We start from the raw sequence: 50,464 nt of genomic DNA, 5'->3' as shown, positions 1-50,464 counted from the left end.
TTTTTTTCAATATCAATTAAAAAAAAAATCTTCATCTTCAACATTTGCTCTTAAATGTTCTGCCTAAGAAGGGTTTTCTGTCCATATATATATATATATATATATATATATATATATATATATATATATACATATACATATACATATATATATACCACTCAAAGCTGCTTTACATTACAGTTTTTGTATCACTCATCTGTCATTCATTCACACACTGCTGGCACAAGGACACATCGGCATGTAAAGTAGTGGAGCCTAGAATTGAACCCACAACCTTCAAGGTGAAAGATGACTTGCTCTACCACTAATCCACAAATCGCTAAGGCAGCAATTAAAGACATATCATGTTTATCGGTGGCAGAAAAGTGATTTTTTTTTTGTGGTAATTTTTGTGAAAACATCACAGAACATGCATAATCTCTCTCTCACACACAAAAAGTTCAGGGGAGAAACTATAGTGATAATTAAGACAGTTATTGTAAGGTACAGTCATTCTGACTTTCAGTCTAAACCTGAAAAACAAACAATAAAACAGGATTATTCTGCCTCTGTCTTTTAAACTCCACACCTAAACCGTCTCAAAATCCCTGTGGTCACAATCAACCCTGATGACATCACTGGGTTTGTTTTTAAAGACATTATAGAACTTTTCTTACAGTTTCTAAAAACTGTGTTCTGCTCAATAAACTAAACTTAAAGTTTAAAATTGGCATACTGCACCTTTAAAAATGTAAACCCCGAGAAGTGGCTTGAGGTTAAATTGCTCAACAAGGCATCAGCATTTGTCACTTAAGGACACATGAGGACAAAGTCACAAGACTTTCTTATGTCAGGTGGTGAAGAAAATGATGAGGAAGAAGAAATCGGACATACTAGAAAGAAAAAGCTAAAGTCGCCAAGGCAGGAAGGAGATGACTCCTTCCTTTCCCTTCCTCATTCTCTCTTTTTCTCCACTGACCTTTCTGTATTTACAATCAAACACTGACATGCAGACACACAAGAGCTTTAATATAATGGACTGCCACGTGACTATGAGGAAGCAGAAATTAACCACTTCAGTAAGAGACGATAAATCACTGTCACTGTGACTTTCACAAGACTGACACCAAAACAGGTTCTGTGATTTTGAAGCATGTGACACAAACGGTTAGTAAGCCTGACGTTCTACATTCAGAATTCAACTGACATGCAGGAACTAACTATATGACCACCAGGGCACTTTCATGATCAAAACATAATCAAGCACATGACCCTTACATAACAACAAAATAGAATGGTAATATGAGGGTGAAATTCGATTGCAGATATTAAGGAGCTATATGACTGGAAAAAGTAAAGAATAATGAAATGACAGAAATTAAACTGCTACGCAGTATTTGATTAAACACAATAAGGAAAAAAAGATATTGAATGCAAATCTTTGTTGTTTTTTTTCTCTACCATGAATCAACAAGCAGCTTTTGGACAGTCTGTATCTGTAGTCTGGGAATCACATGCAATACAAACTTTCACTAAATAGCAACAGCAGCGTAATTCTATGTGCAGTGCTACTGTATCAGTATTTCATCTTAAAAAGTGAAAACATCACATTTCTGTCATACCTGACTGTCATAAATATGTTTACAGGTGTGTTGCAGCAGGGAAGGCAAAACAGGCAAACAATGTTGGGTCCAAAGACAGCTGTTTAAATCATCCACTGCTATTTAATCCATAATTCCATAATTTAATACTTTTATCACAACCCCCTTAACCCTTAGTGCAGTGCTGCATGTGCACCCTTGCTAAATTGCCTTGGGAATAATACACAACTCCTTATATGGACATCCTGGGGGTGTGTGTTTTTTAACGCCATCTTATGTGTTGTTGAGTCAAAGTTACGATTAATTTTATATTGCATAAAGTAGTGATAGTTGTGCAGAAGTCAAGCCAAGCAAACTTTGAACCAGATTTCACAAATTCAATCTGATTTTGCTCATATACATACATACATACATATATATATACACATATACATATACACATATATATATATATATATATATATATATATATATATATATATATATATATATATATATATTTATATATATACATTTATTTATTTTTTACTTTGTTCTTGTACGGCGACATTGATTGTCTTGAAAGGCGCCTTAAATATAATGCATTATTATTATTATTATTTATATATATTCACATGTATATATATATATATACAGTATATACACATATATATATGTATATATACACATATATGTGTGTATATATATATATATATATATATATATATCACACCACTTGTGACATTGACCCTTTCTGATTGACATACTGTATTTGCAGTAAGACTGTTGTTATACAGAATCCACAATCCTGCACATGCTATCTTGAATGGTTGTATTGTTTGCGCTAAAAAGAAGTATTAGAAAGGTTTTAACTGTTGCACGTCGATTGCACCTTTTATTTGGTTATTGCACTTTATAATAGGTGTTCCTATTGAGGATTGTATCTCTTTGTCCCTGTTACACATGAGAGCAGGGGCGTGCACAGACATTTGGAAGGGGCAGGGGGGCCGAAATGAAGGGCACCGGTGGGGCAGGCATTTCCCACATTCTCACACACCTGTGTATGCTGGGACATCCTTTACAGCACAGCATCACTGTTTGCCACTGAGACCACTGAATATAATTTCCTCTCAGGACACACTTTGGGACATTGTCATGTGTGGACAGTAGGGAACTTCATAACAGCAGCCTTTTTGATTGGGAGGACACCCATAGGAAACAAAATCGCAAGGGCATCGTAAATATATTTTTTTATATATCCACATATAATTCATCAGAGACTAGCCCTGCTGTTAATGTAATAACTAAATTACTCTAACTGTGAGTACACTTTAAATAATAATTTGAGCAGATTGTATATTTTTTAACTAGAACTTAAGTAAAATGGAATAATTTTAACTTGAATGAAACACTGTATTGCCCTTCCCACCTACACAATACCATATGGTCAGTCCAAATCCTCACATATTATTGTTATAATCTGGCACAGCTGTGACCAGGTGACAGAACAGCCTGCACTCACGGAAACGGACAGTGATAAAATAAAATAAGACAGTGTCAAACTCACCTATAGCTCCAGCTGCTTCAGTCCTGTGAGGGAAGTCTCTCAGATAATCCTCAGCTCCTCAGAGCAGCTTCCTGCTGCCTCGCTGTGCAAACACGACGCATCACACCGTGACAGTTACATTTACAAACCTCGTACAACCGTGTGTAACCGACGCAGAGCTGCGTGACAGTGAATTACATCTGTCTGTGAGTCACTGACACATAAACGCACAACTCTTGACTGACTGTTTACACTGACATCAGCTGATCTCCGCAGACCGGAACACGCCCGGACGTCTTTTTTCCCCTCGTGTGTGCTTTCAAAGTAAAAGCTGAGGAGGTTGTTTCAAACATAGAATAAGTTGTCCACAGTCAAACTCAGCCCGTGACAACTTTTACAAACTAGCTGCTGTGCTGAATTAAACGCAAAACTGGTAACTGACTGGCTTGTTGTGGCGCATACTGTGGACTGAAAACACGGCAGAACCCGGAGGTTAAAAACACACGCACCCAAACCGCTTCCACCCCGGAAGTACTTAATACCTTTCATTCAGGCTGGATATATTTTTTTCTTCTTCGTGGAGTTCATGAGCTTCAGGGTTTATTTACACTTTTTAACACGTCAAAGGTCTCTTGATGGTGCATCAAACTAATGGCAGACTCAATAAATCCGGAGAATGAAGGAGAGGATCTGCTGTCTCAAGTAAGCTGTCTGTGCTCTGACTGATAAAGTGAAGACCACCTGACAGTTTATGTTCACTCACTCTGTGTCTGTTGTCGAGTAGTATTTCAGAAGTAGGTGCTGCTTCGTCAGCAGAGTCTCTGCGATCTCTTGTCAACATCAACATCACTGTCAACAAAAACAGACATCTCCATAGAAACCACACAGTAATATAATGAAAGTGCACATGCACGAGCAACTATGAAACAGAAACATGACCACACACACACACACATTTTGTGATGAAAGTCATCATTTAAAGGTACAGTAGGTAGGAGTTTGCAGGCCATTATCATTTTTAATGGTGTTTTAATGTGATGTATTTTCACTTGTCTTATGCCACTTTGCACTTTTGTTGTTGAAGCACTTTTTTAATTGTGAAAAGTGCTATAGAAATAAAGTTTACTTACATTATAGATCATCAATTGGGAGGGAAGAAACCCCCAAACCTGATGGAGTGATTATACACAAGCACCCACATTTCTTTAGGTATTATGCAGTTGCAGCCCATCTACATCATATGAGTTCAGATAAGTCATTACGCATACATCTGTTGTTACAAGTGGTTATTTGAGTGACTGCTACTTTTATCTTTTCGCCCAGAGAAGTGCTTTCTTTTCCTTTTGGATCATTCTCTGTAAATCCCCAGGGATGATTGTGAAGAAAACCCCATTTTCTGAAATACTCAGACAAGCTCATCTGGCAGCAACAACCAGGCTATGTCTCCATGCCTTACTGCAATGAGATAACTGCTTATCCTGCTGCTTTCACGAGCCAACCCTGGATAAGTGGAAGAAAATGAATAATTGAATCAATAAATAATTATCAAAAAGTCAATTGTAACCTTCCAGCACAATGTAAATTGAGCGATTTGAGGAAGAACACTTCTGCGTCTCCTTTGGGCTTTGTTCACACCCTCATGACTAGTGCTTAGTCGACATGTAGCTAGGTATTTTTAAAAACAGAGGTTTTTTATGAATGTGAATTAGTTTTATGTCACTGAAGCTTTTGGCCAGAGTGGAGTTCATCATATGGATGGGGCAAAAAGGCACTCTTTTACATCACGTGTAGCGTTTCTTAATACAGCACTCATCCAACACAATTCATTTCTGTACGACAAGATCTCCATTGTCTGCGTGACCTACTGTGCCCCACGCATAACTGACATACCGCGCTGTACTATTTGGCAGATTCATTGATGTAATTGTTGAATGGCCAGGTAGTGAACATGACAACAGCATTTCACTAAAAAGTGAAAAATATAACCATGCCCTCCTGATCTAGCAAATTATTGACCATGATGAGGCCATCCTACGTTATCCCTATGTGACCCAGCCTATTCCTTGCATCCATACCTGATTAAGGAATATGCAAAAGGAGGCAATACTGTCCAGGAACAGTTGTTGGGCTCTCTTTGTGTCAAGCATGAATGCTGCATTTCAAAGTGCATGTTTGGAGGATTGAGAAGAACAATGGACATAAATGAAAAGGATGTTTTTTTTTTGTATTTTACACCTGCTTCAACTTCTTTGAGGCTACCATGTAGTGATGGAGGAAAACAGAGTTGATAAGGACATTCAGCATGACAGAGACAACCAGCTGGCTACACAGAGTCATTTTAGAGGAGAATGCCTGACTGCAGAAGAGAAGAGGGTCAGGAGAGTCCTTACTGAATTTTGTGATCCATAAAATGGACTTCACCTCGTTTCTGTGTTTGTCTCCGAGGCCACAGGATTCACTGCAGAGTGTGTGTGTGTGTGAGTAGGAGGATTTTGTGTGTGAGAAAGGGAGAGACATTGTGTGATAGGTCACATACTAGGCATGAAATGAATTCATAGTCATTAAAAATAAATTCCTTACTTACAGAACATTCAAAATATTGTGTCTACATCCAAAGCTGTTTACATCAAAGGTGTTGTTAAAGTGTGCACTTTAACCTGTTAACAGGAGTGTCTTTGTTGTCTTCATGCTGCGTTGGCATGCGTTTGTTGTGAGTTAACCCTCAGGCGTATTAAAACGTCTGATTAACTACCCTATTAAGTCGCTAGAGGACAAAAATGTTATTAAAACATTATTTTTGCTGCTTTTTTCCGGCACAAAACTCTTATACAACTTTAGCCTTGCTCAGAATTATTACAAAACATTCAATCATTTTGAGGATTTTAACCCTTTAAATGCAAGTTTGATTACTTAAAAAACACGCAAAAAAAAACATTATTTTCCATTTAACACATTTTTTGACACATAAATATTAGTATCATTTATATTTTTAAAGATCAAAACGGATCAAGGGAAAATTGACAAAAATGTCCATAGTGAACCCAGAGCACATATCATGTTATCACTCAGACATCTGAACAGATTTAAAAATGTATTATCTCAAATACATTTCATGAATAAATACAACAGATCTCAGACACTGGAGTGTTTATTAAAACACTTTAGAATACAGAATAAATCTTTCAGAATAAATCAAACACCAGAGTGTTCATTACACTACTTTAAAGTGCATAAAACACTGATGTTGTGTAGGCACTTGCTGATTCATAAAACTACAATCATAACAATGGCAATACAAATGCCTAGCATTTCACATTCGCAACTCATCCTGACAAAGTGCTTTTGGGTAAAGGCAAACTGTTCTAATCCCGGTGGAGCTGAGGTGAAGCTCAGTGTGGGTGGTGTGTGAAAATGTGCTGAATTGTGTGGAAATGGGCCAGTGTGTTGTAGTGTAGTAGATAATGATCCCTCTGCTTGAACAGGCATGTTTAAAAAAAATCAAAGAAAAGAGAAAACACTGTGAGGGAAATAGCTCAACCTGTTGCACAGCGAACATCCATCTGCGATTGATGAAGTAAGCCAATCAAGTGGGTGTTGGACAATTAACTGAAGTTGTCTAAAGCCTGCTTCTCTGCGGTCTTCATAATTTTTCTCTTTATATGAAGCTCTTCCTCAGCTGTGTCTTGGCAGGATTCTTTTTTTTCAATCTGTCATGCATGTGTCCCTAGAAGAAGTAGTTTGCAGTTTATGCTAAGGGAAGGGGGTCAGAGGGGCGGGGTTTAATAGCCACTCAGATATTTGCTGCAGAATATTCAGTAATACCTGTAGCCGATCCCTCTTTTCTTTCACCACAAAGGGAGTCAAAGTTAGACACAGGAGATCCACAGTAGATCTGTTTATGAGCATCCAGATCCATAACCTCCACACCAGATGAGATGAAGTGGTGGCTGACATCAAATCTGCTCTCAGTTCAAGTAAAATCACCCTTCCATGACTTCTCTTGTGGCCACAGTCTATACTGCCCATGTGTATTTCATATTGCTTTTATCTTTGTGGTGATGACAAATCGCTTCAATTATTTCTCTCTATGAGGAAATTCCTCCTCCTCAGTGGGATACTGCTCAGTCAGTGTCAGCTTTTTTCTAGAATTTTTCCTCTTTTGTTCTCCAAAGTAACCCCCAGAAGCAGCCTCAACCTCTTTATCAGTCCACACATAACTTCCCTGGCCAGCCATTTTTACTGACAGAAGACTCCTCTTCTACCATTTTATTTTCCAGGCTCCTGATTCGCTACCATTGCTCTGTGGTTAATACTAGAATGCCACCATGCCCCTTTTTTTTTTGGCATGCTCATCACATTGCTTCGCAAGGCATCCATGTGTTTTCTTGTGGATAGAGATATTTGTGTTGGATCTTATCTTTAAAATGACTGAATAAATTACCCAAATATCCAGCTCGGTCTAAATCTGAAGTGTGACAGGATGCTTAGACCAATCCCAGGGCAGTTCAGTGAAAAAGCAGGTGCCACAATTGAATTTCCCCTACCGAGTGTGGAATGATTGCTACTCCTGTATTAACAACTGCCTATGCTGTGATGAAACCTAAGAAAAGCAAAAGAGAAAACAATGTCAGATATTAAATGCAATAAAACGTGTCATCAACACTGTTGGAGAGTTTGCAAGATGGAGAGATTGTCACGGTTCATCCGCCATGAAGAAAATTAGCTCATCCGTCTCAGAACAGAGAGGGCTGATCCCAAAACCTGAGTATTTTAGTAACCTGTGGATAAAACTCGATAATCAAATATTTCTAGCAATCCTGCCTACTGCACACTCATTTATCCTGAATATCATCCATCCGTCATTTCATTCACTGTATGATGAAGCCAGAGCACCATGAGTGAACCTATTCATGTTTGGCCTTAAGATTTCATTTGATGCCGCCAATGTATTTCCTCTTCTTTCCTTTAAATTCCACACCTTAAACCCCTGCCCTCTCCACTAACTCTACCCTCAACCTCAGGGCTTTGCAATAACACAGTAACAAAGCGATGCATTTTAAATGGGTGTGAGCACAGATTCATTGCATCATTCCCCGATTTAAACCTGACCAACTCTGACCCTAAAACCAAGTCTTAACCCTCTAAAAAAAGGCCTATGAAGCTGCGATTACTTTTTATCAGTACTCGCATAATGACCCTTCCAAAGATTTTAATGCACATGAAACTGTCTCTGATAAAATGTGGCACCTATGGCTTTGACTTTGAAATGTCTTTTTGTTATTACTTAACTGAAGAAAAAAAAAACCCGTCAAGATCGACAAAGTCCCAACACACACATACTGCAGCTTGCCTGGATTCATTAGTACATGCAGCACGGCTCACAGAGGTCGCCCATAAACACACCACAGCCGCACAGCGTAAACAAAAACAAAAAAAGACAAAATCTTGTCACAAATCAACACCTTCACAAAGTTCACATGCAAACATAATTAACCTGAGGACAAGTGGGTACAAAAGTACAAGATAGCCCATCATTGTCTAGCGTCTCTCTTGCAGACACAGTCACAGTACATGTCTCACATGCACCGACTTCAAATTCAGGTCACATCATCCAATTTTACAAAACGGGGAATGCGCTGCAATCTTTGAAAACCACAATAGATGCTCTGATGGTATGTTCCTCTCAAGACGCATCTTACCATCTGGATGCAAACACCTCGTTTGTTGCACAGTGCAACAAGGTTGTTTTTTAAAATAATTTTCTTAGATTCTGTGCATTGTTTTATTTGAGAAATGAGGAATACGTCCATCTTAATTTGTAATGGAAATACTGTATTCTATATCATTTGATAATATATTATTCAGCACTGATTTTTTTTTTTCTTTTAATCATCCACTTGGTTGGATTAAAGCTTTGGACGCACCCATGCTGTTGTATTTGATGGTATTATTTTCCTTCCAATTAGATTGAAGAGGTTGAGGCCTTGTCTTCCATATATGGCGATGAATGGTGTGTTATAGATGAAGCATCCAGGATATTCTGCATCAAAATATCCAGCGACTTGGAGGAGTCGAAGCTGGCGGCATGTCTGCAGGTAGAGGAGAAAGAAAAGAAAAACATCCTTTTGCATGATAACTGTCACAAGTGGCTGCCATTGCAGTTTATTTGAAATCCAGTGATATGATTCTTTTTCTTATTGATCAGATCATTCTACCACCTGATTATCCGAGTGCATCACCCCCCATCTACCAGATCAAGTAAGTAAATTTGCCTTTCAAATGTAATCTTGATCTGCTGAACTGATAGAACAACATGCCACTTGAAAACCCTCTCCTCTTCCTATTCAATAATCCTCTGTTTGTTCTCGGCTTTGTAGTGCAGCGTGGCTGCGAGGCCCTGAGAGGGCCAAATTGGCAAACAGCCTGGAAGACCTCTACGTGTGAGTGCTTCTCATAATTTGTGACTTCATGAGGTGGTATCGTGGAGTGATATTAGCCACAACAAAAGCCTTTCATGATTGTTTGCAGATCAGTCTCTCTTCAGTCTGTGATGGGTGCAATATGGATGTTTAAATTTCAACAGGGAGTATGCTGGGGGGAGCATCCTCTACCTGTGGGTGGAGAAAATAAGAGAGTTCCTGGTGGAGAAATCCCAGAGTACAGAAACAGGTGAGGTGTGACCTCAATTAAAGTGAGGCTCCGTGGGGATATTTATATGAATGGTTTAAAAAATGATAGTAATCAACACCTTTTAGTGTGTAAGAGTTTGTTTTATAGCATTTTTTTTGCTCTCGAGTGTGACTATTTCATTAGATAACACTTAACGTTTATGTGAAATCACATAAACAATTCTAATGTGTCTAAGTGATGCATGTTTACACTTTACAATAAGGGTTCAAAAAGCATTCAGTAATGGTTAATTAATGGTTATGAGGCACTTATTAAGGGTGAGGTCAGGTTACTAATGTTAAGTAATACAGTATGTGGCGAGGAGGTGGTGAGAACTTCTCTCAGACAAAAGGCACACAGGTTTGTGGTTACTCAGAGGGCATGAGACGTGGTTCCAAGTTAAAATACACCTTTTATTAAATATTCATCAGTTCTAAATTATCAATAAAAATCATTCATAAAAACAAAAAGTAAAAAAACCAAAAAACCTTATCAGGGCTGAGGCAAAAGTGGTTGGATGAAGGCTAGTGCAGGGAAGGGATCCACCACAGCAAAACAACAAAATCACCGGGCACATGTGTCAGACACGCTCTCAGAGAAGAAAACCTACACCCAGGGACACAACAAGATGGAAGGATGCCACCACCAGGTCACCAGCACCACTGGCCTACAGCAACTGAAAAGGGAGAACAAATTAGTGGAGTTGGACACACTCAAAAAAGTAATAAGAAAAGAAATAAAACTCAAAGCCTAACAAAACTGGGCCGGTCACAGGCTTACACAGCCGAATCAATAACTGCCCAATGTAACAAATGAGAAAGTTAAACTGAACAACTCAATTACCCAATTTACAAAACAAATCCCTGAAATAACTGGATTAACAAAATAGAAACATAAGCAAAATTCAAGTTCAATTCAGAGAAAGCAGCAGCGGCCCAATGAGATGGTTACTGTAAGATCAAGAAAAACATTAACATCGGCTAAGTGCACTAAAATTAATGCGATTGCATTTTACTATATACCTACATACATTATTATTATTTTTATCTTTTTTTAGCAGCAACCGACAGTCATGCGAGGAAAGTTGGGGGGGGGGGGGGGGGGGCTCAGCATTTACCTGTGATCACATTAGCATTAGCCACCTAGTAGCATAACACAGAGCGAGAGATGACACTTACCACCGCCAAAACAACCACAGCAGCGCGCACAGGGAGCACAGAGCAGCACACAACCAGTCGCCCTAGAAAAATGACGCAAACAACGCAAATGCTTTGAGCACAATGACCAAACGAAACGACCAGCGAGGTGAAAGCACAAAGCAGCGTGCAGCCATACCTGTCGAGAACTCCACCTCTGACCCGGAAGTGACACAGGTCAGGTGACTACGAGCGGAAGAGGAAGAACCGGTGCTGTGGGCGGACTGCGGCTTTTTAGATCATTATATTGATATAATAACTAATATGTTAATTTATGCTGAGTAATGCATACATATTGAGAAATATTTACAATATACATTTTTTTTTAATTAATGCTTAATAATTTATGAACTAACTTTGAGTAGTAAACTGAGTTAATGCAACAACTGTTAACTAGTGCTAAGTAATACATAATGATGATTTTTAATTAGTTAATTAATGCTTAATAATCTACAAACTAATGTTAATTAAGGGACACTTGTCATAATGTGTTATCCTAATGGGTAGTTAACAGCTTCATATTTCACAATATTGGAAACAAAAAGTGACATCCTCTTTGGTGTACGAAGGCCACCGTAGTTCCCTGATGTGCTTTGGAAATGAGCAGAGGAGTCCTCTGTTTGTGACAATCTGCAGCCTCGCCATCAGATGTCACTAATTCTTACACGAGGGACCCTCAAAACAAATCTGAATAAATTCTCATGTGAATGCTCTGTCCAGTAGCCCTGTCTAATTGCCCTGCCCTATCCGATGTGATCTAAATCTATGGTCGGATGAACACTAAAGTCTTCAGGGGCATTAAAAACAACGCTTCTGTAACTGATTTTGAGTGACGGCTCTGAATTAAGATCAATATCGATGTAATGCTGCCTGTCACCGTGTCAAAATCTTACTGGAAGTAAAGATTTTCTACTCGTGTCAGCATGAATCAGCTTTTGAGCCGTCTCACCTGATTGAGGCAGATGGTTTCCTGTGAGCAAAATGACAGTAACCATCCTCTCTATTGTTGTGTGAAGTAATTTGCCCTTTCTCTTCAATTGATGTGGTAACACATAATATTGATGGGGCTCACACCTGGATGGACATCCTTATTCCCATTCAGATTACAGGGACAGTGTGCAGAGAGAGGTGATGACAGGGAAGAGATGAGGCTAAAGATGCACATTTCACGAGGAAGGAAATGAAAGGTGGGTAAACAACGACAGCGAGAATACAAAAGGGGGTGGGGATGAAAACAGCAAATAGACCAGAAATAATACTGTAAGACTGTGTAAACGATGTCCTTGTTATTCAAACACTGAAACATACTGGTGAGCCACACTGTTGCCCAGGGTGACATCCTTTATTATGATGAGCATGAGCTCCATAGTTTGCCTTAAACAATCTTACATCCAGATATCAATAATAATCAGTAAAACAATATTTTATATTATATTATATGTAATAATATTATATAATAAGTCACAGCAAACTTACTGATTCCTATTTCATTCTGTTTGACTACAATTTGTTGAAAACTAAAGTGTGCAGCTGTTGTTGTAAACCACTAAGCCTTTTTTTAATGGAAGTATTATTATTTATTGGCAAATATATTGTAATATCTTAAGTGGAATTAACAAATAGTGCCCCATATGTTCAGTGGATATTTGAGTGTTTCTGTTATCTCTTAACAGTCTGGAAATTCTGCTCTGATCCCAGGCATCAGCGAGGCAGTTTCACCCACAGAGCTTCTGCTCACTGGATATTTTTTCTCTTTTTCAGACAGTTCTCTCTAAACCCTAGACATGATTGTGTGTGAAAATCCCAGCAGACCACCTGTTTCTGAAATACCCAGACCAACCAACAACCGTGTCACGTTCAAAGTCACTTAAATCACCTTTTCATTCCCCGCAGCAATGCTCAGTTTGAAGTTCAGCAGGTCGCCCTGACCGCGTCTTTGTTCCCAAATGAACCGAGATGCTGTCATGTAATCGGATGATCAGATAACACAGAGCGCCGTTGGTACTGTAGCTTCAGCTGATGTAAACTGTGCTTGCATAATGTGAACCTTTGTTTCCATGACAGCAGTGCACTAATTTCAGCTCAGCTGTTGATCCTAATAGCATCAACATTTCTAGGGATAGTTCTATCATGATTACCTGCAATGAAATGTGTGGTTTTTTTGTGTATTATTTAGGGCACCGGATCATTTCAGTAGCAGTGTTAAAATCACATAATGCTCATTTAGGAAATCATTTCTTCATTCGTTTTTTAATTTTTAATGACAAGCTGCCAGGCCTGCGGCCAACTTAGTTGAGACCTTTACAGACAACTGGTTTGGGATTTATAACCTTTAACAAGACATTTTTGTTTTTTAATAATATGCTTCAGTGGCTCAAGAACAAAAAGTGAACATGACGGCTGAGGAGGAGGTGGATGATGCCAACGACGACGATGACTTCAGGACTCTGAAACTGAACGCAGAAAATGCACATCTGTTCGCGGCTCATTCAGACGGTACCACTTCCTTTGTTCTCATTAGATTCAGCGTTTTTTTATCATTAAACACGGCTCAGATGTCATGTGTAATGGAATTTTCATCACGTAGATGAAGAGCTGCCTCCAGTAAAACACGGACAAGCCATCACAGACCGACGCAGCACCTTTCAGCCTCATCTAGCACCTGTGGTGACTCCCAGACAGGTACCGCATGTCAGTTATTGAACAATACAGCCAATGAATACATTTTCAAAAAATGTGAGAACGTATGCCCAGAACTGAACCATAATTTGGGTCATATCTGTATATTAATGTCCGCCTGTCTCTCCATCAGCATGCCAACTTGTCTTTAAAGCTTCCACCTCCTGTGAAGTGCTACATGGACTGAGATATTTACAGACTTCCTCAGAAGAGTGGATGGCCCGAATAAACTGACACCTCTTGCAGGATTTGACGCGTTTTCTCCCATAATAATCTTGTGTTCGTCAAACCTCATTTGTGTCGCTTCTGAGACGCTGCCTTCAAAGATCTCTGAGGATCATTTGGAAACACGAAGCGCTTAGGTGTCGCGTTTTCGAAGAGAAAATGTGAAACTACACGGCGAATTCCCCACATGATGTAAAACGTGGGGATTTTTAAGTGACTGAAAAATATAAAAAACAACACGTTTCGCAACAGCGGAAGATCACAGGTGTCACCTGCAACCAGGCTGTCGATCGCACTGGTGTCCACTCATAAGTGCTATGAAAGTGGTTCTTAAAACTTTTTATACCAAGTACCACTTGAGAAAAATATTGAGCTCTGGAAGTAACACCATTATCGCAGATGTTAAAATAAAGTGGTGTAAATGGACCGAGCAAAGTCAGCTACAGACTTCTCACAGGAGGCAGATTTATTCTCAATAAGATCATTTGCTCTCTCATCATCCTCATCTTCCTCACATATACTTCACACACTGGTGTAGAGAAATGAGATTAAGATGGAGCGAGAGATGAGGTGACTCTAATCATTATTATTGGTTATTCGTTTCATTGTGTACGCACTCAAATTACCATAAGGAAGCTCACGTACCACTTACCACAGTTTGAGAACCATGGTGCTGTACTTCTATTTTCCTCCGAATAGGAACATAATTTACAAAACCGACATCATTTGCTATTGAAGAAGACCTGAAACTAGTGATTGAGACCATTAACTCCTCAGGGAAATGATATTATACTGATGTTATAAATCAAGTGAGAAGTTGGCTCATTTTCCAACAGCTCTTAAATCTATAAGATAGAAAAAGTTCACAGGAGTAAAAAGTTATCACATAAACCCAGTTTTGCTTCTGTGAAATGTGACTGTTTGTGACCACCCTACACCAACAGCTGACTAATGCTCTATTATATCAGCGGTGTCAGACCATCTGTACAAAAATCTCGTACTTTTCACTCTCACATGGTTTTGTAATTGAGTTCCGTCTCTTAACATAAACCCAATTCCGAGTTTCAATAGGAGAAAGGTTTTTATTTAAAGCCGCTGAGGTACAGACCTCATGTCAGCGGTTTTTATCTTCACTAAAGTCAGGAATTTGTCATTGACGTTTTCCTGCTCTGCTTGTTGTGTGTTTGCAGGTTAAAATGGTCCTGGAGAAGCTCTGCGAAAACAAGAAAATTGCAAGTGCCACACATAATATTTATGCATACAGGTCAGTAATGTCAGATCTATAATACTTATAAAGACTATATGATTCAAGTCATGCCAGCACCTGCAGGGTAGTTGTATAGTGTGTCTCATTAGTAGTGAATTTTTTTTTTGAGATTTGGTGCCTGGCTGTCTCCTCTAAAGGGCACATTACTGCAATTAAAGGCCAAAAAAAGCACTAGAGAAAGTGACAGCACTGTGTATAATGTGACTTTATGTGTGTCCTTTTTATCTCGTTGTGTTCCTGTGTTTTTATTAATGCGGCCCTGTTTGTTTGTGAGAGTTCTTTTGAATGTGTGTCTAATGAGGTCGATGTGGAGTTGCTGATGGACTGCCCGGGTGGTCATTACTCACCAGGAGGAGACACTGACATTTAGACCACCACTTAAAAAAAAACTTTTGGGATGAAGAGGCTGCCGGTGACACAGCGTCACGTTCTCTGACCAAAAAAAAAAAACGTTTCAAGGCCTTCAACCGCCTAATGCCAAGCTGTCGTGTCTTGTGACTGTTGTAGGATTTACTGCGAGGACAAGCACAGCTTCTTGCAGGATTGCGAGGACGATGGCGAGACAGCTGCAGGAGGGAGATTGCTCCATTTATTGCAGGTTATTATTTGTCACTCACAGAGCTTTTGCATATAATGGGCACATTGTTAATTCTTTATGCTGCATCCACTTTTTTTTTTACACTCTTCATTATATGACAGCTATCATAGCTCTTATACTTATATGCTGGGGTTTCTGTGGTCATTAAATCTGTAATTGAAGCATTTCAAGACCTGGTCTTGAAACATGAAATAAATTACCACCTAAAAGGGGAATTCAATAATTTTCCCAAAATAACTAAGTCTCACTGAAGAGGAGACATGTCACCTCATGTTCCAATTTATTACCATTATACCATTATATCAACATAAAAGCTGAGCAGCTTCTTTGTCGGTGCACACTGCAGACGGGTACTGTAGCGTTCATGTGGCCTTGATTAAAATGACAAAGCAAATTTTGAGAAAAAAAGACGCCACATATTATCGGCTGCAAGTGATGATTATTAAGATAGTTGTGAGCAAAAAGACAAATCTAATTGTTTTGTCTTTAAAATGGCAGATAATGTGGGTAATTGAAAGTGAACAAGAATCAAGTTGTCCCCAAGATCCACACTACATTTGAGCAAATAAAATTAAGACTGGTAATGAAAAAAGGACCATGAATATAATGAATTGTACATTGCTGCACTGACCATTGTTTCTAATACTGTGTCCACCTCATTTACACTAATGAAGCTGCTGACATTAGGAATAACTAAACACAAAAAACTGCTCAACGTAAAATGCAAAGTTATCATAGATGTATTTATGATAATAACAAGCAATCACGACCCGGTCAGAACAAGGTGTCGTGCGTGGGTTTTCTCCCACAGTCACAAAAACATGCAATATGGAGATTAGGTAAATTGGTCACTCTAAATTGACCGTAGCTGTGAGTGAATGGTTGTTTGTCTCTATATGTGGCCCTGTGATGGACTGGCGAAATGTCCAGGGTGTACCCCACCTATCGCCCTATGTCAGCTGAAGATTGGCACACCGTTATCCATCCTCTTGATACATAGAGAATATTCATAACCTGAAAATGTTGAAATAGTTCAATTCTGAGGGCAGAGCAAAAAAAACCACTGATTTAATTCGCTTGAGAAAAATGAAACCAAACAGCGATGGAGTCTTTGTGGTTTACACATGGAAATGACCATATTAGTAAAAAAGCTCCACTCCACTACTATTTACATAATGTGTGAAATCTGTGCCTCTTCAGGGAAATTCAGTCCCACAATAATACGTTCACACAGTTTTTAATCTTTTCATTTCCCATATCAAAGACGTACTTGTTACAGGCTTGTGTGGCGTCAGATGGCTCAGTGATTCACATGCACACAAACACGCACCCACATCGCACTAAAATGTGCTATTGTCCAGAAACTTTGTTTCCTCGTAATATTGTTATTGAAAGGCCAATGAAAGGGTTGAGTGAAAATATGAGGTGTGCTGTAAACACAGCATTTTTTTTTTCTTCTGTGTGGGTCATCGTCACTACCACGGGGTGCAGAGTCGCGTCAGAGCTGTTCCAGACGAGGTTCACGACTCAAGTTAAAGTTCATACTCATTCACACTAGTGTGACCCCCCCTTTTTCGAGAAATAAATCAGTGTTAAACAGTGCATTGGATTTTGGCTGTGTGATCTGCTGCACTGAATTCAGATGAATCAAGCTGTCTTTGAAAAACACGCTTTTCCTTCCAAAACAGAAGGGAAACAAACACTGCACACTCTTTTACGCTAGTTTGCTGAAAGCTCGTCAAAACGCCAAAACACTGCTAGGGTCGTTACCCGCCAAGTGAAGTCTACAAACTTTTGATGAAACTCAAGTATTTGTAGCCTATAATAATATATTAATAATGATATTTCTGCCATGGGAAACATTTATTACTCGTGCACTTGCATTAGTGTGCTTTATACACAATTTTTATGTAAACAACTACTATCTACAGTAATCCAATTCAGGTCAACCAATAGTGGACAGACACAGTTTCATCAGGAGATGGTTGAGACCAATAACGGAGCTAAAAGCGAGCAAATATTATTATATTTGTCAAATTGTGGGGAAACACGACCCCAATTTAACGCTAATTCTGCACTCTGTGTCTGATGGACGCATGAAAAGATAAGCTGTTTCTTGCTGTTTGCTGAAAATCATTGGTCATTTTTGACCATCTGAAGCCTTAAAATCTCGGTCATACATGGCCTAAAAGACATAAAAAACATGAATATCCTCCTTTTCTTTCTTTTTCTTTATGCACTTTTTCTAACGTGGACATAAGAACAGACTAAAAGACGTTCCATCAGGACGGACTCTGCCACTGATTGACCGACTGTAACTGTGACAGTTTCAGGTCCTCTGTCTTCCTCCAGAGTAACACACTGATTAATTCTCTCCTTGGGACACTCTTGTCGTGCTGAACAATTTACATGAAGAGTTTTTTTTTTTATCCTTGATCTATTCTTCTCTAATCTTATTCTTCCCTCCACAACTTTCCTCATTTAGATTTATGCTTTCGTGTGTCAGATGATGAATAAAAGAAGGACCTGATTAAGAGTGTCCGCAGCCTTAACATTACAGAGTGATGCTTTTTCTTGCTGTTGCAGAGCAGAGCCGAATGCTACTGTTTAAGTTAAAGGAAAACTCTTGCAATACATTTATTCTCATGTTCAGTCGAGAGGATAAACACTCAGAGTTCCTTATCGCAGCTACAGTTGCAGCAGAGTCTTCAGCTCTGGCCTTTGAATCTTATTTTAAATCTAATGGTACTGAGTGTTTCTTCTCTCCATAAGTCATGGTTAGGTTAAACATCCTTATCGTGTCTCTGTCTTCTCCTGAATTCCCTCCATTTCTGGATGCTTATGTTGTCATATGTTATGTCATTTGTCATGTATAAAGTACCTAAAAGGGACACTTGAGTAAGAGTACAAGTATCTTACCAGGAAATTAAAAGTTTTAGAAGTAATTGTGCCCTTGGAAGAACCACAAGACTACGTCCACTTTACACATACAGTATATGCTTCAAACTCAAAGCACTAAGGTATTTTATTAAGTGAAAAAAATATGTTAAATTCCCTCAAACTACTTTCAACTATTCTTTGAAGCCATCACACACATTTAAATGTGCATTATGTAATAAATCTAAAGCAACTGGCCATAAAATCCTCCTAATATGTCACAGAGACTCAGGAATAATGTTCATATAACAAACTGAACTCACCAACAACAACAGTACAGACAAAATATTTGCATCAAAAAAAAAATGCCAGTTACGTCAGAAAACGAAACCTAAAAGACCTCGGTATTTTGAATTTGAATGTAGTAACCGTTTTTTGGCCACATTCTTACATATGGCGCCTCTAAGTTATTTATTTATTAACTTGCTAAGGATTAAAAAGATCTGAATAAAATGTTCCCTTTGATCAGGGTTAACATATTTATCTGAATCACTTTTGCTGTAACTGTCTCTTAATGGTTGCCATGTTGTAACATCAATTCAGTTGGTTTGAGGATTATATATATATATATATATTTTTTTACATCGGATGACTTTATATTTCTGGCATCTGAGTCAGTTACACGTAATGAAGATTCATCCATCACATCGCATCTGGTGCGAAATATTTGGCTGCTTGAGAATGACTGTCGGGGAAGGGTGTTTATTTTTTATTTTTTGTCTCTTTCCCTCCTCTCTCTAATATTCACACTCATCTCTGATGTACTACGTGTGTCTCTCACCACAGATTTTGGACGTGCGTAACGTCATGGTGGTCGTGTCTCGATGGTATGGAGGGATTTTGTTGGGTCCCGACCGCTTCAAACACATCAACAATTGTGCGAGAAACATCCTGGTGGAGGAGGGGTACGCTCCTTCCTTGGTGAGATATGATCTGCTCCTCTTACGTTTCCTCTGAAACATCATTATCTGACAAATTTGACTTTGCTTTCAAGTTTTCTAATGCTGACGCTTAAAACCCCTGAGTATCTTGTAATTTAATTGACCTCCAAACTGAGGTTTTGATTTTTCCTTTCCAAAATAAAAGCTTTTTCAACACTAGCGTCAGACATATAAAATGCATTCAGAGTTATAATAACAGGTACATGCTGACAAAATCATTTTTTTAATTTCCCGAGGTAATTCTGCGCAGGTTTTCAGATTTACAAAGGGGGCTTATTAATTTCTTTGATGGCCTTTAAAGAATAAGCTGATTGTACAAATACAGATCTATGTTTAAGGACAGCTACAATCCCCCACAGAAGCACATTTGACAGATCTGTCCATTTGCTCAGTAAAGGGGGGAAGAATTGTGGATTGTTGTACGCACAAATCACATTTCTGAGAGTACAAAATGTACCAAATATATGTCACAATGATGATAGTGCTGGGATTTCCTGTCCAGGCTTGTTAATAACGTTGTTTGCCTGTGACCAACACAATATGCTATAATGAAAAACGAGGGATGATCATTTACATAATACTGCAGATCACTCAGGCTTTATGATACAGGATATAGTGTGACAAACACTCACCAGCCACTTAGGATAGGTAATTAATTAGGTACAGAAGACACCTAATAAAGTGACAGGAGTGGCACTCGGTCTGGTGTAAAATAAAAATAATAATAATAGTACAAAATAGTTACCTGATTTCTATCATTTTTTTGTAAATCATCATTAGTTTTTCTGAAACGTGATTGGCTGATTCGATATTTGTGTGAACACGCGACTGACCAGGTGTACCTAATAAAGTGGCTGCAAACTGTTGATTTATTGTAAGAATATGGGGAGTCCATTGGCCTTGCTTTTGATTCCCATTGTCACTTTCTAGTCATATTAGGAATATTGGTTCATTTGAAGTGTCTGGTTTCCACATGTTCTGGAGATCAAACACTTTCTCCTCGCTCTCACCGGCCTGAAGTTAGGTTCAGTCCGCTTTGAAGTTGTCTTTGTGTTCCGCGAAGTTATTCCATTGATAACATGATCAACCCTTTGAGCTGCTGCCACAGATAGATTAAAGGTACTGCAAACCCTTCTCGTAAAAGTGTCCGACTTCAAAACCCCGTCAGTCCAGTGTAAAAATCCACACTTGATTTGTCTCATCCCGACAGCAAAGGCTCTGTTTCCCCCTGAAGGCAACATCTGCAGAGCTAAGTAGACGTCCCTGCGCTTGTGAATACATGGACTCACATACAAAGAGACTTGTTGCCACTTCATGAAATAAAATGTGCAATTACAGTTTAAGACAACAGTTTTCTTTTTGCTTTTGTCAAAACACAGTGCAGTCATTCAGACATGATATATTTCTATAATACATATAACCAGTGTAAGCCTGTGCTATATTTTCAGCGCCCTTAAAAAAGCAGATTGAATCGCTCTGCGATGCCTCAATAAAACATCAAAAGACAGTGGTGTGATGTCTAAAGGTTAAGTTAAGATCAAAACCTTGCTATCTGTCAATACGAGATCGATATCTTATAAATTTGTCCTTCTATTGTCTGCAGTGGAGGTAAAATCAGGTCATTACCTGAGTCACAAGGATCCATTCATTCATTCTCTACCGTTTATTCTCCACAGCCGTGAGAGAGCTGGAGATGACCCCAACTGACATAGGGCAAAAGTCAGGGTACAACCCCAGTCTCAGTCCACGATGATTATGGGGAAAATGTGTCTGCACAATTCCAATAAATCCATTTTTTGGGCCTTTTCTGTGAGAAACTAAGGGGAGAGAAAGATTTCCAGTAAGGAATCAAACTGAGAATGATGCTGTTCAAAGTCTTTATGTTAAATTCTTCAGAAGGGACTGACACAGTTTTCCTCTAGAGTTAGAAAATGCACTCTGAGAACGCAAACCTCTGCCAAGGCTGTTTCACAGACATCATTTAACGTAATAGTTTACTTTTTTGAGTCATGCTGCTCATCAGCGAACAAAGGCAAGGAAAAACATGACTTTCTTGACAGAGGTCATATTGATTTTTGAAGGAGTACGAAAATATACAGGGGGACAAAGCTTGAACTTGAACTGACCCTTGAACACCAACTTGAATATTTGTAACCTAAAAATAAATATTGCTGATAACTCGTCAAACTGTCAGTAAAGGCAATTTTGAGGTGTGTCTTGAGTCTGGATTTAAAGGTGTGAAGGGATAGGAGAGAGTTCCAGAGGCTGGGGACAGAGTGGCTGAAAGCCCTGGACCCCATGGTAACAAGACGGGCAGAGGGTGTAGAAAGTTGGAGGGCAGCTGATGATCTGAGAGGGTGTGTGAGGATGAAGGAGGTCAGAAAGGTAGGAGGGGGGAAGATAGTCGAGAGTTTTGAAAGTGGGAAGGATCTTGTATTGTATTGTATTCGGTGTGTGACAGGGAGCCAGTGAAGTTGTTGGTGTACAGGGGGGTGATGTGCTCTATGGAGGGGGTTTTACTGATGATGCAGGCTGCTGAGTTTTGGACCAGTTGGAGCTTTCGGAGGGATTTGTGCAGGGGACCAAAGAGGAGAGGAGAGTTGCAGTAATCAAGACGGGATGTCACCAGTGCATGGACGAGGATGGTGGCGCTGTGGGTTGTGAGCGAGGGGCGGAGACGATTGATAATACAGAGGTGCTAGCAGGCAGACCAAGCGATGTTATTGATGTGGGCAATGGAGGAAAGTGTATCGAGGAAGACACCCAGACTCTTTTCCTGAGGGTAAGGAAGGACAGTGGAGTCAGGGTGTGAGCGTGTGGATTTTTGTACCGAGGAAGTTAGAGGAGAGCCAGGATTGGACTTCCTCTAAGCCAGGGGTCAAACTCAAATGACCTGGGGGCCAAGGCACATCTATTGTGATCAATGGGGGCCGGTCTAGAGAACAAAAAGTGGGGGAAAAAAACTGTTCACAATATTGCATCATGATATCACACGTATGCTTAATAATACTATTTATGATGCAAAATTAATGCATTAATATCAAAAACAGAGACATTTATTTTAAATTACGTAAATAATAGTGTGGACAACTGTAATTAAAATTTGTACCAGGAGCCGTTTCGGCCACTGCTATTCGTGGCTCGGGCCCTAACAAGTGTATTTATATATGTAACTGAATGTTGTATGTAATACATTTGATAATGGGATAATTATGACCAAATGTCTTATTATTACTGTTATAAAATACATTGCTAGCAAACATATATTATATTCTATCACCTCGCTGGCAGCTGTGCCTCAGCTACACTATGTTTAGAAGACGGTGAAGTCGTGGGCCATGTTTTCATTATAACATGATATTAAGTGGGGGGCCGCATGTGGCCCCCGGGCCGCCAGTTTGAGACCCCTGCTCTAAGCAGTGGGAGAGGGACATGGGTGGGAGAGTGGTAGTAGGCTAGGTGGAGACAGAGCTGGGTGTCATCTGCATAGCAGTAGAAAGAGATGTTACATTTTCTGAAAATATGGCCAAGGGGAAGGATAGAAAATGAATAGGAGGGGCCCCAGGACAGAGCTCTGGGGAACACCACATGTGACCGGGAAAGATTGGGAACTCTAGTGCTTGATATGAACAAAGTGGGAACAGTCTGAAAGATAGGAAGTGAACCAGGTGAGCCAGGTGCCAGCAGGATGGAGTGAGAGGTGGTGTCAGATGCTGCAGTGAGATCTCGGAGGATGAGGATGGTGAGGAGTCCAGAGTCAGGAAGTCGTTAGTGATTTTAACGAGGGCTGTTTCTGTTCTGTGGGAGGATCTGAACCGGATATATTGTACTTTGAACTGTGCAATGCTAGATCTCATATAGATTCCAGTAAGATAACAGTCCAATAATTATGTGTAACACACAGTTAGATCACATCTGTGAATATTTGGCTGCAGAAGGAGAAAACAAGAGCTGAACCATTTGGTTTTACGCTGGTTCACACGAGAGGGAAAGGCTGCTGCTGCTTGTTCAGTGAGTTGCTTATTTGATGCAATAACAGGGCGACTTCCTGTTGCCGGAAACTGTGAGAAAGTTCAGAGCTCAAAACTACTGTATATAATGAATAATGCGGCTTAATAAAAATGAATGTTTCGGAGAGTTATCATCCATGCTTGTTTCTTGTCCAGACAAGCTGTCAATGTGTTTGGAGAAGGAGTGCGTTGGCAGCATTGGTTGTCGGTAATAATAAGCAGTGGCTGTTTTGTAAGAGTACTTATGAATGCAGTGTTTGATGCAGTTATTTGAATACATTAAAACAGTATGGTGCATGCCAATCAGTGCGTTGCATTGCTGTAAATTACGTTTCCTCGTCATTGCAGAAAGACAAAAACTCAGCAGGAGTTCAGACAAAAAAAAGTGTCCGTCATGTGCCGAAAGAACAGCATATAAACCTGAAGGCTTTGGTACATTCATTGGAGTGCTAATTTAACATAATTATGAATCCGTTCATTTTCTAATCTTTTCCCCATGTTTTCACAGGATGAGACCTCGAGATCAGGAGCAAAGACCAAAAAGCCAAAAAGCAAGAAGACAAAGTGAATTTCTACAGGAAAGGAAAAGAAGTTTACAGTTTGGTGCTTTTTAATTCATCTGATTGTAAAGGATTCAAGTGCATTTAATAGATGAAAACAGTGATCATTCGCTATGACAAATAATTTATCTGAAATACTAATTCTAAATACTAATACTAACTCATGATCATGAATCACATCATATCCAATATTTTTTCATTAAAATAATCAAACCAAGGTGAGTCGTGCATAAACTGTGATTATGATCTGAGCAGAATTGTGTTGCTTTACATCCATTACTCTTACAAAGGGGTTATTGAGCCATGTTAAACAACACAGTCATCACACGCATGAATGAGTGGTTTTGATGAGGAGGAGACAAACGTCAATTTTCCCCATTCATTTTGAACTCTCACTCAGATCCGTCATCATGCTGTCTGTCATGTTGTTGCTGCGACGCTCGCTCTGCAGCTGAATCTGCGTCTTAATGATCTTCAAACAAGTCATTCAGGCTTTCTCAGACATAAGATCAGACAAATCAACAACGTCTTATGTACAGACATAATTCACATGTCCTTTTTTTTCCTCCGGTGGGTTTGACGCTCCCATAAATGCTGTTTAAAATGTGTTTTTTCACACCTCACTTGGAGCATTTTCCTCACACTTGCTCCTGTTGAGTTTTACCACAACTCTTCCGTTTGGTGTCAATCAATTCCTGGAAAGACACGATTTGCATATTTACCACTCCAGGGTTGGCTGTAGGCAGCAGAGGACTACTTTCTAAAAATACCCAGGGCTCATCTATGCATTTGGCCTTTTGGTTTCCACTGCCACAGCCAGACTTTTTATTGTATTGTCATGTAAAAACTGTTGACTTTTTATCTGGGCTCAGCATCTTCGGGGACTAAAAACTGAAGTGTGAAGACGAGGGGTAATGTATTTGAATTTTAACACCGTGGCTCCTCAGATTTCCTCCATGTCTGTGTACAAAGCTGCCTGCTCATTTCAGCCATTCATAGTAATTACAGCTAATTCACTCAGCAGAGAGTAGTTTCTCCCTGACAAGCTGTCATCACACTGAACCCATCATTTCAGCCCTTAATCATATTTAAAAGAGGCTTGTGGAGAACTTGTGCAGCTGAATTAACACTCTAGCATGAGGAGAACAGCCAGACTACTAGGATTCCATATTCGTACAGCTGTTCTTGCTGCTGATTGTGACACACACCAGGGGGGGCACTTTGGTAAAGCCTGGGTTAAGTTTAAGGATTAAGCTTGGATTAAATGCACGATGTGTAACATCGACCACTAGCGTCTCTCAGTCAAAACGATAACAAAAGTCCTAGTTTGATGATGTCCTCTCCTTTGGTCTCCTTTGGTTTCCCTGCACGTTTGAACTTCCAATAGTGACGGATACTTATAGTTAAAAAAAAAAAGACAACACACTGGCTAGTTTAGAGTGCAGAATGTTTCTTTCCACTTTTTCAGAGGAAGTTTGTCCCAGAAGTTGTTGTATTTTAGTAAAAATATGGATCTATCTATCATTTTAAAGGGTGTTGGAAACATTTTGGCTAATGTACACTACTCAACAAACATTTATAACATTAGTCTGATGCTTTTTAGATATTTTAATACAGAAAGAGCAGGTGCAGCAGAATCAACTCTTAGGTCAATCTGAGGTCACACAGCTCCTAAACCTGACCAGTAGTGTAATACCATGTGATAGAACTAAACTAAACACAATTAAATATTGTAAGATAAGAAACAAACATTGCTCATTAAATCCATAATAACCTTTTAGTTTTAATGTAAATCTAATGATCTGAGCAAGAACTAGACTTCTTCAACCAAGTGACCCTGGATATCAATGTCACCTCCTATAGTGAGCGATCTTCCAGTTTGAAGGTCAGGGTTCAAATCCCAGGCTCCTCTAACCACTCAACACCAAGTTACTCTGTGCTGGCAGCAGGTACATGATAGGAATGATAGATGTGTGAGTGAATGTGAGAGTGAAGGGATGGAAATTGGTGAATGGCAAAACATTATTTTTTTTTCCATCTTTTAATATTCGCAAAAGAGAGAAGTCGACAATCTGGCCAATCACTTTGTATCAATGACTTTAAAGTTTTGAATAAAACTGTGAATACCTCAGGTTGTTGGCAGATGGTGCTCTTTATTAGAGCAAGCTGGCCCTTTTTTTTATAGACAATAAAATTTCACAAATTATCACATTGCAACAAAGAAACATTATGTTCCATTGTTGACACAATATGATCATTTCCTGTCTCAATTTCACTGGCCAAAATAACTGTGATTCATAACATTATTGTGATAATTGTAAAAAAGTTCTTTAGTATATTTTAAGTACACATATTTATTTATTAAAAGGGAACAACAATGATGAGATAATCAGGGCCCAGGGCTGTCCAACTCAAATGACCTGGTGGCTACTCTACGTCTAGTCTGGCCACTAGGGGCCGGCCAAGTGCAAAACAAGTTAAACTTTTACAGAAAATGCAACTGTTCAGTGGAAGCCGGCGACATTAGCTTATAAATTATATCAAAATGTTCCGTCGTGGGGTCGTAATAACGATATTTGTGACAACATTTCACACAATTTCAAAATAAAAGACTTTGTTTCGATTATGGAAGTGATATACTGTATAGATCACAATAAAAAATAGAATTATGATGCAAAATGGATCAGGACATTTTAATAAAAGCATGCAGAAATGATGACTTCATATTACGTGATGGGCCGCATGGAATCTATTGGAGGGCCGCAAGTTTGAGAATTCAGGCCTGCAATGACCTGAAACATGCAGGCTCCCCCTGGTGCCACTTTAATATAAATCACTAGGGTTGTATGTTGGTGAGCTACAGAGTATTTTCCGGTCACTGAAGTGGCATATTATTGATTTTCTTCACGTGTCATGATGTTTATCTCAGTAATGGAAATGTATCATGATCAACTTGTGAGTTGTTGTTTTTTTAATTGCAATTCCTGATATCATCTCATTCCACTTTAATTGAAGACAATTCTACATGTCCTCAGATTTGCCAAGTGAACTGAACTCCTCCCTGATTTTGACACTTGTTCTTAATTGTCTATGAAATGATGACTCTTGGCTTATTTCATCTCAGCTTCATGCGCCTGGATCACTTCAGCCTCTCTGACTGCAGACTTCAGCCTTTGATCATTTGCGGGGCGGACAAAGAAGGAATATGTGAAGTGCGCAGAAATTACTGTTTAAAAAAACACACAACCGGAAATGGATTCATCTCTTTGTCTCAGATTTTTTTTTTTTTTTTTAAACAGATACATTAGTGTGATTGTGGACAAATGAGGCAGATGATGCACCTGTGCCTCACATATGCCACATGCTGGCTTTAATATCAATTGTATAACAATAATGAAAACTCTCTCCAGTGTGGAAACGTGGGTGCAAATTGCTCCTAAAATAAAACGATTTCAGAGACAAATGTGTCTTATACTCAAAGAGATATCGGGACATGAGATACTTAGTAATTGTGAATAATTCCACCTTTGTATTTCTAATTAAAAAGGCATATATTTGTGAAATATAACACTTGCTATTAAATAATAAAATCATTATATCCTTTATCACACCAGTGTTTCATTGCAACTGTATAAATAAACGTGTGTTATGTTCACTACCGGCTGCTACATACAAAAATATAGAATATTGCCTCTTGAGGTCAGATATAGTTTTATTTTGAAAGTATGACCGGACATAGCGCTAATTTTTTACTCCAGTCGTCTTGACGCGTGTGTGACAAAAGCAGCGTGAGCGCCTCGATGCGCGCACATGCCTCTCCGTGCGCTCTCCAAAAATCCAGACTGACAGAAGCGACAGACACAGAGGGAATATACACTGATCACTTATCATCACTTGCTATCAAAAAAGATGACAGATTTAACTTCTCCTCTCTGCCGTTAAATGAACAGAAAACAAATGATGAGGATTTGGAAAAAGTGTTCCTTGTTTAATTCCAGGTTCTCAGTCATGTTTGACTCGTTGGTAAAGTGGAGCGGGAGGTCTGGGGACGCAGATGGACTTGGTCCTTGTGTCTGCACGATGATTTTGGCTTTGCACTAACAATGGTCGCTCACATTCTGGAGTCCAACTCCAGCGGCAACTTGACTCCTGCGGTGTCCGAGGCTGCGAGTGCGCTGCCGGGCTACCTGACGGTGATGCTCCCGGTCCTCATGGTGACCCTGGTCGTGGTCGTGGTGGCTGGGAACGCGCTGGTCATCATGGCTTTCGTTGTGGATAAAACCTTGAGGACTCAGAGCAACTACTTCTTTCTGAATTTGGCTATATCTGATTTTCTCGTGGGTGAGTTGGTGCAGATGCTCTTCTTTGTGTCTCCCTCTGTCAGTGCGCACAAATTCAGCTTTTGTTCTCGTCTATGAATGAAAACCATTGGCATGCTTTTTTTTTTCTGTGTGTGTGCGTTCCCCAAAAACACACTGTAATATTCCTACATTATAATTACAGTGAGTCACTCATGTTCAGTTGCTTGTTCATGGTGACCTTCCTGTCCTCGTGGTGCATTACCGTGGAGTATTGTGCATTTGCAAGTCCCTCTATTTGAATTTTGTGCTGCACTCACCCCTCATCACTGTGCTGCTCTGGGAAAAAAAATGACAGCCTTCACTTTAGTGAAACAACCAATGCTTTTCCAAAATATGTCTTGACTTAGTCTCTCTGCAGGAGGTTTTTGTCATGGAAACAGGCAGCATCCACCAAATGTTTTTTTTATGGCCACATTTAATACCTGTCACTTGCAGGCAGTCTGCAGAAATGCTGATGTGAATACCACATTTGTTCTTGGTGCAAATCGTCATGCAGAATGTGTGTGTTTGTGTGTGTGTTTCTATTCCAGGTGCCTTCTGTATCCCAGTGTACATCCCGTACAACCTGACAGGCCGATGGATGCTGGGTAAGGGTCTCTGCAAGGTGTGGCTGGTCATGGACTACCTGCTCTGCACAGCATCAGTCTTCAACATTGTCCTCATTAGTTATGACCGCTTCCTGTCAGTCACAAGGGCTGTAAGTACAGGCTGTGGACGTGCTCGTCATTAAACACACACACACACACACGCACAGACACGCACACGTGCACGACACACGGCAGACCCCCCCCCCCCCCCCCAAAAAAAAAAATCTTTCACCTCCAGCGACAGTTTGCCCTCCAGATAGAGGACAATTACGTTCAAGTATGTCTGTTTCAAATCAATGATTCTGTTCCCGCTTAAGTCCAAGACACACCTTGGACTGTGTGGTTAATCTTGTCAGTAAATATTGTCTGAGCAAACATGAGCTGTCAGCTCTCGAGCATATAGATATGATTACAGTAAATGGACACATTACTTACTGAAGAGAGCCCGACTCTCACTGTCAGCATGTCAGTGCTATGTCAGCGAGTCAGTGCTATACGAGTGAATTTCAAGCAATGATATGTGTGTTAATCAAGCTATAATTAGTCTAATTATTGTCAATAAACATCTTTTTAATGCTTATGTTACTCAAACAAACCCTATAAGCTAATTGGACTTAATTATCTTTATACGAATCTATAAGAAAAAGTGCCCTATTGATTCGTATTAACTGCTTATTAAAGATAAACTAAAGTGTGTGTCCAAAATGGGAGATCCTTAAAAATCCCACAATCCATAGGCCACACCCCTTTCTAATAATAGTGTCTGCCCCCCCCCAAAAAATAATTACCATTACCAGTGTGACTCAACAGCTAACAAATGAAGATGACTAATAGTAATGATTTTCTTGGAGTGTAACTTGTCATTTTGTCACGAAACGTCAGGAACAAACAGTTGCTCGTTAAGAAGAAGAGCAGGAGTGTATTTAAAATAAATACACACTAATAATAATAATAATAATGATAATAATATTAACTGTCCTTTCAATCTGAAGAAAACCATAAAGCACACATGGCAGATCAAGAGAAAGATACCCGAGGCTCTACCACCAAAAAAACGTCTCCCTCAGCAGGAGACATTTTGGATTTTCACACTTAATTCCCAGGTCTGAATGAGGAAATAGACTTTTCTCCATTTCTCGGATTATTTTCTTTCCTCGTCCACAGATTTATTAATACTTTTTGACTTATTGGATATTACAATTGTTTTTTTTGCTCCGTCCATTTGTTTTACATTTCTTCACTCTCTGTTGCTCTTATGATTACCCTTTATTTGTCATAATTGTTCGTTTTTGTTGTCTATTTAGCCACCTGTTGTCTTTATTGTCATGTTTTCCCTGATGAAGACTATTTGAGATGCAACATTTTGGTTTTAAATGCATCAAACGTGAATTTCTAAAATATATATTTATTTATTTATTTATCTATTTATTTATTTGTGCCTCTGATGTCTTTCTTTTGATTGCCACTCATGCTTTATAGAAATGGGTTACTCTGAAATGATGAAATATTAATTAGTGTTTGTGTTCTAATGAATAAAACTGTTGATGACTGAATTAGAAAATAATTTTTCACAGGTCCACCCTCCAAAAAAAATGGCCCAGATCTCTCACTTTTCGTTTGAGGTTTTCTCTCTTTTTTTGAAGGTGTAGGTCATAGCCGAAGTATGCGTCCGGTGAAAGATGAAAAGGAAGATGAAAGATGCTATTTGGGGTGCATCATGGGAAATGTAGGATGTGCGGTTTCTTTGGAGCTCGACTGATGCGAGAATGTAACATTTAGGTGAATCTCAGCCTCTGCTGTTTGATTTCAGATTCCTGTGGATGGAGTTAGCGCACCTTTAAAAAGTTAGTGTACCTTTAAAGCTTAAAGGGACAGTGTGTAAAATGTATAAGTTGCATGTTCCTGCTGAAAATTAGACATCAAAACATCACAACTATAATTATTTCATCTTCAATTTCTGCCAGATGAGAATAATTTCTATTAAATTTTACACACTGGACTTTTAACATCTCTTAGACAACACATGGCCCCCAGTTTACATAATAACTTTATTTACTCTGATAATAACTCGTTGTAATTAAACCATTTTGCTTGTGGCTGCTCGTATGATCTCAGTATAATGTATTTTTGTTCAATTGTGAGCAGGATCACTGTAATTAATCATGGAAATGAGGCTCTGTCTTTGTACTGAACTCTTAAGATTGTGCCCAGAATACTGACACTAAAATGCATATAATTTAACTTTGGCAGGGTTCCAATTCCCGATCCTTGAAATCCTTGACAGTTTATTGCCCTAAATAGACAATGAAAGTGCTTGAATTTTGTGTGCGAAGGGTTAAGTTGATATTTAAGTAAATGTCTCCCTCTGCTGATATTACCTTGTTTGTTACGTCAAGACGCGTTTGTTGATGGATATTCCACGTGGAACTATGAGCGAGTAATGTTCAGCAGGACAATCACTTGTCCAGATGCAGAGTGTGCTGCAAATCCATAAAACTGAACGCCACCCGGTCCCTGAATTTGAGGGTTGTCGGTCTTGGAAAGTCCTTGAAAAGTCCTTGAAAATTCTTTGAATTTGATGTCAGCCGAGGTGTGGGAACCCTGACTTTGGTCACATGGTAGCACATTTGGAAATAGATCAGGTCTCAGTTCCTTTTCCAGTTTCTAATAGTCACAGATCAGAGTGTCCGTCAGTTCCATGGTAGACAACACTGATTATATCCACAGACACTCTAAATACAAGATTTGTTTCCTTTAGATTGAGTCTAACCCTTTCCACATACATGTAGGCTGCAGCCATCTTGGGTCTTCATAGACTCCGCTCTGACTGTCTGTCCGTCCTCATATCGAACCCGCCCCAATTTTGTTGCATGATTGCGATTGGTTCGGCCTGTTTCGACACGGATGGAAATTTTTCTGAATGGGACTACGTTCCGCATCCATCTGTCAGAGTGCATAAACATGAGCTCGCCGACTGTCATGCTAATTAGCACGCACCATTGTCTCATACTGACAGAACTGTCTGAGAGATAGCAAAAGAAACGTTAGAGGGTGGTAAAGAGTTGAGCCCGAGTTAAGAAAAATGGAACATGTGAGAAGTGAATGAGCGACAGGTGACGTGGTGAATGTGGCAGGAGCCTTAGAAGTCAGATTGGCTTTTAGCAGCGTCTCCCTGCTGCTCTGAGGACAATATGAAGAAGAGACTCCGAGTGGGAGCAAGTGAATTTGTCTGTTAATGATGAGCATGAGCAGCCGTGGGTGTTCGAATTGTAACAGATAGTTAAAGCTGCATTACTGTGAGTCACACTCCTGCCTCTCTTTTGGCACAGGTTAAATACAGAGCACAAAGAAACATGACCCGCCAGGCCGTGCTCAAGATGGTGTTGGTGTGGGTGCTGGCCTTCCTCCTCTACGGCCCTGCCATCATCTTCTGGGAGGCTATTGTCGGTCAGAGTATCGTGCCGGCCCACGAGTGCTACGCAGAGTTTTATTTCACCTGGTACTTTCTGCTAAGTGCCTCGACCTTCGAGTTCTTCACCCCCTTCGTGTCGGTGGCCTTTTTCAACCTGAGTATTTACCTGAACATCCATCGCAGAAACAAGAACAGCGCCGCGTGCGCCGAAGACGACGCCAAGACTCAGGCCAACAGTAAGAAGCACGGAGAAGGAGCCGCCTTGGCGGTGTTTTTCGTCAAAACTCGGAAGGTGTCGTGCAGCGAGCCCACCGCCATCTCTGCAGTCATCGAGGACGACGACGTCCTTTCCCCCTCTTTCAGCGGGGAGCCAAACACCAGTCAGTTATTCCTGCAGAGGGAGAGGTTCTCCCCAAACAGAAAGAACTCCAGGCTGTTTGAGCACTCAGCCTCCTGTATGGCACCTGGTCGCAGGACACAGGGATCCAGACTTTCCAGAGACAAAAAAATTGCCAAATCTCTGGCCATTATCGTCTGCACTTTTGGGATTTGCTGGGCTCCTTACACGCTACTGATGATTATCCGTGCTGCATGCAGCGGTGAATGTGTGGGGGACCACTGGTACGAGGTCACGTTCTGGCTTCTGTGGTTGAACTCGGCGATCAACCCGTTTTTGTACCCGCTGTGCCACAGCAGCTTTCGAAGGGCTTTCTCAAAGATACTGTGTCCTAAAAGACAATCGGTGCAGCCTCAGATCGAGGCTCAGTCGTGCTGAGATGAACTCGACCACACGCTCGTGCTTAATGCGTGCAGTAAAAAAAAAAAAAAAGTGGTTGGTCAGACACTGTAAAAATCCATGTACTGTTCTTCCATAAAAATAAGACAAGTGTTTGCATATATAGCGTGATGACGGTCGCAGCATGTCCGACAGCAATATGACCATGTCGTTCTGAAATGTGTGTGAGAAAAGGAAGCTCCCCCATTTATATTCATGCCAAAAGAGAGAAAAACAGTGGTGCACCTGGACGTACTCGTCCTTCATTAAAAGCGCTTTTCAAAGCCCTTCATTTTGAAACACACGCTAACATTCGCGGACAATCTCTGTAATGCGAGTTCTTCAATCACATCTCGTCTGAAGTAAAGCACAAGCCAATGCAACAACGGCCTCAACAGAAATCCACTTTGTTTACTGCTGTTTCTAAAGACTCTGCTGTTTCTAGGTTATATTAATGTTATGTAAAAGAGGGAGTTCAAGGTCTTCTATTATTTTATACTGTTACATTACCTGCCTACGAAACCTTTTTTTTATTTAGAATTCCAATTAGCAAAACAAGGTCATTCGCACATAAGAATAATGGTTTTCAAAATCAAGTTGTTTTTGTAATCATGCAGCAATAGAAAGTGATAAGTTCAAAACAAATGAGCAGAGCAGAATATTCAGTATTTGTTCACTGAATACAGCGTGTGCTCTTTAAGTATGGTGATGTTTTCTTTCATTCTATTTACACAGCGTGTGTGTGTGAGTGGCAGAGTGGAGGAGCTGGAATCTGCCATTACTGAATGTGCACTTAATTTCTTGTTTATCTTGGAAATGTACAGCACTATGAAAAAGGGAGCAGCACTGAAACTTTTGTATGTTAATGTCTGTGCCAAGCTAATTGGTCGTGTTCTTTAAATGCAAGTATTTATTCAAAGACTTGACTTTGTTTGTAATACTTTAATACTTATGTATGTATGTAGGCGATGAATGTGTCGGTGTAAGTAGCCAAATTATAAAGAATAAAAAGTGCTTACAAAGCTTATTTGTAAGTGTACATGTTGTTGGTAAAATGTACGACAGAAGAAAGATATTTAGGGATATAATATTATCTTAATTATTGTTTTACTGTATGACAGCAATAACATTGCAGTCATTATTTTAGGTGTGGTGTGACTTCATAAGGCATTGAATTAGGACAGGGGTCTGCAAACTGTGGCTCTAGAATTTGACAAAAAAAAGTCAAAAAATATATTGTCCAAAATTTGACAAAAAAACAGTCAAAATTGTTTTTTCTTTTACAAAATGTCACAAAAAAACACATTTCGTCCAAAATTTGACAGATGCCGTCCAAAATTTGACCAAAAAAAGTAAAAAAAATGTCCCAAATTTCAGAAAAAATCATATGTCGATGTGACTCTTCAGCCTCTCTGTAGCTTTGAAGAAAAAATATTCATGTTTTTGAATATTTTTTGTCAAAATAAAGGCGTAAATAAAAATGTTTTGATGTTTTATCCGTCACATCCAGTTGAAAAACCTCCCCCAAAAGCTGATAAAGTACTACATAAAATCGTTTTATTTTATTTCAAAGTCGTTTTTTCTACACTTTAGAGGTTGGGTATCAACTTGAGACAAACTGTGGTTCTTTAAATAGAGTATATATGTGTAAAAAAACAACAACTTTACATGTGATTTTATCTTCATTTTAAGGATCAGATTAATTTTATTTGGGTGAAGAGGGGACAAACATGGCTCTTCATTCTAAAGGTTGCAGACCCCTGAATTTGGAGATTAAATGCACATTTTTGGTGATGTAAAGAGTACAGTAAACAAATATCTCATTCAATATCTATATTTAAACTATATATAATATACAGTCACATGTCCATTGCTAGTTATCCTTTACTGAACAGTCATATTGGCTGTTTGGAACACATAAAAAGACGGCACAACAATATCACAAACTGGAGTATCTACCGATACTGATATTGGTTTGTCATTTTAGACCATTTATGAACGCATGAAGCTTTGCTGAGTCATTTCAAAGACGTAATTCTCCAACTGTGTAACAAATATTGTTCTCCCAAAAAGAAGAAATAAACAGCCCAAGACGTGACTGAAGCTAAAATGCTTTTACTGATTTGTATTTACATTTTTACAGTGAAGCATGTGATATGTCTTTTTGTGTCTGATATCCGCTCCAATGATGTGGATCAGTACTACCGATAACTGACCGAAACCAATTCCCATCCCCAGTCTTATGGCCAGTCTAACTGTGAGGAGGTGTAGTGGCATATTGGAAAAGTGCAAGATCAGTCATCTAACTTTTTGCAACAAAAGCAATTTTGTTCTCTAGAAAACAACAGAACACAACACAACACCCTGAAGCTCACATTTTCGTTCTTGTTACTGTTGATTTTAGGATTGTGAGGATGATGGATCTCCACTGTAAAGCTGCAGTACATATCTTTGGATATCTTTTTTTTTTTTTTTTATGATGACGATGATGTAGCCTCATTATTTTAGAATTTTCATGAACAGAGACGTTGCATGCTGTGTCCTTCATCTAAAAAAAAAAAAAAAAGGGGGGGGGGATCAGTCAAGCATTTATCTGTGTGTACAGCAGCACGGCATGGGTGGATGGGGCAAAAAGCATTTATCCTGACACATTAATGGCTATTTTTCAGGGGGAGAGTTCACTTCCAGAACCATTCATGGCCCCTTTTCTCGTGTTATTTGTTCGTCTCAAACATGTTTGAAGCTGTCTCGCGTTCGGCTGTTGCCGTCGTCTTTTCTTGACGTGAAAACAAATTGAATTGTTGTCAGAGCAAAACAGCATCTGAACACGTCAAAACTGAGAAACACAGAGGCGATGCTTAATCATTGTACAATGGTTTAAGGGCCAATTCCAATTCCTATCTCAACCCTCAAGCTCAACCCTTATCTTAACTGGCCCTAAAACCAATTGTTGAGGGTTATTTTGTCACTTAGAAATGGGACACCCCTTAAATGCAGATATGTCTTCAGACTGTAGGGGGGCAGAATAACGCGAAAGCTGCATCCAGTCTGTCAACTCCAAAAAAGAAGAAGAACACCTTTATGTCACGATTATTTATTACAATCCGTTTGTCAGTCAAGTTATTAGGTTGTCAGTTAGTTATAAGATGATACTCATACAAATACCACAACCACAGACATATTCAGCTGACAGTTACCACACACCACGGCTTATTGAAAAGTAAACCATAGCAAACGATCGCTTGTTCGCACCGGCCGGCTATTGACAAAAGATCGTAAAATAAAAATAAATGTTACGCAACAATGACGTCAGTAATCTATAATATGGGCCTAAACTAAGATAATACAATGGTTTTCATCATTTTTATATCTCTATTAACAAAGAAAATACTTAATTTGTAGCGTACTCGTTTCGCTGCTTTCGGCGCCATCATTGTTCTTTCAAAACACGCAATGCATTCTGGGTAGCCCTTGCTCCCAAGGGTGGTCTCGGAAAAACTCAATATTGAGGGCGATACAGCCCTTAAACTTGCCCCTCAACTTAATTTTTCTGAGAATCAGGACAGCACTTGCACTAGAGGGAGCGTGCATTTTTGAGATTGAGGGTTAAGCAAGGAATTGGAATTCACTTAAATCTAACTAACTTAAAGGGATACTTCACCAATTTGAATGTGGCTTTGTATTGCTAGAATAGCAGTAGTATTTTTTAGAAAATGTGCTTCCCTCCCTCAGTTTTTCACTGAGTTGTAAAAAAATCTGTTTTCCATTTTCAAAATGTGCCCTACTGTGATGCAAAACGCGTCATTTGACTCACAGTAGGGCACATTTGGATAAGGGAAAACACATTTTTTTACAAGTCAGGGAAAAACTGAGGGAGGGAAGCACATTTTCTAAAAAATACTACTGCTATTCTAGCAATACAAAGCCACATTCAAATCGGTGAAGTATCCCTTTAATTAATTAAAATTAATAAGAGGTGTGAATATACTCTAAGGTCATATCTAGGCAAATGTGCCGACGTCCTTCGACCCGTGCGATACACGAGCGTCACTTCTCAGTGTTTCACATCCATCAATCGATTTCTGCTCCACCACTGTAAGATCAACGTTGACTAGCACAACATTGACATTCTACATGTGTAACAACTCTTACTTTGCCGTGGAGCTGTGTATAGTTGATTGAATCAAGCTGCTCCTTCTAGCTTCACTGGCTTTATCTCTGATTCTCCCAGTGTCGGCGTAATGGACCTGCCTGTCATAGTCAGACAACACTTCAACAGGAGTGAAGGTCTTCACAAAAGACTTGTTTGAGTTCTCGTTAGTAAGAATGCCGTCTGATAACAAACACCAGATAAATGAAAGAAAGGTCAGAGTTGTAGGACTCAGACCTTTGTTTGCAAGATGTTCGGAAAAAGCATCTTTATAGATTTGAGACGGAAAGGAAACAATACAGTCACTCTGCGCTGTGGGAATAATGTATGATAATTAGCAAGTGCATTAAAACAGACTCAGAGAGTGTTGAACCCTGGGTCACACGCTGAAAGCAAACCTTGTGAAGATAAGTGAAATTATACTGATTGGATGATAATCATGACTTCTGTTGTGCCTTTTTTTTTTTTCCAAGCAAACAAATACAACATTATATGCCTAGAAATCTAAATAGAGCACAGAAAGAAAATGTAGATGCTTCACTTAATGTGAGCATGGTCTAGACTAAACGTTTGGAAACACTCACATTATTTTCCAACTCTAACTCTGTGAATACAACACAGCACACACAACGTGGCTTTTGCCGTTATAAAAAAACAACAACAAATTCCTTCACAATCCAGAGATGATGTCTTTCTCCTGAGATTAAATAGATTTTTCAGTCTGCGTGCGTGGTGTTGTTCCGCCACTGACCCCATTTAATAATAGGGGTTTAAACATAGCTGTTATTGTAGGTGTCAAATCACATTTTGTCACCACTGCTGAAAACTGAAAATATTTCCCTAAACGTTTTTTTTTTTCTTCTTAAAAGTCACATGAGACAAAAGGAAAATGGAAGCCCCCTCCACCCCTCCAAAGTAAGTGGGTGACAAAGTCAATTTGAAGGCATTTCTTAAAAGGCTAGCTGAGGAATAGATGAATAGACTGTGGTTAAGGTGACCTGTGCAGAGACGCAGGTGGACTTGCAAATAGAAAACAAATTGTTCAGCGCAAGTATTGACACTGTTTTCTGTGCACTGTGGGACCCCTAAAAAAACCAATATTCACAGCTTTTCAAAGTGAAGATTGGTGCCGGTTCACGTCCTCCTGGTACACATTTGAATTGTTCTGGGATGGATGTATAGTGATTATTATTATACAACCAAATAATATCTGGTGACAAAACACCCTCAATGATAACCCCCACAGACTTTTTTTTTTGGTGATTTTTGTTATTGCTGAACACATAATTATTTGAGAGCGATGCAAACGGCAGGAGTTTAAATCTGTCTGCTGGACCAGAGAATATATGTATAAAAGACGTGAAAACATAACACTGCTATACTGAGAGAGACAGGGAACACAGAACGAGTCACACAGAGCTCATACGAAAACTGTGCACGCTTAGAAATAAGGGTTCCAAAAGTGTTCTTCTACAAGGGCTGGCAAACCCTTTCCATAAGAAAGGGTTTTTCAAGGGTTCTTGGTAACACTAATGGTTCAAGTAAGAACCATTTTTATCCAGGGAACCCTTTATAAGCCCGTTCCTAAATAAAGGTTTTTAAAAGGGTTCTTGGTAACTTAGGGTTCCAAAAAGGGTTCTCCTATGAGGACAAGTCAAATAACCTTATATGGTTCTATTTCTAAGAGTGTGTGAACTCATGTGACTAATTGTTTAAATGTAGGAGACACTTGTTGATATTTAAGAAACACATGGGGCTAAGATTTGGTTACATTGCCATTTGAAAATGATCGTAGTGATAATGGAAATTAAATTATTATAAAATTCTACATTTGTATGTAACTTTTACTATTCAAAAAAAGGTCTGCGAGGCCATTGCCACCCCATTGGACACCACTGCAATACAGTATGGGCAGACCACGGCTAAGAAGAAAGGAGCTGGGCTAGTAACAGCAAGGTCGCTGGCAGAGGACAAATTCACTATCACAAATTGGTGTGTGTGTGCAAAAAAATGACTTAAGTATCTATAAAGCAAGTTGTGTGTGTCTGTCTGTCTGTCTAGTCGCCCTAAGATCTTGGATATGGGTTGAGCATGGCCTGATGGTTTGCATCCTTGATTTTAAATTTTTTTTGAGGAATTTTAATTTTCACAGATTTATCACGCTGCACTTTCACTGATTTATCACATTACACCAGGCAGGCAGCGGCTCATCAGCAGCAGCTGCGCTGTCTGGAGCGGGAAGGTGGGAGTGAAGAGGCTGTCCTCACGGTGGGTGAGACATTTTCACACAGAACATGGTGTTCTTCTAAAACAACTAAAACAATGGTGTCCATTCACCAATAAGCAAGCACATATTTATTTTGCATTAGCATGCTACTACTTTGCGGCTAACTCGGCAAACCTATTTCCAAAGGTAAGCTAGCGAGGCTACGATTAATACAAACACTGTGCGACCTCATTAGGCACAACGCAAAAGTTTTCATTTTCGATTAGCATTAACGTAGCTAGATGTTGTGACTGTCAATCTTCTTCAGCTCCCACTATAGGAATACATACTTCCTATGGGCACTGTACGAGTTAACTTAAAATAAACTGCCGTTCACAAACATCAGTCATATTAATATCTCAATTCAAAACTTTTTTTGTATTCACAAAGACACACGCCACATGCACTGCTAAAATCCCTCCAAATGAGTTATTACGCCTCTGTTATCACTGCTCTTTGGCACAGCGCTTCACAGAAAGTCGTGGGGTTTTTTTTTCCCAGTTGGGACACGATTTACCACAGATAAGGTTTGACGGATATTTCTGAAATGAGAGCTCAAGCAAGGCGATCCATTAATGTAACACTCCTAAAGCTCTCTGTAACTGGGATTCAGAGAGAGAGAGTTCTCCTAAGGGTTTTTTTTATATCCAAGGATACACACACACACACACACACACACACGAAGGAAAGATGAAGATGAGATTGTCACAAAGTGGATTTTTTTTATAAAAATGAAAGAGTCTGACACTTTAATATAACTGCTGATGTCTGTGGCATTAATATATCGTTCTGTTCTGTTTTTCTTGCAGACCACATATCTGTATAGCACAAACTTGTGTTTCTCTATCGATTTGCTCTTTTCGTGTCTGTAGAGATGTGACGTCTTGATTTGATAAACTGTTGCCGCAGACGGAGTGAAATAAACGATCAGTTGTCTGTAACACTTGATTACTGCCTGCTGCTCTCCACACAGCGTCAGTTTATAGTCAACACACGCAACACTAATCTCTCTTGTTTGTCCATTTTTTTTATGGTTATCTTTAACACGCGACTGTTCAGACGTGAGAACAGCGATGGGGAAATTCCATGCCAGAAAATAATTAATCATCTAAAATGTTTGTTTATCTCGAAAAGATTCTTCAAGTATGTCATTATTTGTCTGTGTCCCCGCTCTGTTTTTCTGATTAGATTTGTCCTAATTAAACTGTGCTGGAAAGTTAAACTTTGTCTTTGCTTTACTTTCCCTGCCAGAGTTTAGATTTATCTGTGTTATAAATCTTTGTCTTGACCAAACAGTGAACGCTGCAATAATCAGATCACAGCTGTAGCTGTGACTAATAAAAATCTATTTTTAACCCTTTAACACCTAACCCTCAAAATGTCCTTCTGGACTTTTTTTTTTAGTTTCTGCTTATTCTAACCATAAAAGGGCCAGAAAACTTCCTGTAACTAAGTGCTTTTGCCCATCTTTCCAGAATAACTTCCAATATCTGGCAGTTATTTACAATTTATTGCATATTAAATAGTGTATTAAAGGGACACTGTGTAGTATTTATGGGTTTATATAACCCAAAATCCACTTTTTTATACATATTATGTGCTCCTGCATTGTCTAGTCGCTGTATAATAGTTTTTGTTTCATTTTCGTAGTGTTTCAAAAAGTCATGTAAAATAACATGGTCGCGGGCCGCGGTTGCATAGCCACTGTTAGCAGCGAGACACCATGTGTCTACCGGAGCCTGTAAGGACAAACGCGAGAGAACAAATCGCTTTACTTGTAGCGAAAGTCCCGCCTCCTCTCTCTCCGCTTCGTCTGCTACGGCCGCGGTAGCTCGCCCTCTCCCTCACCTCACGAACCTAATCTGCTGACACGGAGAAAGACGACCAGGACAACATTTGACCAGCTGAGGATACCGTATCGCTCAGGGAAGGGAGGGGGTGAGCAGAGGAGCAGTTCTTTGTTGTAAATTTCAGCCTCTCCTCTAGATGTCACTATAAACTACTTACTTCACCTTTGACAATTTAAAATGTAAAAAATGATGTATTTATATATAAAAAAAAAAAACTGCAGTTGTACACAAACAAAATATTTTGCGTGTTAAAGGTCCCATATTATATCCTATTAACTAGTTCCCTGGTGTCCTAATGAACATGTCTGTGACATGCTTTGGTCAAAATACCATAAGGATGAAGCACCACAGCAGTTCAATCACCCTGACAAAACAGCCCTGTTCAGAACACTCTGTTTAGTAGTATCTCTTTAGGTCCACCTTAAAAAAAAGTAAAACAAAACTTAAGGGACAGGAAATTACATCAACCACAGAGGCTACTGGGAGCTAACAGTAGTTAGCATTTGGAAAAGTGATCATTTGCAGGCTCTAGCAGGCACATTACCATCATATATAACATGTATCCACTGGACAGATAAATCCTCTGAGGCTGGAAGGTTGTGTAGAACTCTGTGCTGCACTGTGGCGCCAAGAATAGAACTTTTCGCGGACTTCCGGTTTTCGGATGCAGTTGCCCTCGCCTGCACTCTCACGTGTTTAACGGACAAAGCGGAGCTCTGCGAGACAACAATTCCAGGAATTTAGCGTCTTGTGACCAATGAGTGCGGAAGTCAACATCACGTGTTTTATCTCCTGTACTTAGACTGAGAAGGACCACAAAAACATGAGTGAGTCATCTTTTTCCACACTTTGCCCACTGATAGGACCTCCAGAGTCCCAAATATAAGGATTTAAATTATTAAAAAGTTGATATTGCATAATATGGGACCTTTAAATTAGAATTTTGAACAGCATAAAACATGTACAGTAGCATTTTTTATTTGTCTCAATGAGCAAAAACAGGTCAAAATTTGAAATATGCACAGGCATTCTTTGGCAACAATGCCGCTGATTCGCCGGCTTTCAACAGCGCAAGTTAAATTATGTGTCCAGATTTTTACCGGCTGCTTCTTACAGCTCAATAAACTACCCTCTGGAAAGGGCGACCAGAACAAGTATGGCGGACAACTCGAGTGTCTTTAAGAGGTTTTATTCTAAACACAACTCAATACACTACTTAATAGCTTGTAAACCGGCAAAGCATACAGGTTCTGATGATCAATTACAGATGAAAACACACAAATAAGGGGTTGGTTATATATAAGAAGCGCCTTGGATGTTAAGGCTTTGACGTGCAACTTCTCTTCTCTTCCAGTAGCACAAACACGTAAAACGTGTCGTCCGTGATCCACTCAGTGTCAATGGGTTTAATAACAGTGATTGGGGAGGGTCATGTGGGGGGCTTTAAGTTATCAGTCATCTTTGAAAACAATAGGTGTCATCACGCCAGTAACTGAATCCACATTAAAAAAGCCCTCGTCATAAAGCCGATTTCAATAAACATACAAAGCAGCCTGCTGTGTCTGTGTCCCACATTTACGTGTCTCTCTCACCTGTCACTTGTCACTCACTGAGAACGCTGTCATGAGCCTGATTATTTTTGACCTTGTTTTATATGCTAATTCAGCACACAGAAGCGAGCAGCGAGCAAAAAACAAACAAACAGCTCCACGGACAGAAAAGAAATTGGGCTGGCATGAATATGCTGATGTTGGCTCGCCGTCTCTGCACTTATACTCCTGTCCTGAGAAGTACACAACAGAAAATGGAGGTCAACTGCTCTCCCTGACTGTGAAACATCATGTAATTATCAGCATCACCATTTGCTTGTTTTCTGAATGGCAGGTTTTTGTATTCAGATTTACTGCTCATTACAAGTGGTCATCACGTCAGGTTGGCGTGCTCCCACAAGAGCCATCTGTTGAAATGAATTAAGGACTGAGTATCTACATGAATGCTAAGGTATTATTTGGGGTAATTAAACATGTATATGCCTGTATACACACTGATGAACACACACTGAAAAGTGTATTTTGTGGGGTTTTTTTGGTGTTTGATCTACTCGTTTGTATGTATGATCACCTGACTGTTTTTTCTTTTCTGTCAGCTCACTGAGGCTGAGCACACAGCACAGCGTTCATAGAGCACCAGACAATAGATCAGAGCTTTGTTGTTTTTATGTCTTAACTCATACACCACGTTGTATGTGATGCTCAAGCATATCTGGAATAGAGCTGCCGTGAAAAGACTGTTTTCACAGCAGATTGTTTTTTTTGACTGAAATAGTAAGACAAACACAGGTTTGACCAGTAACATCAATTAGGTTGGTGTTACTGGAGATTGTTCAAGTGTAAAGGGAAGGTCGCACCAAATACTTGACCCTTTAACCTGAAAAACAAAACTCTCAAACTCACAACGCTCCAATCGATTTCATGTGGCCTGAACACTACATGCAAATATCAAATTATAATTTGTTTTTTTTTTGTTGTGTGTAATACATTCATTTTGCATCATAAATATTTATTTCATTGTGACTGTACAATTTTATTTGAACATTCCGTGAAATATGGGTTATAAATGTGTTTGTTTTTTTGTTTTTTCGGGAAATGTGTGTTTTAGAAAAATTTCATACATTTCCCCTATTTTATGGATATGTTCCAATACAGTAACTGAGAAATAACAGTATGGCAATTATAACATTACTAAAACAAGGCAATCAGAGATGGCAGACTACACCCCAACGGAGCCTCTGGTGGCCTCTGTTGGTCATATTGGCATGTGCAAGTGTGGAAGCACAAACAGACACACAGAGCCACTAAAAACAACAACTAATGAAAATTAGATTAAGGCTTTTGCACAGTATACTGTAGGTCATCAAGCTCAAGTTTTACAATTTGGCCAGCACCATGTTGAGGTTCTGCAACCAGGCACTTATCGAATGATATCAGATCACACTGGCGATCACTCATATGTGCCATATTTATCATCTGTTTTTCCCTCTAATTTACAAATTGGACCTAATGTTTTATTGAAGAAGACCAAAAAAAAAAAAACTAGCACGAGACATTATTTCCTCAGGAAAATGTTACTTGACTTCACAAATCAAGTTAGAAGTAGACAAATTTTCCTGAGTTGCCCCCTGGTGGCCATGCCATATATTCTTTCTTCCGAATTAGCTTCACCCAGTAAACTGGAAGACAGTTTATATAGAATTTCCAATGCCATTCCAATGGAAATCTAGTTTACCTCCACATCACTGTGTTTCCCTAATAAAGCAAAAAAACTGAAAAGAGGATATTTGAGGATATTACAATCACTTTAAAGTAAGTAGGACTTATCTGTAAATCTAAACTAATTAGAGGGAAGCATAATCTTTCAAATCAAAGTGCCTCTAACACTCACACACAAATTGATGTGTCCTTCATGTTTGTTGTTGTTTTCAGTCAGCTGAAAAACTCTGAGCCTCCAGTGCTGCTTTATAGCTAATTTAGAATCATTGTAAACTGAGGCCTGTGCGTGCGTGTCTGTGTATGTCATTCTACTTGATGATGAGAGGCACATAATAACAATAATAATCAATTATGATGTGAATTAATCTCTTTTTCATTCAAACCGTTGCCAAATTAGTTCATAGAAAGGCTGCTTGAGCCCATTAGCTCCACATGACTCCCTCTGTGTTTCTCAGTATAGCAGCGTTATGCTTTTCATGTCACCCAGCGACATTCCTGCGCTGCACACAGAAGGATGCATCGCGTCAGTTGGAATATAGCCCTACAGAGTTCTCCTTTCAGAAAGCTCTGCAGGCTCACCTTAGGAGTGGGGTAAGTCTGATGTCACTGCCTCTGCCTCCTTGGCTGAAAATGAAAGCACCTATGGAAGGTTTTTCCCTAATCCTAGTTTTACCTCATACAGACAGCCTGTGTGTGATTCACAAAGCAGCAGCAGGAGAAGACATGTCTTCCTCGCAGCAGCGTATCTGGCATGCATCGCACAAGCAACCACTGGGATTAATTAAAAGCCATAGGTTTTCCTAAAAATAACTTTTTCTTTAGTCCCTTCCTAAAACTGTCAGTTGTTATATTAGAAGGTAATAGAAATTCTACTCCCTGGGTACAGAGGCAGAGTGGGATTTCAGCCCTTTTTTTTATCTCTTCTGAGACAGATCTGTAGAGTAAATCTCTGTTCCAACTTGTACTGTGATTAAAATGAAGGAGTCAGCTAAGTGAACTGAACAAACACACATTTTGATATCTGTCACAAGCTGGCGTTCCAAAGCAGGCGGCCTTAAAAGGAGGGATGTAAAAAAAAAATGACAATAGTTAAGAGCAGCATGAAGAAGAAAACCACAAGCCCTAAATGACCTGCATTGATTTCAGAGCTAGTCAGTCTAAAGCCTAAATGAAGCATAAAGAACATATGAGCTAACCCTTTATCAGTGAAGAGCATATTGCAGCGTGGATGGGTGTCCATCCCACACATTTGGGCTAAAACAACATCAGCCTAAGGACAGAAGAAACCTTTTTTGGGATTTATATTGGACTTATATTGTCTTTTTATCCAAGCAAGTTGGACTATTGCTATATCAGTTTGACATTTTCTATTGTTGAGAACATTTTGTTGTGAAAATGTCAATGTACAGGTCAATGAGAGGCCCGCTTCTTTCCTCTCCTTAGGGCACACAGTGTGACACACAAGAGTTTTCAGACCTTTACAATAAAACAACTTAGGTGAGCATGCAAGAGTATAACCAGATTGCTGTGTTAAGATGACTTTCATTATCACCTTTTACCCCTTTTCCTGAGCTTAATTCAAAACTTCCTCAGCAGTTTCCTAATGTAGCGCTAGTCTAGACTCGAACAACACTTGGACACAAGCGCATCATCCCATGAATCTAAATGATGCATTAGCGTCTTAAATCCATGACGTCCACTGCTTTGGCGCCGTACGCTTAACTAGTCCGAATGTGACAGGATCGTTTTTTTCTCTTCCATTGTCTGCTGCTCTGATTGTGTTGATTCAACTGCCACCATCTGTCGATCGATAACAACCGTTTGTGTTTATGGATCTCGTATGATGAGCGTAGTTGAACCGACCCGAGGAAACACTCCAGGCATGACAGGTTCCGGATTCCTTTTTGTTAGGCAGTTAAAACATTTTTTTTTTCCCCTTTGTATGTTGCCTGGCAAAGTTTGAAAGGGACTACTTTTGAAATTGAATGCTCTAAATTGACCATACGTATGAGAGTGAGAGTGTACGGTTGACGGTAGCCATCACGTCCAGAACTTGAGGAATTAACTAGGAGGCACAATGTAAGACTGGTAAGTAGAAATAGTAAGCTTCACAGTCTTTGATTTTCTGTTGGTTGGTGATTTTGGGTTCTATTGATGGATGATACAAGGTGCATTATGTAATTAATCTAATGCAGGTGGCCTTAAAATCATCCTAATATGTCACAGAGACTCAGGAATAATGTCCATATAACATACTGAACTCACAGTACAGCCAATATATTAGCATTAAAAAAAATATTTTGCAGACTGCATATCATGTTTATGTCTCAGAGAGTCTCAGAGTCTCAGCTGCCGAGCAACTACGGGTTGCCAGTTACGTCAGAAAACGAAACCTAAAAGACCTCGGTAGTCGGAATTTGAATGTAGTAACCATTTTTGGCCACATTCTTACATGTGGCGCCTTTAAAGAATTACACAATTAAACAAGTAAAGAATTTCAGTTTAAATTATGTATTAAGTTTTATATGTGATTTAAATGTTACGTTAATTTTATGCAGTATATTCAACATATTCAACTTGTGTGGGTGAGGAACATATGGCTGTGATGCCTGAGGCCAAGAGGATAGACATATGGAAAAGCACCAAAAGAAATGGAAAAGTCGTTTAAAAAAAGTGAACAGAATGATAAAGTCCTATGTTCAGGCTCTGCAGCCACAGGGAGCGACGGTAGCCTGCTGCGAAACGGCAACAAACTCTTATTTCTGCAAATGCTCGGAGGTCGTCTTTTATCCCAAATTGCTCCGTTACCACCTTCACTTGTAATCCCCCTGTGCAGTGAGTGAAATTCCTCGACACCACAGCGATTCATAAGTTTAACACTGCCTGGCCTAAAATCCAATAAAGAAGCCCAAGTCGGACTGAATCCGCTGAACACTGAAGTGCTACTGTTAGAGACAGAACAAATAACTAAGTCACGACCAAATTGAATTATTACTCGGGGAAAACATCAGACATGAAGATTAGCTCGGTGGTCATGATAAAAATCTAACCTGATCAAAGACGGCAATCTGCCTCTTCATATCCTCTGGCAGTCTGTAGCAGTTTGTCACAGAGATCTGCACACGATCTACTGACGCATAAAAAGACGCAAACAACAACAAAACTGCTGGTACTGGTGGTAGTTTTAAGATTTTCCCCCCATGAAAACATCTGACAACAGCAATGATCAAATAACTGACCATCAGTGTTTGGACAGATATTTGTAGACACTTTTAGGCACTGTGCGAAATACAGGGGGGTCACTCAAGCCCCCCTAAAAGCCTCAAATGCAAAATTTGAGGGGGGTCTAAACATGTTGCAGTGTAATTGGAAAGCATGTTTTTTTCCTAAAGATGTTTGTAATTACAGTTTTACATATGATCTACATACATAATACACTTTGCATTCTTTCTTATCCTTTTTAACCAGACAAAATGTCATTTATTTTATTTCTAATGGTGTATTTTTAATGTTTGAATTAATTGCTTTCCAAATGGTGCTGTGGAAAAGGCCCACACAAGCCCACATCTGACAGGGTGGCACCTGGGGTGGTGAAACAGTATTGCGTAACAAATGGGAGATGGGGACCCCCCGATTATTAATGGGTATTTCGCACACTGCTTTTAGGGTAAGTCACAACCAATAATAATGAATAGAAATAAAGAGTTTGTATTTTTGTCATAAAATTATTCAGCAATTATCTTATAATGGCATATCACGCATAATATCAGCCACAGCAGATAGACACTTGTAGTTTACTTCTACAAAACAATTGCTAACCTAAATACATGCAGTTGAGAGTGTTTTCTCATTCATTTCCTAATTGACCTCCACCAAGGAGGTATATGTTTTCGCCAGAGTTTGTTTGTTTGTCTGTCTGTCTGTCTGTCTTTTAGCAAGATAACTCGAAAAAAGTCACGCATGGATTTGGATGAAATTTTCTGGTAATGTCCGCAATGGGACCAGGTACAAGTGATTAAAAATGGGCGTGATCCATACCACCGGCACAAGGAGTAGACCAGATGTGGTCCTCCTGCAGCTGGGGTCAAATTAGAGTGTTCAATTAACAACTGGAAAAGCACTCGGAGAGCTCAGACCTCCGCCAAGGCACCTCAGCCCCCGACCCCCTTCCCCTCTCTACAGATCACGCCCTCAATGTAATCACTTGTTCCTGGTCCCATTGCGTACATTTCCTGAACGTTTCATCCAAATCCATCAGTGACTTTTCAAGTTATGTTGCTAACAGACAGACAACGGAGGTCAATTAACTGGTAACCCTTCAGTCACAAACCAAGTTCCCTTTGCACTTGGCTATGGGGCTGGACCAATGGAAAATTAGGCCACTTTAAAGATGTAGTGCGTAACTTTTAAATATGTCTGTTACATTCAAACCATTGTCAAATGAGTCAAATATCAACAAATTCACCACAACTCTCTGTGTAACTCTTTCTGTGTCTGTGGCGACATTCCCACGCTGCACACACAGTGACATCGTTTTACTTCATGACTGAGCAGGTGAGGCGGGACAATTTGGTAATTGTATAATGACAAGAGGCTTTCCTTCCTTCCTTCCTATGGTTGAAACACCAAGACATTCATTTATCACATTAACAATTTTAGTGTCTCATGAATGTGATTATGTGATATTGATAATGCCTGATCCACTAATCTCGACCTGACCGTGTGGCTGTGTCTGCACCACACAGCTTCACATTCCCTGGACAAACAGCTCCAGTCAGCACAAGAAATGCTACAGTAAAAGATGGATAAACAACACAAAACCTACCGATCCAGTGTAGAAAAAAATAAAAATCTATCGTCATCACTGCTTCTGTCAGTATTGTGTGGCTGAGGAGGAGCGAGAGAGAGAGAGAGAGAAAAAACCATGTCAAAGAGGGACTGCAGTGTTTTTTTAATTACTCAGAAGTCCAATGGTTTTAAAGCTCCCATAGAACGGAAGTTCCAGTTAACACTGGTTTTCGGTGTTTATCTGTGCCATTACCTCGTTTATGAAGCCCTAAAGTTTCCAAACAAACGGTTCAGTGTGTGAGAACGCTTGGTTTTACTGTATTCTAGGGCTCTGCAAACGGTCTGAAAAAGCCTGGAATCGTTACATAAGTCTCCTGAACAGCAGATCCTCCTGCTCCGGGCACTAGTCCGGGCACATCCGGTTGCGTACATTGAACCGCAGAAGAAGAAGAACGTCCGTTGTGGATGTGTTTCACGAGCGACAGTGTCTTCTGACTCTAGGTCCGACTCCGGGTCAAAGTCGCAAAAGATGACTGCGGCGGGGAGTCGTGACAAAGCCATTTTGAAACATTGTTAAAAGAATGTTTTGATAATGAGTAGCAGTGAATCCACCGGCCAATCACGTACCGTACCCGGCCAATCACAAGACAGTTGAGAAAGCTCTCGTTGGCTGGCCAATCACGACACAGTTCTGTCTTGTGGGGGAGAGATTTCAGTCTGAAACAGCGCGGCTGATGAGAGCTTCAGTGAGGAGAGATTTCAGCTGGTTTGCAGCAACTAGGAGGTTTTTGACCATAAAAACAAGTTAATGTATAAGTA

The 50,464-nt window shown here is 39.6% G+C and overlaps 2 protein-coding genes across 2 annotated transcripts; both read left to right on the top strand.

Moving 5' to 3' along the window:
- Positions 1–3,756: 3,756 nt before the first annotated feature.
- impact (impact RWD domain protein) lies at positions 3,757–24,217 on the top strand (the record flags this gene model as incomplete). The annotated part of the gene is made up of 11 exons (XM_083887555.1): positions 3,757–3,807; positions 9,072–9,200; positions 9,311–9,363; positions 9,483–9,545; positions 9,689–9,774; positions 13,341–13,466; positions 13,558–13,652; positions 15,065–15,138; positions 15,649–15,739; positions 19,463–19,597; positions 24,136–24,217. The coding sequence occupies 11 exons, from the start codon at positions 3,757–3,759 to the stop codon at positions 24,193–24,195; spliced, it is 963 nt and encodes a 320-aa protein (XP_083743681.1). The 3' UTR covers positions 24,196–24,217.
- Positions 24,218–28,290: 4,073 nt separating this feature from the next.
- On the top strand, positions 28,291–33,322 carry LOC310925459 (histamine H3 receptor; the record flags this gene model as incomplete). The annotated part of the gene is made up of 3 exons (XM_083887423.1): positions 28,291–28,528; positions 29,079–29,245; positions 32,465–33,322. 3 exons carry the CDS (start codon positions 28,291–28,293, stop codon positions 33,320–33,322), a joined length of 1,263 nt encoding a protein of 420 aa, XP_083743549.1.
- Positions 33,323–50,464: the final 17,142 nt, after the last annotated feature.

This window comes from Microchirus variegatus (genome assembly GCF_963457635.1).
Source record: "Microchirus variegatus genome assembly, chromosome: 4".
Classification (NCBI taxonomy): Eukaryota; Metazoa; Chordata; class Actinopteri; order Pleuronectiformes; family Soleidae; genus Microchirus; species Microchirus variegatus.
The sequence above is the reverse complement of the archived record's forward strand: the minus strand, read 5'-3'. Positions and strand labels throughout refer to the sequence as shown.